The following is a 72,089-nucleotide window of genomic DNA, read 5'->3' as shown; positions in this document are numbered from 1 at the left end:
ATTCTGGAGAAATTCCTTGAAGAATCCGTGGAAAATTCCTTGGAAGAATTGCTCGAGGAATTCCACGAGGAGAATCCTTTAAAATTTTTTGGAGGAATCCATGGAGCAATTCCTACAGGAATCCCTGGAGGAAATATTGGAGAAATTCTGGCAAACATATCTAGAGGATTTTTCCAAGAAGAAATATCAGGAGCAATATCTGGAGAAATGCCTGAATAAATTCCTGTCAAAAAAATCTGGAGAAATTCTCCAGGAATTCTCCAGGAATCTGGAGATTTTCTGGAGGAATTCCTGGAGGAATTCTTGGAAGAGTTCCGGAAGACATTCCTTTAGGATTCTCTGGAGGAATTCAAGCAGGATTTTCTGGCAGAAATTCCTAGAGGATTTTCTGGCAGAAATTCCTAGAGGATTTTCTGGCAGAAATTCCTAGAGGATTTTCTGGAGGAAACCCTGGAGTTATTCCTGGAGGAATTGCTGGAGGAGTTACTGGAGTTCTCCCTTGACAAATTTCTGAATGAATTCATGGAGGAATTTCTGGGTGAGTTTTTGAGCAATTTCTTAAGAAATTCATAGATGAATCCCTGCAGCAATTTCTGAATAAATTCCTTGAGAATTTCTTGGAGGAATCCTTGGAGAAATTTCTCGAAAAATTCTAAGAGGAATTCCTGGAAGAGTTCAGTGAGAAATTCTCTTAAGATTATCTGGAGGAATCCGTGGACCAATTCCTGGAGGAAATTTTGGAGGAATTCTGGCAGACATTCCTAAAAGATTTTTCCTAGAAGAAATTTCAGGAGGAATCTCTGGAGGAATTCTTGAAATAGTTATTGGAGGAATTCCTGGAGGAATTATTTGAGGAGCTTCTGGAGAAATGTATGAGGCTTCCTGGAAGAAAGTCTGGAGGAATGTCTGAAGGAACTCCTTGAGAAGTTGCTGAAGAAATTCCTGGAGAAATTTCTAAAGAAATTCTTTGTGGATTTTCTACAGAAATTCACTATTAAATCCCTGGAGGAATTCCTGAAGAAATTTCTGATAAAAAAAACCTGGAGACATTCCTGGATGAATTCCTAGAAGAGTTTTGGGAAAAAAATCTTTAGGATTTTCTGTAGAAATCCGTGGAAAAATGCCTGGAAGAAATCTCTGGAGGCATCTTGGAAAAATTTCTGGAGAAATGTCTGAAGGAACTCCTCGTGAAATTTCTGAAGGAACACCTGGAGAATTTTTTGAGAAATTTCCGAAGGTGTTTATTAATGAATCCCTAGAGGAATTCCTGGAGAAATTCCTGAAAAAAATCCTGAAGAAATTCGTTGAGGAATCCGTGGAGGATTCCCTCTACGGTATTCTTCGAGAAATTCTTGGAAGAGTTCCGGGAAACATTCCCGGGGAATTCTGGCAGAAATTCTTAGAAAATTTTCTGGAGGAATCCCTGGATGAATTACTGGAGGTATTGCTGGAGGAATTCCGGGAGGAATTTCTAGAGTTCTTCCTCGACAAATTTCAGAAAGAATCCCTTTAGAAATTTATGAAGATATTTCTTGAGAATTTCCTGGGGGAATTCATGGAGGAATTTCTCGAGGAATTCCTAAAAGAGTTCCATGAGAAAAATGATTTTATGGACGATTCCGTAGAGGAATCCCTGGATCTCCGAAGAAATTCATGTAGGAATGTCAAGAGGAACTTCTCGAGGAATTTCTGATGGAATTCCTGGAGGAATTTACGAAGGAATTCCTGGAGGAATTTCTGAAGGAATTCCTGGAGGAATTTCTGGAGGAATTCCTGGAGGAATTTCTGAAGGATTTCCTGGAGGAATTTCTGGAGAAATTCATTAATGAATCCCTGCAGGAATTCCTGAAGAAATTCCTGGAAAATCTCCTGGAGAAATTCTTGGAGGAATCCGTGGAGGATTCCCTGGAGGAATTTCCAAAAGAACATCTGAAAGAATTCCCTGATGAACTCTTAGAGGAACGTTTGGGGAAACTCCTGGGAGAATTCCGGAAACAAATCTTAAAAGAACTTTTAGAGACATTTTTTTTATCTGTATTAACGAGATTTTTAGCCCTGGGCTAGTTCATCTCGGGACCCGGGCTTTACTTCCCTTCCGAAAGAAGAACTCACTTTTTGCGAGTTTGTCGGGAGTGGGATTCGATCCCAGGTCCTCGGCGTGATAGTCGAGTGTTCTAACCATCACACCAGGTCCGCTCCACATTTAGAGACATTGCCGGAGGAACTCTTAGTGGAATTCATGGAAGAACTCCTAGAGGAATTTCCGGAGAAATTTTTAAAGAATTTTCCGGAGGAACTCATAGAAGAATTCTCGGAGGAAACTCCGGACATTCCTTGTGCAACTTTCAGAAATACTTTTAGAGCAACTAGTAAAGTAATTGCCGGAGGAACTTTCGGAGGAATTTCTGCAGGAACTCTTAGAGAAATTGCCGAAGAAATTCGGGAAAGAACTCAAGGAAGAACTGGTAAAGAAATTACCGGAGGTATTCGTGGATGAGTTCCCGGATGAACTCTTAGGGGCGATTTCTTCACCCTGGCTTAAGCGTTAAACCAGGTTTAACTATATGGGTAAGCCTGGCTTACCAGTTAAGCCGAGGTGAAGAAATTGGCCATTAGGGCTGATTTCTTCACCTCGGCTTAACCGGTAAGCCAGGCTTACCCATATAGTTAAACATGGTTTAACGCTTAAGCCAGGGTGAAGAAATCAGCCCTTAAAGGATTTCCCCGAAGAATTTCTTGAGGAATTCTCAGCCGGATTTCTAGAGCACTTCCCGAAGAAATGCGTAAAGAAAATCCCTGGGGAACTCAGAGGGACTCGTGAGGAATTCCCTGAGGTACTCCAAAGGAAATTCCCAGATGAATTCCCACATAAATTCCTGAGAGAAGTTCTAGAGAAATTCTCAATGGAACTCCTAGAAGAATTCCCAAGAAATTCCCGGAAGAATTCGTAGAGGAATTTCCGGATGAATTCAGATATTTCTAGAAAAATTCTTGGGAGAACCCCTAAAGGAACGTTTGGGAAAACTCCTGGATGTATTCCCGGAACTTTAGAGGAATTTCCGGAAGAACTTCTAAAGGAACTTTCGGGAGAATCCGTAAAGGAATTCTCGGAGGAAACTCCTCCCAAGTAACCAAAAGTTCCGCTTCCCATGACAAAATGCACTTTCAAGTTCCGTGAAGTTCAGATAAAGTTCCAAACGGAACTTTCTGGCTGCTTAAGAGGCTAACGATGAGCCTTGCTGGAACTTCGGTCACAAGTTCCGGCAAGGCTAATTGTTAGCCTCTTAAGCAGCCAGAAAGTTCCATTCGGAACTTTATCTGAACTTCGCGGAACTTTAAAGCTGCTTAAGATGCTATGTCGGAACTTTGTCGGAACTTTGTCGGAAGAAGTTCAGTTCAGTAGCATTGTGTTTCAATGAAGATTAAATTGATTACTTTTACAGAAAACAACTGTTTAAGCGTACACGAATAAAAGACAAATATGAATTTATAAAATCAATGAATACTAGGCTTGAGCAAAAAAATTCCCGCCCATCGGATTCGAACCGACAGTTGCTGCGTGAGAGCCCTACGCTCTACCACAGTACTACAGCTGCGACTGAGTGGATAGCAGGTAAAGTCTGACTTGAATCGATTTTCTGTCGACAGCTAGTTTTGCACATTTGTACAGTAGTGAAGTTAGCTTGACTTTGTCAAGTGTCTTCAGCAGCGCAGCGGTAAGTCGGCAGGCTATCATGCAGGAGAATCCAGTTCAAATCTACATAGCAGCGACATACGTGAAATTATAATTATCAGTAGCAATTTCCAGACGTGAATCACACCCCCACCAACAGGGTGTGATTCTGAAAAACACATTTTTGTTTCTGCATGAATTTTGACAAAGTTCTGTCAGAAGCTGCTTAGAAGGCTATCCAGCGTGCTTATGTGAACTTTCAAGTTCCAAAATTACTTAAACATGAAGCTGCTTAGAAGGCTAATGAGCGACCTCGAACAAGCTGCTTAGCTTATAAAGTACCCTTTTATCTGAATTTTTGGCTACTTAGGCTGGCATACCCAGTGCCACTTCTAGAAAAAAAAATAATTATAGAGCAACTCGTAGTGGATTGCCTGGGGAACTAATTCCCGGTGAAACTCGTAAAGGTGTTCCCGGAAACATACGAATTTTCAGAAGTGTTAGTTGAATTCCCGGAAAAACTTCTAGAGGAATTCCCGGAAAAACTTTTGAAGAAAGTCACGGTGAAACTCTTAGTGTAATTCCCGGAAAAATTCGGTAAGGAATCCCCGCCCAAGTAACACAACTTGTTACAATACTGTATACAATACATGATTCATACAAAGGTCCATGTTTTGTTCTGAATATGGAAAACTTATTTTCGTACACTTATATCACCGAAAAAGCGCAAAAAATGGCGGCTTATAAAACATCTTTGATGTTACCAAAGATGTTTTTCAATACATTCTTATAATATAAAATAAAGTATCGAATATGTTCTCAGCAACATCGTAAGAACTTACTTTTTGCTAGCAGAAAAAATATTCTTTGTCAATCACACACTGCGGAAATAAATGTGACATGTGATATTTGGTAATGGCTCAAAATAATTGTCAAGCCTTACATTTCATTTGTAATTTGCCATTACGATGTTTGGTCACTATGACTTAAATACATGGGCCACTCAAAATTTATGGTGAAATAAACACATTCACTCTTCATGAATTAATTCGCCTCCCATCGGATTGAAAACAAAAAGGGAGGTTTTTGTCATATCTATGGTTTTGGTGAGCTTTTCGAGTAAATTTTCAGATATGCAACATGGTGGATTCTTGAAACAGTACCGTCAAAAAGTTTTGGAATGCTATTTTCAATTATAACGTATTAATAATGTGATTTTACACTGTAGAATTTGTATTCGTTATCATTAAGGCAACTATATTATAACATTGAAGGTTAAAATTTTCCCAGATAAATAATTATTCGGAGAAAAACTTGTAGATGAACAAATTGCTATACATTCATAAGCGCTGTTTGCAGTTCAGAAGGAATTTCTCTGCCTATCTTGATGCATGGGAAATTTCTTGCCTAAATCGCCCAAGAAACCGTTTTTCTTCGATCGCAGTACGTAGTTGCGAAGAAATGACAATTCAAATGGCAACCACAGTAGACAATTTCTGCCAGGAATCGGTCAAGAAGTTTCTTTCGATTTCTTTTGAACTCGAAACTAGGCTATAAAAGCGTTAGTTGTCAAATCTTTCAGCAGGCACTGTAATTTATCTGGCCTGATAAGAAAGTATTCAAAATATTTTGTAAAAACGTTCAAATTACAATTTTTGTACATCTCAATAACATGTTTGTCGAGTACTACTTGAATCGATTGAAATACATTGAAAAAACATCTTGGCAACGTACTTGCAACATCCATTTTCAAATAGCATACAACGAAGTGATTTTTGGTTTTTGATACCTATTTTGAACATCAGTGCAACAATAACAAAGTTAAAGTGTAGCTCGTGAGATCGATCTGAATAAATTCGTGTCTAATTTTGCGGTATCAAAAATTGTGTTCTAATTTAGTTTTAGTCGCCACGTAAGTACTCAAAGTGTCCGCACAAAATAAAATATGAGTTTCGGGTGCTATTATAATTATGTTTCGGTTTAGTGCATAAGATGTTTCATAAATTTAAGTGAGTGAGGGGAGACAGAGACCTGATAAACTAATACACAACCGTATTGAAAACGTAAAAATAACGTAATAGTAACATATTTGAGCCTAAAGTTTATAACTATGTGCTGATGATGTTTTACACATCATCTTGAATTGAACGAAGACAATGATACACAAATCAAGTTTAATCAACGTTATATTTACGTAGCTGTAACGTGTGGTGGGGCTGATAAGATTTTTCAGTGACTTGTTAATGCCAAACATAGTTTAAACCTGATTTCAACATAAGATGTGTACAGATACGATTAAAATGCTATATTAAAACATCTTTTTCAGATTTCATTTTCAAAGATGTTTTCTGTGTTACTTGGGCGAAGTAACTCGTAGAGCAATTCCCGGAGGAATTCCTGGAGGATATCCCAGAGAAATTCCAACAGGAACTTCGGAGAATGTTCCTTCGGAATGTTCGGAGAAACTTCTGGAAGAATTTCCGGAAGAACTCTTAAAGAAACTCCTGGAAGAACTCCCGGACGAACTCCTAGAGCATGGTTTCTCAACCTTCGTTTCGCGACCCCTCAATTGCCTGCAAGCACGCTGCGAATGTTCCAAGAAAAGCGGGGAGAGAACAGCCTGGGGGGTCGCGAGAGCTGTCCTAGAGGAATTACCGGAGAAACACCTAGAGGAATTATCCGAGGAAACTTTTGGTATTTCCAGTGTGATGTCTATGAACTCTTAAAGAAATTCCCGTAGAAATTCGTTGAGAAATTCCTGGATGAACTCGTGGAGGAATTCCCGGAGGTGCTCCTAGAGAAATTTACGGACGAACTCCTAAAGGAATTCTCAGGAAGAACTTCTAGAGGAATTCCCAAAGGATCTCCTAAAATTATACCCGGAGTATCTCTTACAGGAATTTCTCGAGGAAGTACTACAAAAAGTCCCAGTGAAACTTCTGTGGCAATGCCCGGAGAAACTCCTAGAGGATGTTTCGGAGGAAACTCTCGGAATTCCCGAAGGACCTTCTAGAGTTCCCGGAGGAACTCCTAGCGAAATTCTTGGCAAAACTGCTAGAAGAATCCTGAAAAGAGTTGCTGGAGAAATTTCATCTCTTCTGGAGATAAACACGACAAAACCATTTTTTTTTTTAATCTGGCTGCAGTTATCCTTTCGTTAATATGTAGTTCCCACTTCATGAGCGCAGCGTGGGCGTGAGTGTTGAGCAGGCAACCAAATTCACAAAGATAAGGAGTGTGTTCACCTTGTAGGCCAGAGTATAACAGAATTTCCCGATGCCAATCTGTGTTCCCAAAAACTTCGGCCAACGAACTTCGCTCAGTCTTAGGATCTCACCCAAGTCACCAAAAGTTCCGCTTTCCATGACAAAATGCACTTTCAAGTTCCGCGATGTTCAGATAAAGTTCCAAATGGAACTTTATGGCTGCTTAAGAGGCTAACGGTGAGCCTTGCTGGAACTTCGGTTACAAGTTCCGGCAAGGCTCATTGTTAGCCTCTTAAGCAGCCAAAAAGTTCCATTCCGAACTTTATCTGAACTTCGCGGAACTTTAAAGCTGCTTAAGATGCTACTCGGAACTTTGTCGGAACTTTCAAGTTCATAGAAGTTCAGTTCAGTAGCATTGTGTTTCAATGAAGATTAAATTTATTTATTTTACAGAAAACAACTGTTTAAGCATACACACTAAGTTTTTTTCGCCGAATCTCGGCAATCGGATTGCCGAGATTGGCACCGCCGAGTGCTCGGCAATCACCTCAGCAAAAATGAGATTTGCCGAGACCTCGGCAATCACAGAAATGACAGCTAACGATATTTTGCCGAGATTCTCAGCAAAAATATTTGCTGAACGCTCAGCAAAATAATTTTCCAGCGAAAATGAATTTGCTGAATCTCGGCAATTTGTTTTATTTTGGTTTTAGGATGAGAAAAAACATTTGAAATAAAATCAAGAACTTTGCGCACGCATGGTAACACAATAAAGAAGTCATAACTCGTAACTTGTATATTGTTTGTTTTTACAGTTAATTAATAAAAATATTTAGTTTGTTGCCGGCGGTGTTCTTTTCTTTTTTCACTTCAAGACCACCCAAAACAAAAGCTCCTGTAACGGGAACAGCATCAAATTAGCTCCTCGGGAAACAGCATCAAATTAGCGTGGTTGCTAGAAAATGGAATGGAATGCGTTATAAGCTGTTATAAGCAATCATTTACTTACAGAAGTATTATATTTTTGCATACAATAGTTATTTACCTTTGAGAAAACACTTCCAGCACCTTCAGCAAAATGTAAGATTGATTTGTTTTGCTTTTTCACTGAGGCATGGCGGCTGCAAAAGTGACAGTTGTATTGCCGAAATTCGGCAATGGATGACATAATTGCTGATATCTCGGTAATCTGATTAACTGATTTCGGTAAAATCTTTGAATACCGATGGGTTCAGCAAAAAATGCTGTCAGTTTTCGAAGCTTCCAATCAATTTGCTGATGTTTCGGCAAACTCTTTCGAACAATCTCGGCAAAAACGATTTGTTTGCTGATAAATCAGCAAAAAAAATCCCGCCCATCGGATTCGAACCGATAGTCGCTGCGTGAGAGCCCTACGCTCCTCCTCCTCTTCTTGGCATAACGTCCTCACTGGGACAAAGCCTGCTCTCAGCTTAGTGTTCTATGAGGACTTCCACAGTTTTTAACTGAGAGCTTCCTCTGCCAATGACCATTTTGCATGTGTATATCGTGTGGCAGGCACGAAGATACTCTATGCCCAAGGAAGTCAAGAAAATTTCCTTTACGAAAAGATCCTGGACCGACCGGGAATCGAACCCGTCACCCTCAGCATGGTCATGCTGAATACCCGTGCGTTTACCGCCTCGGCTATAGAGCCCTACGCTCTACCACAGTACTACAGTTGCGATTGAGTGAACAGCAGGTAAAGTCTGACTTGAATCAATTTTCTGCCGGCAGCTAGTTTTGCACATTTGTACAGTAGTGAAGTTAGCTTGACTTTGTCAAGTGTCTTCAGCAGCGCAGCGGTAAGTCGGCAGGCTATCACGCAGAAGGATCCAGTTCAAATCTACATTACAGCGACATGTGTGAAAATATAATTATCAGAAGCAATTTCCAGACATGAATCACAAACCCACCAACAGAGTTGTGATTTTGAAAAACACATTTTTGTTTCTGCATGAATTTTGTCAAATTTCTTTCAGAAGCTGCTTAGAAGGCTATCCAGCGTGCTTATGTGAACTTTCAAGTTCCAAAATTACTGAAGCTGCTTAGAAGGCTAACGAGCAACCTCGAACAAAAGTACCCTTTTATCTGAACTTTTGGTTACTTGGGCAAGCTTCAAACGGCATGTCTCATTGGTTAGTTGTGCCAGCTCACCCTGCTGGGCTAGGGTTATTACATTTTCTATGTTCCGATTCTTATCCGTTGTTTCACGCTAACAGTCGTTCTCGTTGAATAAGTTCGTAATCTTTCATTTTCGATTTCTGTAACGGAGATCAGTAGGTTGTTGGCCTAAGGTCCCCTATCCACCGTGGCGAGCTGCCACCTCAGATATAGCTTCCGGTGGAGGAGCATTTCATACTCAGCCGGTTGATGCCAGAATAGTCACTGTCTGAGCCGCACATCCTTGGTGAACAGGCGCTCGGGACGTACCCCCTCAATCTAGCTGAAGTCAGAAGGACAACAGTGTCCAGGCTGCACTACCAGCTATGTAAGCATACACCTCTTAGCTGGCTGTCTATTTCATCGATTGACCTTCGTAGTAGCATGAAATAGGAACTTGTTAGGACCATAGCTATATTGGACGCTCTTCTTGTCGACTAACCGTATTGCAGCCCGGGTGGTGTACCTAGCACATTTATTTAGTTAACACATTTATTTAGTTAACATCAAATTCATGATAATACTGAATCAACAATTTGCCGCCATAATAGGGTAATTCATGTATTTTGGACAGGCTGAGGACAACGTTAGAAAAATCGTCCACTAGCTTCCATAGAATGGAATTAATTATTATTCAAAGTTACTATTACGCTTATAATATGATTGTGCTTTGCGTTCCTGGTGATAAAAAGCTTAACGAACGCATTTTAAGCTGAGAAAATCACAATTTCCACTCGCCTGTTAGAATTGCATTTTGGACACCGAATATATGTTTTGGACACCCTCAGGTATATATAATTTGGACCAGGCAATTATCTCCATGTTTAGCCATGAAAACTGCTTAATCATGAAAGTAGCATAAATTAACAAATATTTTCTTGTAAATAATCAAATTTCTCCGCTTAACAGGCTTCTGTTTTTGATAACTATTACAGATTTTGTTAAAATCGAAGAAATATCGCCAGAACCACATAATACGCCTCCAAGTATGCAATCGCACAGCATCCTCTTGTAGTTCGTCAGATGACCAATATATATTTACAGTAGAAAACTTGTGATGTATTTTGGACACCACCTATTTTAGGCGTTCTAGATGAATGTTAAGAGGTTAGCTGCCCAATGCTTCTGTATTGAACAGTTTTCATTGCAATAAGGCTTTTAAATTTCTTACAATTATCAATTCAACGATTTTGAGGTGAATATTGTATGTGACTATGAAGTGTATGGCGTCTTGCATACCTGTGCATTTGAGGGGTTTTAGTGAAACAATTAACATTTTCGATAAGTTTGAAGTAAATTTTTAATTGTTAAGCGTATTTTCAACGTAACTCATCAGAATAGGGTCTGTTTGATCCAATAATCGATATTCAGAAGTATCTACTTTTATTAGCTCTCCAGAACAAGACATACATTGCAGTGCATGTTAAAATTATATACATGTCCAAATTATATTTTTTACCCTACTCGATTTGCAGCTGCAGCTCTCCATCCTCGGTCACGCCCAACACTCGCCAGATCACGCTCCACCTGGTCCGCCCATCGTGCTCTCTGCGCTCCACGCCTTCTTGTACCAACCGGATGGTTAGCAAACACCAATTTTGCAGGGTTGTTGTCCGGCATTCTTGCAACATGCCTTGCCCACCGTATCCTTCCGGCTTTGGCCACTTTCTAGATGCTGGGTTCACCGTAAAGTGCAGCGAGCTCGTGGTTCATCCTTCTCCGCTACACACCGTTCTCCTGCACGCCGCCGAAGATCGTCCTTAGCACCCATCGCTCGAAAACTCCTCGAGCATCGTCCATGTCCTGTGTAGAGAACCACCGGTCTTATTAACGCCTTGTACATGGTACATTTGGTGCGGGGGTGAATCTTTTTTGACCGCAGTTTCTTCCCCAAGTAACCACGGCGCTGAAGCCTTATTGCATGCAGATATACGGTGTATTTAGAGCAATCATTACTTTACATGAACACTTAAGGTTGATTTAAAGTGGAATTGGCAATTATGCGACTGTTCTAAGATTGTACCAGAATTTGATTCTATAATTGGCCATTTCCACTTTAAATCAACCTTAAGTGTTCATGTAAAGTAATGATTGCTCTAAATACACCGTATATCTGCATGCAATAAGGCTTCAGCGCCGTGGTTACTTGGATCTGCAGCCCATAGTAGGCACGACTTCCACTGATGATGCGCCTTCGTATTTCACGGCTCACGTTATTGTCAGCCGTTAGCAAGGAACCGAGGTAGACGAATTCTTCTACCACCTCGAAAGTATCCCCGTCTATCGTAACATTGCTGCCAAGGCTTGTCCTGTCTCGCTCAGTCCCACCTACCAGCATGTATTTTGACTTAGCCGCATTCACCACCAGTCCGACCTTTGCTGCTTCACGTTTAAGGCGGGTGTACAGTTTTGCCACCGTTCCAAATGTTCTAGCAATAATATCCATGTCATCCGCAAAACAGACAAATTGGCCGGATTTCGTGAAGATTGTACCCCGGCTGTTGAGCCCGGATCGTCGCATAACACCTTACAGGCAGAGATGGAAACACTCTCATCGTGAATCAACTCGCGAGTGTAAAACCAACAAACGGTTTACTCACGGTGCCGAGAGTAAGCCGTGTGTGAGTTTATTCGCACGCGCTTGCTTCACGAGTATGAAGCAAAACAAAACAAAAACACTCATGAATTTTTATTCGCGAAGAACAAGTGGAGATGCGGGAATTGCATTTTAGTGCGGTTTTAATAGCAAATCAGTAAATTCCTTTTTTCACAAAATTGAAAAATGTTCAGAGCTGCTTCGCGAATCAATCACGAGTGCGACCAACTTCGTTAGCTCGCGAGTGAAGGAAGTGTGAATATATTCTGGCCTCGGTTGTTCACGAGTAGGATAGCTTTGCGTTTGTGTCTGCTCAGCTGCATTCCTCACTGTTTTCCATGACTGCTTACAGGGCAATGTTGAATAGTAGCCAGGAAGTCCATCTTGTCGTAGTCCCCATCGAGATTCGAATGAACTGGATAGTTCACCCGAAATCCTTACGCTGTTCTGCACACCGTCCATCGTTGCTCTTATCAATCTGGTAAGCTTTCCGGGAAAGCTGTTCTCGTCCATAATTTTCCATAGCTCTGTGCGGTCGATACTGTCGTATGCCGCATTGAAGTCGATGAACAGGTGGTGCGTTGGGACCTGGTATTCACGGCATTTCTGGAGGATTTGCCGTACGGTAAAGATCTGGTCCGTTGTCGACCGACCGTTGATGAAACCAGCTTGGTAACTTCCCACGAACTCATTTACTTGAGGTGAAAGACGACGGAAGATGATCTGGGATAGCACTTTGTAGGCGGCATTCAAAATGGTGATCGCTCAAAAGCTTTCACACATTAACTTGTCGCCTTTCTTGTGGATGGGACAGATTATCCCTCCGTCCACTCCTCCGGTAGCTGTTCGGTTTCTTGACTAATAACTGGTGCAGAAAGGTGGCAAACTTTTCGGGCCCATCTTGATGAGGTCTGCTGCGATACCGTCCTTACCAGTCGCTTTGTTGTTTTTGAGCTGGTGGATGGCATCCTTAACTTCCCTCAGCGTGGGAGTTGGTTCGTTCCCGTCCTCTGCTGCACCAACATAGTCATTTCCTCCGCTGCCTTGGTCCTCCGTGCCTACATTCTCTTCGCCATTCAGGTGCTCGTCGAAGTGCTGCTTCCACCTTTCGATCACCTCACGTTTGTCCGTTAGGAGGCTCCCGTCCTTATCCCAGCAGATTTCGGCTTGCGGCACCTAGCCTTTGCGGGATGCGTTGAGCTTCTGGTAGAACTTACGTGTTTCTTGAGAACGGCACAGCAGTTCCATTTCCTCGCACTCCGCTTCTTCCAGGCGGCGCTTTTTCTCCTGGAAGAGACGGGTTTGCTGCTTCCGCTTCTGTCTGTATCGCTCCACATTCTGTCGGGTTCCATGCTGCAGCATTACTGCCCGCGCTGCATCCTTCTCCTCCAGAACCGCTCTGCACTCCTCGTCGAATCAATCGTTTCGTCGACTCCGTTCTACGTACCCGATAGTGCTCTCGGCTGCGTTGTTGAAGGCTGCATTGACTGCACAGTGTTTTTAGTGAATAGGCAAAGATTTGAGTCCCACACAGTGCTAAAAATACACTGGCATGAGTGCATGACACAGCACAACAGGTCAGACTTTTGAAGATTTTTAACTCCTAGAGATGCAGGATAAAGCCGGTATGGGCTTATTAAATACCATGTTTTCTAAACTTTTGATCGGGATATAATGAATATCCATTTTAGGTGCGTTTTGGAGCATTCTTCCCTACTCTATGCCCGAAGTAATCTAGATGTTGTTTTGTGACCGTTGGAAAATGTCGATCTCTACTCTTTTTCTTTCTCTCTCAACAACAAGTAGCCCGTAAAGCGTCCCCAAAGTAACAATTGCATGCCATCCGATGAGTTTCGAGAGAGTGCCAAGCACGTGTTTCCAGAATCTCTTACTAGACACTCTTAGTATCTGATAGCGCTCAGAAAGTTCCAACCGGCATTAATGTGTTCACTCCATCCACCACACCACCAACATCCAGAGTGACATCAATGAATGGTGCCTACTGCTGATGGTACGTATATTCGGCGTCGCCTGGTTTAGTTTTCCCACATCAGTGCTGACCGAGTCGCCGTCACAACGCTGCCAGACAACCAAGTTAGTCGGTCATCGGCGATTGATCAGACTAGACTTGAACTTCCAGTGTCCGCAAATTGGGGTACTTTTGTCGCGAATCGTACAAACAATCACGCGCATTGTATTGCGGTAACTACATGTCTACATACGTAGGCACACAAGATGCTATCGGTATTTATCCGCTTGTATGATTAATCGAGAGTGTGAGTCCGTTGCGGTGACTAATAGTAGCAGGTAGTGATGAGAAAAATCAAAAAGTTTGCTTGATTTCAATGGTTTTGGATAAATTGGTGTTTTATTTGTCATGGTTAAAGAAGAATTTTAAGAAAATTGATTAGTATACATCTTCTTGTGTGGTACATGCAGTGAAATCAAAGGATTTATTATAAAACGCCGAAGAAACTGACGGCAGAAAGTGACCTCATCATAAGCGCTGATTGAACATGTAAGTTATTTTACAATTATTCCTATGTTCGCTTGGTTCGAAGAAGTACATAATTTATTGACAGCATAAGTTATGTTGACGAATTCTTGTGAAGGATCATTCATGAAAAGTTTCTGAACCAAGCGGGAATTAAACCCATAACCATGGTTTTACTGAATACCCGTGCATTTTCAACATTGGCAATCTATCTCATCAATAACGGTTGTTTCCACTGTTATTCATTCTATCGTTTGTTACGCTTAGGCCATAATGAGTAAATTGAAATTAATCTATCCGGACTGATAAAAAAACAGTGTTTGTTTTAATAGGGGGATTAGGGGCATAATGGACACCCGGGGCGAAATGGACACCCCTGTTTTTGCCGAAACCGTTGACTTTTATGTAAAACTTTCAATGCATAAGTGTAAAGGAACAAGTCATCATTCTATTTATCAAAAGTACCATTTATATTCCTTTAAAATAACCAAAATATCATTGAAATTGAAGTATGTTTTTCATATGGTGGATTTCTTATAATTTCGAAGCAGCAGCAAATAAGGTATTTCGAGTGATTGAGTGTGTCCACCATACAAACTAGTGAATTTTTAGCTTATCTACATGTATTCGCTGATTTAGCAATGGATGCAGTGTTACATTTTTGATCAGAATTCACTCAAAATAGCAATTTCAATGTTGTTGCTATTCGGGGCAAAATGAACACTGGCAATTATGAATGGATGTACGCGCGTTGCATACTGTTAGGCGTTTTAGAGAGTTTGAAAAAAATCAATCCGATTGTTTTAGCCTAAAATTTATTTAATTAACTTTGAAGTTATGTAAACTCGTCTAAGATGGAATATTATATCTGTGGTATTGATCTCCGTTGGCAAATTATTGAACTGGTCGATATTATCAAAGATACAGCATAAAATATGCAGGGGTGTCCATTATGCCCCGATGGGTGTCCATTTCGCCCCGTACCTTTCCTGCCAGCCCCAAAAACCACACGGTTTTCAATTCATTATTTCTTCACAATAATGACATTCTACCAGCTGTGAATGATTTAAATACGTAGGAAACATTTTAAAGTTGTAAGCCAACTGATAATATGTTAAGTTTTTGTCGGTTATACAGGTCTAACATGCTCATATGCTTAGGGTGTCCATTATGCCCCTAATACCCCTATGCATTAATAACCGGAGCAACATTGTGAAACATTTGTGGATATGACGTGGAAAAAAATGCCGTTCACCATTCCGTACCGCAATGCCTCATCCTCAATTTGTATTTAGTACCGCCCCGATTGGTCAACATACTTTTTTTTCAGTCTTCTTATCAGCGTATTGACAGAGGGATAGTGCTTTCTGTACGTCTGATAACTGGGATCTCGACTGTATGTACCAAGTATAGGTAGATATCCAATTCAGCCGCCCGCACCTGTGTTTGAACAGCGATAATTTAGTGACGCTGTTGGTTTTGACTGGTCATAGCTAAATCAAAGCTGAGCTGTTCCCTGACGGTTATTGCTTTATTTAGTGTTGCATGTGTGATACTTTTGCTTATTTAGAAAAAATCACCTTTTTTTCGCTTAGGGTGGTGGTTTAGTGGCTACCACTTGAATCGAATCACAAGTACAGATGGTCCTAGGTACAATTCCTACCCTTTTACTTTGTATACTTTGTATACATATACTTTCTCCTTAGGGGGCATCGATTTGGTATGTAAAGAAAAATTTTGGAATCTTAGACCCCACTCCCCCCTTCGTCCGGTTTTTATTTGTATATCTAATACATACCTAATACTTCTGCTTAGGTCCTAGGTCTACCTTTGCTGCGATGCTCTACCGGATTCCAATCCAGCACTTTCTTGCAGATTTCGTCACCACTCTTTCGTAATGTGTGGCCGACCCACCTCCATTTACGTTCTGTTTCCTTATTTCCTGATTCCATTCAGTTTCTGATGACATCGTCGAGCGTGGGAATAGGTTCGTTCCTATCCCCTGCTGCATCTACGGGATAACCTCCGCTGGCAGCCTTGACACGGGGCATACCTACATTCGCTGCGCCATTTAGGAACTCTTCTAAAAGCTGCTTCCTAGCTTGCACTTTCCGATCTTCTTATCGTTGAGTTTCTGGTAAAATTTCCGTGTTTCTTCAGCACGGTAAAGCAGTTCCATTTTCTCGCACTCCGTTTCTTCTGAGCGGCTATTGTCCTCCCAAAAGAGGCGAGTCCGCTGTTCCGCTTGCATCGTTCCACGTTCTGCCGAGTTCCATTCTGCAGCAACATCCCCAGCGCTGCGTTTTTCTCCTCTATAAATGCTCTCTTTATTCTTCCATTTGTTCTGTCGACTCTGTTCCACGTAACCGATGGTATTCTCGGCTACCTACATACGTTTAATTTGATTTGCAATTTTGTTTTCTGACGTCCATCTGTAACGATGAGGGTGGCTGTAGCTTTCTGCTGAGTTGATGTTTCGAATCGGTAGCCTGAGTTACTTCTCCTGGCTTACTAGAGCGTTCATGCCCCCAGGTAGGGTAAACAGGTATAATATGCCCCCCCCCCCCCCTAAGCAGAAATGGCAATAGATCTAAAACTGGCGCTTTATTCCATTTATTGTCCACTGTTGTTCCTAAAGTCAGTGAAGTGTTGTTCGATGTTCCTAAAGTCAGTGAAGTGTTGCATGCAAACTATGCCTTTGGAGGGGCGGCTATGGAAGCTTTGAAACGTTTTTCGAAAACGTTCAGAAATTTGCCGTATCAAAACAAACGGGGCAATACGCCCCACCAAAAGAAAAACGTCCAGCCCCGTGATAAAACTGTCCCAGGGAATAATTCCACTACATGCTTATCCTAGGAGGATCTTTTAACGAGTGTTTAACTGCATAAAAGTTGCAAAATAACACAAGCGAACAGAGCTAGCTTCGTTTACAATGGAGTCAGTTTACAAGAGGTAAAATATTACGCCAAAAGCCTCGATTTCAGACTTTTAGATATTTTTGTTGCTTTTCTGTAACAATTAACTAATGGATCAGCTTGATGGCAATTATTCTTCAATATTCAAGATTTCTAATCGATCACGCATGCGAAAAGCGCTTGAATCGCTATAAAATGAAGGGGGGCGTTTTGCCCCGGTGGGGCGCATTATACCCTTTTACCCTAACAGTTTTAATTTTATCGAAGTTTTCTAGCGATTCAAAACCCTTAACATAAAACCATTGTTGCCGTCTTGAAAGTCATGTTGAGTTCTTCTCTCTCTCTCTCTTCTTGGCGTAACGTCCTCATTGGGACAAAGCCTGCTTCTCAGCTTAGTGTTCTATGAGCACTTCCACAGTTATTAACTGAGAGCTTCCTCTGCCAATGACCATTTTGCATGCGTATATCGTGTGGCAGGCACGAAGATACTCTATGCCCAAGGAAGTCAAGGAAATTTCCTTTACGAAAAGATCCTGGACCGACCGGGAATCGAACCCGTCACCCTCAGCATGGTCATGCTGAATACCCGTGCGTTTACCGCCTCGGCTATATGGGCCCTATGTTGAGTTCTTATATGCCTCCAAAAGCCCACGTCCTGGCTAGTTGACCCAGCCTTATTACGATCTACAGGACTACAGTATGCAAACCGGCTTAGGATTCCGGGTTGTATCATAGTTTTATCATATTCCCGATACAACTTTCTAAATAAAACCATATTCTGACTTGTCAAACATTTGTTTTGTTTATTTCTCACTAATGTTCGATCGCCAGAATAAATTATGCTTGGTTTTTTATACAGCCATCAATTGAAAAGATGTCGATCTGGAATTCCAGGGCTGTTACACGTGGCGCGGATTTTGCGTTTTTTGCGGTTTTTGCGTTTCGCGCGGATTTCGCGCTTTTTTGCTAATTTCGGCGCGGATTTTGCGGAAATCGTTTTCAAATGCACTTACATTAAGTATTTGGACATGATGCTCAACACAATCAGTAAAAAGTAATGAACATTTTCAAATGGTTATGGGTCTGGGTTTTCTTGGTGATACCGAAAGCTGTTTTTTATGGAAATTGTAAAAAGACGCCTACCGGAAATTTTGGAGAAACATTTGGTTAAATTTTGTAGTCACATTTGATAGAATCTCATAAAAAAATCATTGGTTTTGTAGACTGTATGTGTCGTGAGAAATCAATCTGATTGGTTTTCTGACACAGTATGTCATTAAAATTCAGATATTCCTGAAAAAAAAATACAGGTAAGACGTCCTGAAGACTTTTATGATTGCATTCTTAGAAAATTCCACGTATAAAAGCATGGAAAAACTCTAGTAATTTTTTTTTACATGCAGGACTTTTTTCATTCATTATGGATGAATTTAACGGAGTTCACGGAATTCTTGAATCAGTTATTTGTGGAATTTATGTAGAATCGATTTTTTTGCTAAAATTCTGGTAGAATTATCAAAAAATACGTAAATTTCTGTTGTAAAATTTCTCTTTGATTTCCAGTCGGAACATTCGTTTTGAGGAGAGTTTCGGGAACGATTATTAAAGGGTTCCCTAGTAACCATTAGCACTATATTTCGCCATTTTTGGCTCACAGGGCTGTTAAGCGGCCAATATAGCGCATGTCAGCTCCTTAATAGCATTATATTCGCCTCCAGAATTTCTTGGCAGAATTTTTTGAGGATTTTTTTTGCAGAATACTTGTAGAATCCTAACTTGTTAAAATCTTCACTGAATTTCCAGACAGTTTTTTTAAGTGCTTCCTTTTTATAAATATATTTCTTAGAAGTAAAGTTTGTTGGTGATATTATCAATGAATTCCACTAGTATTACTCTATTTGTTTCTTTATAACATATGTTTTGTAGAAAATAATCCATTAAATTCTTAAGAAGTTTCTGATAAATTTCTTTCGATTCTCTCGAACGATCTTTTGGTATTTACTAGATTTTATTCCAGGATTTCTACCATAACGTTGATTATAAATTGTTTCAAAACATTCGCCAAGAATGCTCCCTTTCGGAATCCTAGAGATCAGGAAAACATATTCTCGTTAAATTGCAGATACACTGATTGATAAAAAATCAAAGAACGATCGATTCAAAACTTTTAATTTTGATAAAAAGAACTAGCCTGTTTGCAACATTTATCAATTCTTGTTTGATGTATAAGTTGTCATCTAAGGTCATAGATTAATAATAGTTAAAAATTTATTTTTCATTAGAAATGCTCTTCATCTGGAGTACATCAAAAGTCTGGCTTTTTATGAGCTTCAGTCATCAAAACAATATGTTTTTGTACTGGCGCGGATTTGATGACCTCGTCGCGGATTTCAAATGGCTTGGCGCGGATTTTGCGGTTTCCAAATCGACCCTTCCGTAACAGCCCTGGAATTCAGATTTGTTTTCCTATTCAATACGTGTTTGGAGACATACCACGGGAAAATTGTGGTGAATGTGACTGTGATAATGACAAAAAATAAGTGCGCCACACAAACTGTGCGTTAATTGGAAGTTAAATGCATTTAATTTACTCGGTGGAATTGGGAGCATAATAGTTATTTATGCAACAAGTTGCAAAATGATAATTTTTTCAGCACGAGTCGTACATTTATCCAACGAGGCTTGCCGAGTTGGATAAATACGACAAGTGCTGAAAAAATAGAGTTTTGCAACGAGTTGCATACAACTTTTTTTGTAATTACGAAAAATACACATTCAGTATGAACTTTTCTCGGTACACAAACATGCATCAGAAGGAACCACGTGCGACCATCCATGCTCGGCAGTGCAGTTTTTTTCTTCGATCAGGTAGACTATGATATGGTGTAGCCTGTGAACGAGATCCCGTTGTCAAACAATAGTGTGTGAGGTTCGACAAAAGTCGGAAAAGTAGCTTCAGCAGCTGCCTTTTCACCCGATTTGCAGTTCGGTTAGGAATAAAAATCGTCCAAATTGGGATTCCAGTTGGTCAATTGATGTAATAGCAAGTAGCTGAATCTACGAAAGACACGGAAGTTTGTAAAAAGTGTGTGCTGGCAAAGGTGCCGAAAAGTGCTAGGGTAGGTAATCAAAATTTGAACCAAATTGCGGCTTTCTGAAGCAGTGCAAATTTTAAGTGATTTTTTCTCCCACATGGAAATAATTTACTACGGCAAAATCGTATGTACATGAAAGCCACGGGTATAAGCTTTCTGTTAAATGGTAAAAAGTTTGTATTTGCACCGAATTTCATTGAAATATTTGATTTTCCATCAACAATGATTTTAATCTTAATTTGAACCAATTTTAAGGTGAAACGGGACGCCGTGTTATTTTTCCTATCTTGCCTCTCTTTCTAATAATTTGCCTCGCGATTTTGATGATGGTAATCTCGAGTTCTATTGCACTGAAGATGATGAAAAACAATCAGCATGTGCAGTGCAAGTGAGCATACACAATGATAGGTTTTTGTTGCAAAATATGAAGTAGAATCTGAGATTACCATCTTAGTAGCAACAGAGCAATGGCGGATATTTACCCGACCGTCCCGTCCGCCCTTAATCTTAATTTGAACTACTGGCGGCAGCAGCTCGAGCAACTCACATAACAGCCAATTCCATGCTAAACAATGAAAAATCACATGAATCTGCTAATTCTCATACCTATTTTTCATTAGGCAGTGGAATCTCAACTTAGAATGTTCGAAATTCTTTAGGAATTTGGAAACAAAATTTGGATTTTTTCATCCCCCAAGAGTAAACAAAGCAACTACTAGCGCAATCTACAGGCCAACACTAGAAGCTCACCCCCGTTTACTAGTTCAAATTTAGATTACAAATGGTTCAACTTAAGATAACATTTTCCAAGTAAGAATCACTTAAATTTGATAATTTTATGACAAATACTGCGGAATATTATTCGGTTGGTCGATTCTACGATAAATAAGCTTTCATTTGACGTGTTCACATATTGCGTGTGATACAATGCATGAGCTGTACGAGTGCACCGAAAATGTGCTTTCTCTTGGGGGAAATGGGTGAAATCACAGTGATTTTTCAATTGCCTGTTTCGCATGACAAAAACGCCTTTTTCAATGCTTTTAAAGCCCATGTTATCAGGTTATATTACGGAAACCTGTTTAACATCTTTTTCGGGACAATATTTGCCTGAATAGTACGTCGTTTTAATGAATTTTGAAATGGTTCAAATTAAGATTACAATTTGACTAGTTCAAAGCTTGATTTCTTACCCTAATTTTCAGCACTCTTTAAGAGTGCCGAAAAGTAGTACTTTTCGGCACACTTGCATCAGTAGTGAAAAGTAGGCCATTTCTGCACACTTCAGGCAATTGAAAAGTGAAACTTTTTACAACGTAATTACAAAATAGTAGTTTACGCAACAAGGTGCAGAATGAAGATTTTTACAGCACGAGTTATACACTTATCCAACGAGGCTTGCCGAGTTGGATAAGTACGACGAGTGCTGTAAAAATCGAGTTCTGCACCGAGATGCGTACAACGTTTTTTGCAATTTCATAAATTACCACTTGAGGATAGTTTTTAACAAAACTTTTTCATCAAACTGTACACTGATGTTCATAGTCATGTTTAAGAAAGTCTGATCATAGCATGTTATACTGTGCAGTTGTCACAATTTTCCAAACCTGTGTCCAGAAAGCATCAAGAAGTTGATCAAAACTGAAAACAGTGCTGTAATGGTTCATTACGCAACGCAAATTAGTGCTGTAATGAACCATTACAGCACTGATAATTTGGTGTGGGAAATTTGGCCTTTTCCTGTCAGATTTGCGTGAGGTAAAACAGCCTATTACGATGAGAAATTGCAAAAAATATTTTTTCAGCATAACGGAGTTTCAAAGACATCATGTAATTTTTCTGAAAATAAGCATGACTGAAACGTGCTGAATCGTTAAGTTTGATCTCAAGCTCTACTAGAAATCATAATATTGAGTAACGATTTTTCTGTATTCACATAAATTATCCCGGCTAGACGACATATTTTTCTGATAAACCTCTGTGTTCCTAATGATACATCCAATAGGGCTAACCCTCCTGAGGTGGTCATAACTGAGATCATGATAGAACTAGCGGTTTTATCACAGCATTTTTTGGTCTATGTTGCGACCATGAAATCTTTTGTTGGTTTTATGCATTTCCTCGCAGTTTAGTGTATTTGTTTACAAAAAAAATCTCCGACAACAACCGCAAATAAAAGTTTTATTGAAATGGTATAAACCAATTCATGACTACTTGAAAGTTTTTAACTAGTTAACCACTGCGCTTAACTAGCCAAAGCATACTGAAGGGAAAAGCAAACGGAGAAGCTAGAGCTGTTCTCCGATGCGTTCCTCTCGAGGAATTCTTCTTGGGATTTCTTCTGAGATTCCTTCTGGAATTTCTTCAGGAACTTCACCATGGATTCCTTCAGGATTTGCTACAGGGAGTCCTTCTGCGAATACTTTTTAGAAATCCTTCTGAATTTCCTCAGGAATTTTAGTGACTTTTGAGTACCTCTTTGGGTTTCTTCAGATACTCCTCCTGAAAATCCTTCAGGAATTGCTCTTTGAATTTCTTCAGGGAGTCTTCTAGTAATTCCTCCAGGAATTCCTCAAAGGATTCCACCCAGACATTTCTGCAGGAATTCGTCCATGAATTCCCCCAGTTATTCCTCTAGAGAGCGTAGTAAAACATGAGCAAAGCTCTTCGAAGAAAGAAGCTACTAACTTTTCTCAATATTCCACACATTCAGTTGTTCAGTACATTATATTAGCAGATAATAACCATAAATAAATTGGTTTAAAATTATTGAACTTCATAGAAATGTGGCAAAGAGATCAATTTTTCAATTCCCAAAAACTAAAGATAAACACAAAATTTCTTTAAACATCAGTGTATCGTTTTTAATTGCAAAAAAGTGTTTGCCATGCTGCAGTAGTTTAAGTGATACATATTCTGGCAAAATATAAACCTAATCGGAATAATGGTTGTTGAGATATTAAAGTTACAAATTGGACTCGATTTTCAGAATAAAATTTATTTGTTAAACAGAAATGTTTAAACATATTAAATTTTGAATGTTTTCAATGGATCTAGTCGAAAGTACTAATAATGCAATTTCAAATGCAGAAAACCGCTTCTTGATTGCATTGTTGGCTTGGTTACTGTGCTTCATGGCAGTTACCGGAGATAAAACCGCTTCGTTCTATGAAGGTTCTTCTAAATAATGATGTACTCTATTGCAAATACAACGTAACAATGATGTCGAAAATAAAAATTAACATGTAGTTATTTTCAAATAAGGTATATAATAACATAGGGTCAGACCTCGCTGAAAATAAATAATAATGAGCTTCTCTAGAATCAAAAATTTGCATTTATGGAGCAAAAAGTATGCAATTTTTCATTATGGCCATCATTAAATATTAAATTTGTGATGAAGAATGTACTTTAAAGCATATTTTTCTTCGGTATCATTTAGAATGCGGTTGTCTTCTATACTGGACAAATTTTGAACTAATTCCGTAGTGTTATTGCATCACTGGACTTAAATAAGTATTTTTTATCAATTTCATTGATAACAAGGCAACTCACTATATCAAGCTGTATAATGCTTGGTGCATTATTACTGACTAACTATTACACCCTACCTTTAGAAGAATAGTATTAGATCCCAACACATTGAAAAGTTCATGAAAATTTTAAATTTATGTTTGTGGAAAGTTGTGTAGAATTTTGAGAAATGGGGTTTTATTGAGCTTTAACGAAAACCGCTTCAGTTCCATAACTAAGGACAATACAAATGTTATATTTTTCCTACACTGTAGAATAGCTATGGAAATTTATGCAAAAAACCGATAATGATTTTATTGAAAAATTAAAAAGATATCACACAAATAAGGTGTCCTCTTTATAAAATGAACAGTCCTTATTGATCCATTACGCACAAGAAGACGTGAAGCATAGAGAGCGGGTGGAAAATGGTCTGGCGAGCGTTTGGCGTGGCCGACGTTGCGGTGAAGAGCTGAACAGATCGTACAAACATTGCTGAACAAATTGTAGACTCTATGTTATTACGAAGTGCTACATAATGTAATTATCGGGTAAGTCGGTCGGGAGCAGTACTGAGACTCCCCGAATCAATTGCCTCAGGGTCGGCACGCTCACGTCATGGAATTCGCGGGCAGGGAACTCTCGCACTTAAAATTAGATAACCACAACAGCACTTCACGGACAACTACACCTTATTCGGGTTTTACCTTCTATATTTCCAGGATCCTCGCACTACTTTCTCTCCCTTTATCTCCCACTTTCTTACAACAATCTGACCTTTCACGTTGGGGGCCCCTTTGTCAGCAACACTCCACCACACCTGTCCTCCACAGCGTCCTGGATACTGTGTGCGATGGTGGCACGAAGGTCTTCGTACAGCTGGCGTACGCGCTGGCGGCTCACGGCACTTTACACCGCTATGAGCAACGGCAACGTCCTTCGGGTTTGGGTGGTTTGGGGTGGCACTACACGGGTTCCTGAACCTCCTACGCGTCTTGGTCCTGCCGATATGGTGACGGATCGGCCTTCGGCAAGTTCTGCGCCGCAATTCGCCCAACGTGGCACTTTCACGTCAAAAACGGCGGGGTTCTATTTTGTGGAGGGGCGTTAATAAATGGTTTTTGGCTAGAAGTGGGGGTAGAATTACCTGTAGTCCACTTCGCACACACTCTGTCCACTCTACCAACTTTATCAGTAATAACTTCAACTACTTTCACTTCAACTTCAAACTCTTAACTTTGTATCGTTTTAAAAACCAACTGTCGTAGTCGACGAGCCTTGGGCAAGTGTCTGATCATGGAGTAGTTGACGGCCTCGAGGTTCATGACCTCGTTCCTCGCTCATTGCCCTCTCCAACAGTGCTATTTCTTAATGGCCCCAGTTAGGCCACCCCTCATGGCCGCCCAGTTGGTGGTAACCAGTCTCTCTGGTGGTGGGGTTTTCAACTACAGTGTGTAGTATTTGATGGTTGCTGTTTAGGGTGGTGGAGCCTGACGTTGTTCTTCTTCTAGCCTATCGGGAGCTTTAAGCTGGTTGGAACCTACACTAAACACGAGTATTACCTGCCATTTAACATTTTAACAATTCACCCAACACAAATCACGAAATTCTCGGTAACACTCACGATACACTTACAATAAAGAATAAATAATTGAGAAGTTAACCAAACTCACGCATTGGATCTGGATGTGTGCCATTCATGTGCTAAAGAACAGTTAACGCAGTTGTAAACGACGCAACCAAGGGTACCGTCAAGTACGTGAAACAAATAGTGCGATGGAATTAGGAGTGCACAGATGTTTGGAGTTGTGTGTGTGTCGTGCGGTTAGGGGCGTCAGTAGTCTGTCTGTTTCGTAAGCTTCGGAGTTTGGGTTCTATTCCCACTCCAGTCGATTATACTTTTCGTCAAACGAAAAAAATCTCCACTATGGCACTAGTTGTTTCGCGTGTAGTCTACGTTGTCACACGTTGAAAAAGGCTCGCTTGATGTACACAGCACCAGCGCGATGCTGTTGGTGGTAGCCGGCCGCGCGAGTTATGGCAGGTTCAAATAACTAAAGTGACCGCTATTAAAGGAACAGATACAGGGGATGGCCAAAATGTTTGGGATAGGCGATTTTTTTCTCTCACAAAAAAGTTCAACATGCTATAACTTTTCATAGAGTGTATCAAACAATCTCAAATTTTGACTGTTTATCAACCTATTTTATGTGTGCATGATTGGTAAAAATTTGGGCTCGATTGATTAATCTTTCGCAAAGTTAGAACCGTTCGGGTAAAACACTATTTTTTAGATAACTCATTTTTGAGCTGCCATATCTCGGAAACCAGTGAACCGAATTGAATAAAATTTTGAACGTGCACTAACAATATATGAATGCTTCACAAACTATTAAAACTTAGATATTTTTTGAACGTTGAAAAAAGTTATCATAGATCGACACTTTTTGGATTTTTCTTGAAAAAAATGTATTTTTTTAAGTCAATGTCAATAAATTTTGGTGTTGATGTCCAAAGATTTTCCACTTCTGTTCTCAAGTTACCTTTATTCAGATATATTAGAGCCTATGAGGATTAACCCTTCAGCGCGCGCGCTGTTGTAAAAGTACAACTCTACAAAAAAAACCTCGCTTTTCGTATACAGCGCGAGCGCGATGCAGTTTCGGTTGCTTGATGGCGCGCATCCAGGAAGCACAGAGAACAGACATCCAAGTCCAGTTCCGAAACTGTGTAAGGAATTTAACGGCCATTTGAAATCGGCAACACAAGTGGCAATAGCGTGGCGCTGCAGTCGGTAAATTTCCCATACAAATTTAATTCACCACTTGAAATGTTTCAATTCACCACTGACTATGGCAATACGGTGGTGTTTGGTGGCGTTGTCATCGTGTATTGGTTTGCAACCTTACTCAAGTAAAGATTAAAGTCCTTACACAACTTTTCGAATGAAATTTGTTCTAGCCTGGATGTCTGTTCTCTGTGCTGGAAGGTTAAAGGAAGAACACATTTAGTAATTTTTGTGTGGTATTGTAAATTTGACTTATTTTCCTCTATATGGGTAAAAGTTTCAACCCGGTATAACTTAATCCGCCGTGAGAAAATATTACATTTTATAACGTTGTATTAAGTATAAATATATTGTTGATAAACGTTAAAAAAATCATTAAATTTGGTTCACTGGTTTCCGAGATATGACAGCTCAAAAATGAGTTGTCTAAAAAATAATGTTTTACCCGAACGGTTCTAACTTCGCGAAAAAATATTCAACCGAGCCCAAATTTGCACCAGTCATGCACATATGGCAGGTTGATGAACAGTCAAAATTTGAGATTTTTTGATGCACTCTATGAAAAGTTACAGCATGTTGAATTTTTTGTGGGAGAAAAAAGTTGCCTATCCCAAACCCCGTTGTACATAGTGCCACCGATATCTTGTGTGTTTGACTTGGGTAACTCGGCGCCATAGGTAAAAACCCATATAGGGTATGTGTTCCATCATTAATCTCACGCTCCCATATTCATCCCATTCGAAAACATGCGATTACGGCACCGATTGATTCCGTTCTTTTTGTTTTCATGGGTGCTCACTTCTAACAAAAAATAAAAAAATAAGAAACAAAACAAACAGCGCTTCAATCCTTTGTTTTTCGTAGGATGAAAATGGGAGCCACATGCTTAAGAAGGGAACCAATACCCTACTGTGACTCCTTTGTTTTGATGCGGCAACTGCCAGAAAAGTTGACTTCAATGACCCATTTGCAGCGTGTCTGGCCGATATTAACCATGCATGGGAACCGTAGTCGTTGAGGCATTACCAGCGAACATCGAATAAAAGATTAGGATTAATTACCCACATTTCCTTGTTTCAAGTTTCATCTCGACCAGAACCAAACCGAGACCTATCACGTTTAACAAGGTATGAAAGTTGGGAGGTCTATCGACTGTGGGAATCGACTGAAAAGGCCGAAAACCATACCATACAAGGTATGAAATGTAATAAGAACCAAAGTTTTTTTCCTTTTATTACTAAAATATGCTGTTCCATAACTAGAGTACGGTTTAGTAGATTTTTCACCGTAACGCAACCTAAAAAGGTGATCTACAAACGCTACGGGCTCCGTTAAAGACCGATCATCTTTTAAACCCCCCTACCATTCATCCCTCAGCACGGGTCGCCTGACACCTTGGACTGAGGTTAACTGAGAGCTTCCTTTGCCAATTGACCATTTTGCTTAAGTATATCGTGTGGCAGACACGAAGATATTCTATGCCAAGGAGATTTCCATTAGGAAAACCCAGCTTGGTCATGCTGAATACCCGCACGCATTTAGCGATGTGGCCATATGGTCTTAGCAGAGACAAATTAAGACATTAAATTACATATAAATCATTTAAAAACATGAAACATTTGATCGAGAGTTTAGTGTTTGTTCAACACTCATTGTTTCATTTTTCCTTAAAATTTGAAACAGAAGAAAATGACTGCGATGGTTTCGAAACCGAGCCTCGACTGACATTCGGATCAATAGTTATAAAAAATTCTATTAAACCTACATCATATCACGTGCCACATAACCAGATGGAAGTGATAAAAAATAACTGCGCTCGCTTGGTAAACTGTTGATAAGCATTCTTATCTTCCATTACCAACTATCTATCACAGTACGGCAGCCGGCAGTTGTGTACACCTGGATTCACCCAAACCTGTTAACCATCTATCTAACTATCTATGGTGGGTGGCTACACGCAATGACTCATACAAGATGTGACACCGGGAAGCACTATGTGAAACTTGTATTAGCATCCGTGTCCAAAACAACATTTTTTTTTCCTCAAAAATGTGCTAACTAATATCGTTATACCTATGCCACTGAAGGTCAAATATTTACAAATTTAATGTACAGGGAAAATTATGCAATGAAAATAACATCTTGTGAATGTACTACTTCTCGAAGTCAATAACATACACTACCTGTCAATACATAAGTGACCCGATTTTGTCAGCCCCTTTTCGGATAACATTTTTTGCTCTCCTCAAAAATCTTAACAAATATTCACACTTTTTATCCTTCTATTTTCTGTCTTTCAGCAGCAGTTTGATGATGATTTTAAATGAATTGGTTAAAGTTTAACCGTTAGATAATGAGAGCAAAAAGTTTGACGCAAAATGAGGCTGACAAAATCGGGTCCTTACTGTAATTTTGGATCACTAGAAAAGTACATGATCAAAATATATAAATTTTTGAATTTCAATTGATTGGCACAACTAGTCATTGCCGGGGCCCGTGGTGCCGAGGCTACACGTTCGCTTCATAAGCGGATGGTCATGGGTTCGATCCCAGCCCCCAGAGTGGCTGGCACTTGACCCTCCTCTGAGCTCTCATAGCTCTAACGGACCCGGATAATTGGATATCGGTGAACGGAAACCCATAATGGAAGACCCCGAATCGGACGGGAAAAGGAACAACAGCTACACATCATTTCATCATCGTGCTCATCATTATACAGGGGTAGAAAATGAAAGCAGCGCTAAAAGCAACCAGTTCGATATAGTAGAATAAGAATATAATAGCATACATTTAGGCGATGTACAAAGTGTAAATGCTGCAACCAAGTGCCCTAGTGGACAAAAGAGCTGTAAAATAGATTAAGTGGTTAAGAATAAAAAAAACTAGTCAATGAGGCATGCCGTATGAACCCAAGCAACACATATGGTTACAAAACAGTGACGGCAGCGTATGTAAGGGTTGCACAGAAGTCACTGTGACTTATCAGGTATCAGAAGGCCGGCTCCAGAGGCACATTATCCTCCATTTGGGACATTTGTGCCATCGCCAAAATAATAGCCTATTTCATAATCTACCTGAGGGAAAAGGAAAGAAATAAGGATAGGAATGGGGATAAGGACAGGTTGGGAAATAGGAAAAGTACCCTAGAAGAGAATACTAACACATAAGCGTACCACAATGGGTCGAAACAGCGCCCTGAAAAGGGCACTGTAATAACGCATAAAGCGAAAGAGAGCCTATAGCTCTTTACCACAGCGGGTTAAGAGCAACAGAATATCCTGAATATTCAGGTCTCTGAAGTCAGTTTCACTTAATAAGTGTTTACCGAATACTCGGAAACGAAGTTGCGCAAAAACTGGACAGTTACATATCAAATGATACGAAGTTCCATAATCAGATTCACAGTTATCACAGGCAAATGAATCAGCTTGCTGAATATTCGCCATGTGATAGCTGAGTCGGCAGTGGCCAGTCAATGCTTTGACCAGAATGCTGCAATTCTGCTTTGACAGATTTGTAAGATACTTCGCCACCCTTGGAGATGGCTCAGTACAATACAAATTGGTTTGACGACATAACTCCAAACTATTTCAGTATTGTCTGTGTTGAGTGGCAACCCAGGTATGAATCTGAAGCTTTACCCAACACTTCGATATCGGAATAGCTGGCTCATGAGCTGGCTCAGGGCCAATGAAGTCATGTGATGCTCCAGTGCGAGCTAACTCATCAGTCAATTCATTTCCAGCGATGAAAGAATGGCCAGGTACCCATACAAGGTGAACAGCGTTCGCTGAATTCAGCTCCTCGATTTGAGTTCGACAAGCGATTACTACCTTCGACCTAGAGTTGGCCGAAGCAAGTGCTTTAATAGCAGCCTGGCTATCTGAACAGAAGTATATTACATTGCCCATGACGTGCTGCTGAAGTGCTGATTGCACTCTGCACATAAGAGCAAATATTTCAGCCTGAAAAACGGTGCAGCCTTAGCTCACGAGAATATACACCAGCACCTGCTCGACCTTCGAGAAGGGAGCCATCAGTGTAACATACGATGCCGTCTGAAACACTTCTCTCCAGATAACCAGATGTACACTCTTTCCGGAAAGGGAATTTCGTGGAAAATGTCCTATATGGAAAATTACAAGCAATTGTAAGATCACTTGGAGCAAGGACAATTTTGTCTCAATTCACCAGAAGTGGAAACAACGAGGTGTGTGTTGATGTGCGGTTCTCAGGAGTTTTCTCTAGTAGACCGAGTACCCGTAGACGGTAAGTGCAAGAAAGTGCTTCTTGTTTGAGATGAATGTCAAAGATGAACGTCAAAGAGAGCTTCGAGCGCTGCCGTGGGAGTTGAAGAGAACGCTCCAGACATCGCCATTAGGTACATCCTTTGGAGATGGCCTAACTTTGATTGGACCGTTCTCATTTCACCCTTTTGCCACCACACAAGACATCCATAGGCCAATATTGGCCGAACCACAGTTGTGTAAATCCATTTGATGTACTTGGGTTTTAGACCCCAAGTTGTACCAAATGTTCGCCGGCATTTCCCGAAGGTCATACAAGCTTTTTTGATTCTGAACTCAATGTGAGGTGTCCAGGAAAGCTTGGAATCAAGAATAACTCCAACGTACTTTACCTGTTCTGTTCAGCCACATCGATTTCAGAATCAAAGAGACGCAAAGGTCGAATGCCATCACGGTTTCGCCTTTCCGTGAAAAGAACAATAGATGTTTTACTCGGATTAACCGAAAGGCCGTATTGGCGATACCAACCCTCAACTACCCGAAGAACGTTTTGCATCAGATCGAAAAGGGTGCTGATGCACATACCGACTAACAATGTTAGGTAGTCGTCGGCAAAACCATAAGTAGGAAAACCGCTATTATTGATTTGCTTCAAAAGCGTATCTGCTACGAGATTTCACAAAAGTGGTGATAAGACTCCCCCTTGAGGGCATCCATCCACAAACACTCAATTTCCTAATCGCCGCTTGACGCAATGTCGAAAAGAGATGTCGATTTTTGAGACTTTAATGAATCCAATTGGAAATCATTGGAGATATACCATGACCCCGTGCGGCTTCCAATATGGCATCGAAAGGCACGTTGTCAAAGGCACCCTCGATATCTAAGAAAACACCCAAGCCGGATTGCTTTTGAGCGAATGCTTTTCCGATATCGTTAACATCCTTGTGTAAAAGAGTCACAGTGGACTTACCAGATTGGTAGGCATGTGTAATCAGTTTCGTATCTTTTAATTCCGCCCTAATTGCTTATCCTTTGACAGATACGCGTATTTCGACTACCGCTTGTAATCTTCCTCAGTGTCAGTTATCCAGTGGAAACTGACACTGAGGTAGATTACAAGTGGTAGTCGAAATACGCGTATCTGCCAAAGGATAAGCAATTAGGGCTGAATTAATGACAAACGTCTTGAAATCCCGCTTCAAGGGTGCATCAGAACTTCAGACGCACAAAACTCAAGAAGCAAGCTTCAATCAACAGATTATTATTCTGTTCTTGCTCACTTGCAATTAGCTTGAAATAAGAAGATCAAATGCGCTGGTTTTGTTTACGAAGAGATTTGTGCGCTCAAAATCGTGAGTAGGTGCCAAAGTCGGCCATAGTGGCGACCATTTCGGAATTCTAACAAGTCTGTCCTTAAAAGGTACGAAACTGATTACACTCATTCAAACCCATGAGTTTCCATTATGAAGCAAATACGCAGTCGACTATACCACGAGCTCCGAACTGTAACATGACGTTTCATGTAAATTTACATGATTGGAAGTTTTCTTGTTGAATATACAGTCTGCATTCAAATAAAACCGATACTTTTAATTGGACAAAAACTCTTCAATTATGAGGCATACTGATTGACATGCTCTTTGAACTCGAAAGTTCAAATTTTAAAGGTGGAAACATATGAAACACGTTCTGGGAAGAAAAGCCATAGGGTAATTCGCCAATTGTTGAACGGTTAGTACCGGCATTTTGGCTTTCGTTTGTTTTTCCGTGCATAATTCCACTTTAGTTGAAACATATCCAATGAACGTCTAGATCTACTTATCCCTTATACTGCCCATTGAAATTGTATTCCCTTAAATTCCATTTTCTAAGAGAAAATAGAACATTTGTATGGGAAGTCTGTAACCCAAATGTCGAACGCTTCCTTAAGCTAGCTCATCCTAATGTTGGACGGTTCTCGCCAATTGTTGAACGGTTGAAGCTTTGTTCGTAATTGATGACGTATAACCCGACATCAACCTATCATTCACCTGTTTTTGTTTTGGCCACCAAACCCAACACAGACACGACAGTTACTCCATGTGGGTCCAACAGTGGTCCAACATTTGATAAAAATTGACCCGACTTTGACCCGACATCCGATATTTTTTCACTCTGGTGGATTTTTTTCCGGGTTTTTCGTGTTTTGTGCCCAGCTAGTCCGAGCTAGTGACAATTCATTTGAATGACAAGGAATCGCACATTTGAAGAGAGCTCTAGTGGAATGAAATCGTTTTAAACATGACTAGATGTAAAAATGGCTGAAAACATTTGATTAGAAGCGAAAACGACAGAAGAAAAGTACGCCTTAGAAGCCCCTGAAACTCTCCTGGAAACCCATGGGACCCACTCAACCCCCAAGGACACTCATGGAACGAACCTTAAATCCCTTGAAAACACGTGGGTTGCTCCTGAGCCTCCTGGAACGCCTTGAAATACTCCTGGGTCCCCTTAACACTCTGAATTCCTCTTGAACACCTCTGGAACGCCCTTGAAACCCATTGAAAACCACTGGAATCTTTCTGAAGCCCACTGGAACACCCCTAGAACATCCCTGAAACGCCCTTGGAACCCCATGAAATGCACGGTTAGGTAAAGTGAAAAAAAATCTAGCAGTCATGCTAACATTGTAGGTTATGCCAGTGTTCAACAATTGGACCATGCATGCATAATGATAGTGTGATAAGAAAAATATTTTTTCAAATTAAATTACAATGAAAATGTGATTTTAAACAATGTTAAACTGTTAATGACATCCTTCCAGTTCTTGTAACTATGGTGTGCCTTTGATATTTGTGGTCGATTTGCCCGCAAAGCTTATTTCGTAACAGCAATTTCTTAAAATTAATCTTAAGATTTGTGCAGTTTTCGTGTCATCAGCGGTACAAAACTTTCAATAATTTTTATTGACGTGAAATATGTATAATTTTGTAACTTAATTAGAGCAATATCGTGACACACATGTATATGCATCTACATCATACGTTTACGTTAGATGAAAATTACTTATGTAAGATTTATAATAAAATATTCAGAAACTGTTCAACATTTGGGTAGTGTTCAACAATTAGCAAATTACCCTACGTAGAATCGCTTTAGAATAGTCAAGCCAGACAGCCAAAAAGTAGCCAACATTAATAATGTTCTACCTGTATGGCTTGTCTTCGCGACTAAATATTTATTTAACCTGTTTGAAATATCAATCAAGAAAGCCCGATCTTCTATGCATTCGGTTGACGACAACACATCACCCCGATAGAGGAACGACACCGTCGAGCCACCCATTTCACTGGTATCGCTCGTCATCGGTGATGTAATCTTCACTTCCATCCCATCCCACCTACGTATACCATACCCACCATATTCAAGTTCATTGAAGGTAGTTCCCTGCGGTCGAACTGGTATGACGATCGCTCGCTCGCTCTCCAAAGTGAGAAATGATCGCAATTAGTGTTCCCGTGTGTTTACAAACGGAACGCATGAAAAGGCACGCTACAAACGTTGTTGGGCAATTGATGAGTAATCATGGACGCTTGAATAGGGAAATCGGTGACTGATATAAGTATGGCATACACTAGTGTACAAATGCTGATTGTTGCAATTGCTCTGTTCTGTCACTCAGGCATGTTACTTTGAGGGCAACATTGTTTCGAATTATTACTTTGTATATCACCAACACAGAATAAAAGAAATGGAAAATAAAGCATCATGATCATCACTATTCTAGATCTCCAAATTCTATTACTAGTAGTTTTACATGAAATATCATGCAACCTTGTGTAATAAGTCACGTCATCTTATCTCATTTTGAAATGTATGGGATGAGTGTGAGATTATTGCATGTAAAATAAAGATTCACATTGTATAACATGTACAATGTACATTTGTGTAATATTTCATGCAATCACTCTGAGTCTGCATGTCATGATAATTACATAGTGCCATGAAATGAACATGAATTTTGTCATGATTTTTTTGGAAACATCCAGTCAGTGCGTTACGCAGTTAAAAGTAATGAGATTTACACGTTATCTTCTTCTTCTTCTTTATGGCTCGACGTCCCCACTGAGACTTGGCCTGCCTCGCTTCAACTTAGTGTTCTTTGAGCACTTCCACAGTTATTAATTGAAGGGCTTTCTTTGCCTGCCATCGCATGAATTTGTATATTGTGAGGCAAGTACAATGATACACTATGCCCAGGGAGTCGAGAAAATTTCCCCGACCGGAACGGGAATCGAACCCGCCGTCTCCGGATTGGCGATCCATAGCCTTAACCACTAGACCAACTGGAGACCCTCATGTAAACTTCATGTAAACTTCAATTTAGTCATGTAAACTTAGTGTTATGTTGGTTTAAATGATATACCATGTAAATTTGTGTTATATGTCGTGTAAACACACAGAGTCATGTTTAATTACATGACATATAATAGAAGTTTACATGATATTTTATGACTTTTACATGATATGTCATGTTATCTTCTGTGATATCCCACGCTCCAATCATGTGCATCATATGCCACAGAATTTTACACTTTTTTTCGATCTGTATTTGTGGGATTTGGGAATTCGATAAAACATTCCTTACTGATCATGGAGTTTAGACTACGGGTATATCTTTTTTCATACCCATATTCGTACCCATGAAAGCAATATTTACATGCACAGTTAGAAATTAAGTTCCAGTTCCCTTATCTGCGAGCTAATTGACAAATCAACCGACTGTTATCAATTGACCACCGCAGCTCGTGCTCAGCGCAAATCACGTAGCATATCAGTTAACATCAATTAGCACCAATTGAACCTACAACGATCGATGTCGTCCATTATCAGCTACAGTAGTGCTGTGGTGGCATCATCGGTGTGCCTTGATCGAACCTTCAAATTTGCATTCTGTTCAGCAGTGGTTTGGCGCCAGCGAGCGTAGTTTTATTTATTTTGTTTTCACTGAACCAATCCTAAATCAACACATGCCACATAGTAGTCATTTTGCGAAAAAAAATCTGGTACTGTTCCAAAACCCGTGCAATCAATCTCTCCAGCGTCGTTGAACGTTAAAAATAGTTTTCTTCAAAAACGGCAACCCAAATATCATAAATTGCTGATTGCAATTAGGAATGGTCCCCGTCGTCGTCCGTCACTAGGGTGGAAGGAAAAGGGAACGCGGGCAAGCATTCGTAGAATCATAAATGTATGCATCGAATGACACTGTTCATTAAATATTAAATTCAGCGTGCGGTAGCTACAAAATTGCTGTTTCGATGTGGAACGAGCGGGCCAAACAAGAAGTGCGCGCGCGGGGATAGTAAATAAAATTGTGATTGGTGTCGAAAGATTTGGATCATGATTGAGGCAGAACCTTTGGTGATGCTAAGGTAGTTCGACATGTAGTTGTTCAGGATGTTAGTTGTCACGATTGAACAGTGGAACGTGACACGGGGCTAAGATCAAGGTCAAAGATATTGGTCGCCACGTGTAAACAGGAAGCAGGACAGTTTCGGCTGTACAATAATGTCATACATGTTAATAGATGCAAACTTTTACTCCTGTTTACTAAGCAAATGCTTATGAGTTCAATTACAGAACCTCTTAGTACCAAGGGCTGAAAGTCTCTTTAATAAAGACAAATCAACCTCTTAGTAAAATGCCTTAAATTTCCCGCAAATTCTGCGTTGACAACCTGAATGAAGTATATCAAACATAGCTCTGGTCCTCACAAGTAGTTACCTCATGGTTCCTCTCCAAAAGATGTGTATATCTGGAACAGCTCTGCGCGATCGATACTGTTGTATACCATCTTGAAGCCATCGAAGAAGTATCGACGATAACTTCTCACGAACTCATTCGTTCTAGTTGACAGACGACGGAAGATGATCTGGGATAGCCTTTTGTAGGTGACATTCAGATGATGATCGTAATCGTGGGTCTAACTTGTCGCCTTTCTTTTAGATAGAAAAAATTATCCCTTCCTTCCACTCCTCCAGTAGTTATCTTTTTTCCTACAGATCCTGACATTTAGCCAGTGCAGACAAATAGCCCATTCTCCCGGGTCCATCTTGATCAGCTCAGCTGCAATTTCATCCATACCGGCTGCCTTAGTGTTCTCGAGTTTATAATTAGTATCCTTTAATACAGTCAGCGAGGGATTTGGTTGGTACTGATGAAGTCACTCTCTGCACAAATTCAGGTGTTCGTTGAAGTGCTACTTTCACCTTTCGATCACCTCACGTTAGTCTATTAAGAAGCTCCCAACCTAATCCTGGCACATTTTAGCTCACATCACTAAGCTAGTGTGAGATGCGTTACGCTTCTGGTAAAACTTCCGTGAGAACGGCATAAAAGCTCCATTTCCTCGTACTCTGCACCCTCCAGGCGGCGTGTTTTCTCCCGGAAGAGACGGGTCTGCTGCATCCTCTTTCGTTTGTAACGTTCTAAGCTCTGGCAGGTCTTATGCAGCATGACTGGGCTGAGAACTATCAAATGATAATTTGAAGGGCATTGAGAGGAAGTCCTGAACCTACTACCGTAAACAGAAGTAATTATGTGAGAAAGCGTCTCTTCTACTCAATTTTACGGTGTAATGCATTTGATTTTATTTATCGCTGGGAAGGAAATAATTCAAGATTTATTTTTGTACTGGCTGGCCTAGCCAAAGTCGTTCTGAAGCTTTTAAAGGCGTCCCAATGGGTTTCAGGAGCGTTCCATCGTAATCAGGAACATTTCAAAGGGTTTCAGGGAGTTTCATGACCATTTCTTGGTTCCGATAACCTTCAGGGGCGTTTGATAGCATTTCAGAGGTATTTAATGGGTTTTCAGGGACGTTTAGACTTTTAAAGGCGTTTGAAGGGTTTTCAAAGGGTTTAAAATTAATTACGGAAATTTCAGGGACGTTTCAAAGCATTTCAGGGGCGATTCAAGAGGGTTTAAAGGCGAAATTTAGGAATCCTTTAAAAGGTTCCCCGTGGACAGTGCAGTGATGCGATGATAACTGAGCTACACAGTGCACTGAGTTCACCTTGAACACCGCTGAGATTTCCTGATAAACCCCCTAAAATCCCTTTAAACGCCCCTGAAGCCCTATGGGACCCCCATGAAACGACTATCACGTTGAGGACCTGGGATCGAATCCCACTCCCGACAAACTCACAAAATAGTGAGTTCTTCCTTCGGAAGGGAAGTAAAGCGTGGGTCCCGAGATGAACTAGCCTAGGGCTAAACATCTCGTTAATACAGATAAAAAAAAAAGAAACCGCAGCGATCCTCTAAAACGCCCTGACATCTGCTGGAATGCCTCTCTTCTTCTAACCCATAGGGCTCATCAACAGACACCGTTTCCTCTAAACACAAACCGGACATTCGGGAGAACCGTCGGTTCAACCCAACTTTCTACCATTGGAATCAAGCGGTAGTTCCACCTTTCTTTGGTAAAACTGCTCCACGCGCGCTGCTAATTGCCCATGGAAGCCAACCTGACAGTCCTGTCTATGCCTCTTGTGCTGCGATCGACTGGGTGGGCAATAGTCAATTCCGCTTCCTCGATCAATTCACTGTAGACCTCCAGCGTAATGTCGTCGGCAAGTCCGGTTAATGCCACTTCCATCGTTAACTTAAAACCTCAACACCACGTCGTACATGACATTCTTTTCGAGCACCTTCCCCGCCGTGTCGATCAAGCATATTGGTCTATATGCCGATGGATATCCGGGTGGCTTCCCCGTCTTTGGCAATAGAAGCAGCCACTGCCGCTTCCAGACTTTTGGGAAAACTCGCTCATCCAGGCATTTCTGCATACCGTCTACCCCCGTTGGTTTGAACGACACCTCATGCAAACCAACGGGATTCATTTTTTAATTTGAACTTCTAGTAACCCTGTGGGCGTCGAAAAACACACATATAAGCAGGGGTCAAATTAAAAAGTGTTCAGATTAGATGAGGTCAAACCAACGGGGGTAGACGGATGCAGACCTGAATATCTCAGGAGCTTCTGAAATAGCTACTTTTAAGGGCAGGTTCGAAACTCTGTCCAGACCTGAGGCATTATCTACGCTAGAGCTTTGCTATTTCCACAAGTTCCTCATCGGTGACCCTTTCCTCATCGCTAACCCCAATCCCCGCCTGTCCTACAAAAAGAGGCCAAGGACTAGGATCATGGCGCGAAAAAATGCCCCTGGATTATCCCCTCCAACATCTTTGGATATTGCTCTGTAGGAGCCATTACATCTCTCGTTTTGGCTATCATGATCCTATAGGCATCACCCCACGGATTCGCATTGGCATTCTGACAGAGACCCTCGAAGCAGGCCTTTTTGTTTGCCCTTATCTCGGTCTTGAACGCGGCTTCAACAACGGCGAACACCACCCGCCGTTCGTTTCACTCTTCCTCAGATCGTGCTCGCTGCATCCTAACCCGTAGGCAGGCGCGGCGCAGGTCGCGTCGGTCTACCTGTAAGCCGGTGGCCTCCCATTTCTAGGGTAGACTCGCCTAGGCATGGCCGCATCGCACGCACGCGAGAGCACCGCTACCAGCTCGCCGCCGTCTAAACCAAGTAGGTTTCGCTCACGGCGGAGTGCCTCTCTAAATACCCCTTCGTCGAAGTATGATGTTCTCCACCTGCGAGGGGCTTGGATTTGGCCTAGCCGCCTCTCCCTCTACCCGCTGCCTGCTGTTGTTGTGGTCGATACTGTAGCGAACCGCCAGGTGATCACTGGGAGTGTAGCCATCGTCTACTTTCCAGTTCGAAGTACTTGTTAGGCTATAGGACTACACAAAATAACAACAATAATCGATTCCGCACCGTTCCGACTAAAGGATCTCTTAGTACCGACATTAGCCAGGTCAACATCTAGTATAACCAGTGCCTCTAGCAGGATCTGACTTCGCTGGTTCGTGAAACAGCTCCCCTATTTTGCCTTTATCACCGGCCTTCGCCCAGTCAACAAGGTCGTCATACAGTTCAATATCTGCGTGAACTGTTCGATCGACCACCGCAGAGGCGCATAGCAGCTACAACCCCGTTTACTTTGGTGACCACGAAGCCCTCATTGGTTGTACACATCAATGGGTCCGCTGTGATGGCGATATCCGTCCGCCACTCAGAAACCGCCTGACAAAGCAGTTGCTAAGTTGTGTCACGGTGGTTCAGGTTCAGCTGCGTTACTTGCACTGTGGTTTGTTAACTACGGCTTTCTTGAAGACCTTGATCCACCCGTTGGCTGCCTGTTGTTCACGGATTTGCTGGAACAAATCAAACACGTGGGTGGACTCGTGCAGCCTTGTGTCTTATGGCCTTCGGCGTCGCATTGCCTGCACAGCTTGACAGTCCCATGACTTGTGTTCTGGATTCAGACACCTGAAGCAAACCTCCGGTGGCTTATGCAAGGTCAGCTGGCATACTGATCATCCCACCGTCAGCCTCCTTATGGAACCTGCCGGTCCCTTCTGTAGCCGAACGGGTGCGCTGGCTTCCTGCACCTCGCACTCTTGCCGCAGTGCCGTGACGAGCTCTTCCACGTTGTTTGAGCTCTAGGATCATTTTACCCGTACGAGTACGTCTAATACTACGCAAGTCGAATCTCATATCCCCGAGCTTGGCGCCGCTTCGCATCGCCTTCAAGATGTCCGTGTACTTGAACTGTTTGGTCTTGATGATGAGCGCTTCGGGGTTAGTATACGCCTAGCCTTGCGGGCACCGCCAGATAGCTCCTCACCTGACGGCTGCCTCACCCGCTTCTACGAGTGCTTATCAAAAGCAGTCACATCCGCAACACCTTTTGAGCTTCCTGCGAAAGCGAAGGCTTCCGTCTGGGTAGACTTCGTAACCTTTGCTCCATAGACTTCCGAAGCCATAATAGGGCCGTTTTAATGTCCTTGCTTATGTTGGACTTCGTGGACGCAAAGTCGATGATTTTGCCAAGCTGCTGCACAACCACCTCCATTGCAGACATCCCATCTCGATTTTAGTTAGATGCCTCCATCAACCACGCTCCGTCCACTATCTCTCCCGGCAGGCTAACCGGAGAATAAATCGGAGCTCCGACCCTGGCGTTGCTGCACAATTTCCTACTCCTACTTACTCAATTCTCCTTAACGGAGACCTAGCCGACCCACTTTTCACGAAGGCGTTAGCCTCGCCGGTAGCGGCACCGCTAGATTTTTATTTTTATTTTTGGATTTTTGATACTCATTGTGGATCACTCGTAGGACGGGAAAAGAGGTACATCATGCCAGAGCCCTGCATTAACGCGGTAAGGGATGAAGTACTGGGGTACCCAGGTACCCTAGGCTCCGTTGATGATCGAGCATCTTTTTCACCCCCTCGATCAATGATTACTCGGCACGGGTCCTTGACACCTTAAATTGAGGTTAGCAGTCCCATTCTTAGCCAGTGACTACGCGATTAACTCACAAGCGGGGGGATTCTCCAGGCCCCGGATCTATAATCCCTGCTGCCCCCAGCTGCGACGGAATTGGCTGCTTTCACTGAACTGCAGTATTCCTCTAGCATGACAACATCGAACACATCCTCGAAATTCTGCGCGTATTCTGAAGCGACATCCAGTTGTTTCAATCACTCTAGGTTTTTCCATGGCGGTCGCCTAAAACTTACATTGACGGAATGTTTTGGGCGCAGTTTGACCCTCAACCTATAGTGGTCAGAGTCGATGTTGGCGCCACAATAGATGGTAACGTCGATAATGTCGGAGAAGTGGCGTCCGTCAATCAGAACGTGGTCGGTTTGCGATTCAGTCTGCTGTGCTAATCTCCTGGTGTAATGATAAGGGAGGTTGTGTTGAAAAAAGGTGCTACTCATGGCCATGTTTTTGGAGGCAATTTGGAGGTAATCATCGGTCTGAATTCCTCCGTCTGGCCTACCTGAGCGTTTAGGTGATCGCACTCGCGTACGAGCTGCGCGTAAAACGCATCCTTATATGTGCACGTTGATTATGCTGAAGTTGAAGAATCGACCTGTGATCCTCAACGTGCACATTATTTCGTCGATCGGCCACTAATTGATCACGTGCCTCTGCATATCGCCCATCACGATGAAAACTACTCCCAGCTGCCGTGTGTTTCCGCAGCTCTGGTAGATCTATTCTAGCACGATGCTGAACCCGCGGTTCTTTGGTAGATCGCCGAGTATGCGGGTGCTCCCAATGAAGTTGTTAGATCGGCAGTTCTACGTATCGAGTTTCTAATCGAAGTCGTTTTTGTTCACTGGGATAGTTGCGTTTGCCTTGGTTTGTATTATTCTATTGCTGATTTGTCGTTGCAATGTTACGGCTGACTCGTAGGGCCGGAAATCAACACTCTACTTTCCGGAGGGGTGCACAGTTGATCAGTTGTGCAGAGTCGTTTCCTGGCACTTGGACGACAATCAGTCACCGCTAACATGGGAATCAGACGCTGTTATGAACTGCATCTCTTAAAAAGAACACCCAGCCAACGAAAAATCGATCACATATGCTGTTGAATAGGATGCTAAAGTGGAGGCGATATGCGTACACTTCACACGCGGGTAAATAGAAGCAAGTAGACATCGCGTAGTGTTTGCTCGGTAGACGCTCAGGTTTGCAAAAACAAATCTTGGAGCATTTTGAAGACCGTGGAATGTCAACAAGACAAGGCAAAGTTTACCGGGACAACTCGTAACCTACAACGATTTCGTTGCCCGCCATTCGTCAGCTTACCATAATGTGCAGTGCCCTAAAATCGAACTGCCATTTGTTCACGTGTTCCGGCCAGCTGCGATCGGCGGGGGCAGAGTCGCACGGTACCCATCGCAGAACGTGCTTCAAATTAATGTTTCGGATGGCCCCACAAGCTAGCCAAAACAAGTGACCACCACCGCCGCCGAACGGCCCCAAGTGAAAACAAAGTTTTTTGATGGGGGTTATGAAATGTATTAACACGAACCGCTACCTACTGATGGACTACTATAGGCCTATAGTAGGGGGTGATTTTGTTTTGGTGGGTTACACTAACGGTTGGGATAGTGGATGTCACAAGGCATGGCTGGTGTGCAAGGAATACTAATCAATTAGTCATGGGTTTCCGCTGGTGCCATAATGGGTTATTGATGCTATCACTCTTACTTTCGGTGCAAGGTTATGACTTGTTTAGGGTGATTTACATTCCTTCGGCATTCAGCGGTTAATGGAGTGCTACATAATTTACTACATTCATATGCTAATGATGGGTACAAATTCCTTTTTATGTATCGTGAGATTCAACAGATGAAAAATTCGCTAATGGACATAGTGAGAATGTCTCTAAAATGCTCTTACATACATTGTTTTTTGCTAAGCTGCTACCTTTTAATGGAATGGCGCAAACTGGGGCACATGCTCTTCTATGACACTAAAAGAAATTAACGCGCCTTCATTCCTTCCGAGCTGATATTACATCATCGCCTCACGCCCCAACTTTGCTGAGTCAGCCTGTGGCTCGTATTTATGTCTGCTGCATATCTGCACATTTTGTTTATACTCGACACCGACTGAAGTGTTATCTCACTTTCAATTAAAAGCCGGGAACCGATGTTTGTCTGGGAAGCGATAGTGTACAGAGAAACAAAATCTTCCACGCCACGCCGCGCCATGCTGATAAGAATTCGGAAGGGGGTGGGGACTCCCCTTCCTGTCCGAACAAACAGTTTGTCACAGGATGCGGATACCTGACTATGTTGTCTGAGCAATTAGGCAGCTGCAAGGGTTGGCGGCACAGGTGTCAGACACTATTGTTTAATGTCGATTACTCACGGGTGACCTTATCATGAGTGACACCGGCTGCTTTACAGTACCTATTCTGTTCAGTGACGAATGGAGGTGATACCGGTTGGGGGATGTTCTACTACAGCAGCACGTCTTCGATTGTAGACCTTACTTGCCATCAGGAACAACCCGATATGAGAGATAGCATGACTGGCGCGTGCTTGTGTAATGATCAAAATAGTTTCACACATTTTGCCAAATATGAACATGTACATATTTATCAATTTGGATTTGAAAAGCCTGTTAAGCTGAGATAGCAAACGCGCAGCCAATCATAAATACTATGCTGAGGGTGTATGGGGTCGCGACGTTGACCATAATTTATTTCCAATGATTTGGTCTTGGTCCCTGGAAAGCTATTAGAAAAATCGCACGAAATCGACGCAATGAAAATTAAACAGGAATACAAACTACATTTTCCAATTTGTCGGGTGGTCTTTGGCGTGAAAAGCATACGCTCTAACCATAACAAGACATTCGCTTCACTTGAAAACCATGCGTTAGAAATCCAGAATGTAAGTTAGATAGGTATTTCTATCGGCAACTTCGATTGCCAAAATGACCACTTTTGATGGCCAAGATACGAGTCTTGATTTTTATTGCGCAAAGTATCAATTGAGTCTATTAGTGAGGAAGAGAAAATATGAATGATAAGAATTGATATGAATCAAAAAGACAAGGCGAACGAAGTTGTTTTCGACAAACCAGTTCGATCTGGTAGGATGTGACGCTGATAAGCGAAATGCAGCTGTCCCGAATTTGATTATTCCTCGGAATGAACAGCGGCACGTTTGGATAACAACAATATTGTGAAATCTTATCATAGCGTATGTTCCATTACCGATACGACCCTACAGGAACATAGCCTAAGAAACTCACAAATTTTGGACACAACGTTACGTCAATATATTTCGAACACTTTTATTTATTTTTGCCGTAAGTGTCCTAAAAATAATGGCGTATCTTGTGTACTAAGTATGTACAAGTCCCCTACTTCTCAACTTTGTATGTCTACTATGCATGCCCGTGCGCAAGGGAGGGGTTTTGGGCCCAGACAACCAGGAATCGCAAAAGGATGCATGCTGTACGTCGTATAAAGTACTATTTTAAATCACTATCGCATATATGTACGACTGAGGGACAATTTTCATCGTATATGATGTTATTTTTTAAACTTAAAAAAAAGACACGGACACGTTTAATGCTTCCAGTGAGCTATTTTGCTCTTTGAAGGAAGCACGATACTAGACAACGAACTAGCATGCAACGCCCAGTGCACAGTGGGAAAAATCGACCCAAAAAACGGATCTTTTAACGCCGCTGGTTTCAGTACATGAAGTTGACCGTTTCTGACGTAAAAAATACGAGAAATCGATTGGTGCTAAATTCATTCACCGCACGGCACGGGAAGTGGTCCATTTTGCCCCATTTTGCCCTTTTTTCATACAAGAAGAGATTTAAAATGTACTTTCAAACAACAAGCACGACTGTAGATCGTTGAAAATAGCTGCAGGTATAATAAGAGATTCATAACAACCATAAAAATACAATAAAGATCCTTTCAAATGCTTATTTTGCCACATATGCCCCCACAACTGCTGGAAATTCACACTTTTACCTAATTATGAATGGATTTTTAATGTTACTGATTTGTAGTTGATTTTTTTGGTATAAACAAAAAGCGCTGAATTTATTATCACCAGAATCATCTTCGGGAGTTGTCCAATTTGCCCCATTTTGCCCTATTTTCATAGAAAAAGGAGATTTAAAACGTATTTATAAGAAACAGATACTGCTAAGGAACGTTAAAATTAGTGTTTGGTGCAATTGGCAGCTAACAGTAATCATACTCGTATATGAAAGATCTTTTACCTATTTTACCCTACAAGCCCCAAAAACTGCTGGATGGTAACATTTGTTGTATTGTTTTGTAACATCACTATACATCATGGTTGCAACATTAAGTCATTTTTAATACATACAAATACGGTTTATCGATTAGCTTTAGAACCACGGGAGGGTACAAACAGCTGTCCATTATACTCCAATTCGCCCTGATTTTTTGTCGTCTCATGAATAAATTGATTTCTCGTGTTTGCTTATGTTTCGAATTCATCGACTTCTGGTACTGAAACCAATGTAATCAAAAGGACAGTTATAATATATGACTTTTTTCCAATTCTTGCTTTTGGTGGGGAACTGAGGGCAAAATAAGCATTAATCTTAATCTTTTATGTGGCAAATATGCTCAGAATTGATTAAATGTAGCATCTTTAATATATACATATTGGTACTTTAAGACGGCCTATTTAATCAGTTTTGTTTATATTTGTCACATTTTATAAAATACTTATTATACCCTAATTCCCCATGAGAAGCTAAACTAATTTATTAATTTAATGAATTCATATATTAGCTTATAATTCATTACATAAAAAAGCAAGGCAAATTGGGGTAAAATGGACAGCTGTTTGTACCATTCCGAGAATGATTTTAGTATTAATCGATAAACCGCATTCGTATATATCAAAAATGATCTCATTTATGTTTTGCAATCAGTGACATTGCAAAACCATTCAAAATATGGTATTATCTAGCAGGTTTTGGGGCATGTAGGATAAAATAGGGAAAAGATCTTTCATATACGCACGGTATAATTACTGTTAGCTACCAATTGCACCTAAAATTAATGTTAACGTTCCTTAGTAGTATCTGATTCTTATAAATACATTTTAATTCTCCGTCTATGAAAATAGGGCAAAATGGGGCAAATTGGACAACTCCCGAAGATGATTCTGGTGATAATAGATTTATCGCTTTTGGTTTATGCCAAAAAAAATCAACTTCAAATCAGTAACATTAAAAATCTATTCATAATTAGGTAAAAGTTTGAATTTCCGGCCATTGTTGGGGCATATGGGGCAAAATAAGCACTTGAAAGGATCTTTATTGTATTTTTATGATTGCTATGAACCACTAATTATATATGCACCTATTTTCAACGATCTACAGTTGTGCTTGTTGTTTGAAAGTACATTTTGATTCTATTATTGTATGAAAAAAGTGCAAAATGGGGCAAAATAGACCACTTCCCGTGCCGTGCGGTGAATGAATTTAGCATCAATCGTTTTCTCGTATTTTTTCACGTCAGAAATGGTCAACTTCACGTACCGAAACCAGCGGCGTTAAAAGATCCGTTTTTTGGGTCGATTTTGCCCACTGTGGCAGTGGCACAGCCGAAAACTTTTCCTGACAGCTGCGGCGGGAATCGAACCCGCGCTGCTTAGCACGATGCGACTACAGGCTTGGTGACCTTAGGCGCACGACCACGAAGCCACAAACTTACTGCAAATTAACTTTTATAATGTATGACTACATCGTAAAAGACGATATTCCGATGTTTTGTTGCGACGCACTTTGCTTATTCGCAAAAGCGTTCGTGTGAACTCGCAAAGTGTCAATTGAAGTCGCATAATTACGTACTGCGATGATTATACGACTTCGTTTGGTGCTTTTCTAATTATGACAGTATACTCGCATTGGTGTACAATCTAAATCGCATAAAAGTCTAGTCTAGTCTAGTCTAGTCTACCCATACACAGCCATTCATTGAAAGAATCCTGGAAAATGATAGGATCGACTACTCCTATCATTTTTCTTGTCATTATTAATGGTTGCAGTGCATCAGAGATGCATTACAAGCATTAAAGCGGCCAGGCCTACTGTGCAGCGTTTTTATTGTTTTTTTTTTTGGAATCAGCAAACGGGGACATCTCGTACCAACCGTTCTGTAAAAAGGTAGAATAATATATCACTTCGTTGGGAGTGACTTTGCTAAGAATGTTAATGTCACTCCATGTCTTCTGGAATCCTGGGATGGGGCAACGGTATTTCCCCCGTATGCCCTGGCTCTCACGCCTAGGCTTAAACGCCTCTACTCGCTCTCTGAAACGAGATCAAAAGTTATGGTATGCATCCCTCCCCAAATAAATATTTACCCGTTATATTTAGATGTTATTGATACAGGTTCAAATAAAAGTAAAACAAATCAGAAAGATCTTAGCATGTTGATTCTAATTTGCTACAAATATGCCATTCTATTAGATAAAATTAAAGATACTTCATGACGAAGGGAATACCATAGACTTAATAGTGTTGGGAATACCCTCAAAATTCGATCCAGTAATCAGGAACTGAAGTCATTTGAAAATATCATCATCATTAGAAAATTTATTATATTGAAATGGAGTATAAAAACCCCGTATTATAAGAAACATAAAAGTAAAATAAGCAACCTCTAAGAAAAAGTTTTAAAATCGCAGAAATCAACCCAAAGGCTGTTGCATGGTCGTTTAGCAGCATCATGCCACATCTGTGTACAGCCAGCGAGGCGTTTCCATCACGTGTTGACCAAAAAATGCATTATCAATTACACTTACAAGTGTGTAACTTAAAACAAATCAGAAAGGTCCCAACTAACAATCGCAAGCCGCAAACCAGCATGCATGCTGAATTGTTGCTTTATAATAGTAATGATAGCTGAACTACAATTATGCTGTACACATTACTGTACAAATGTTTTTTTCAATTGAAAAAGTAGCCAATGTTCAACCTTTCGTATCGGTATCAACAATTATAAATTTAAACACTTTTCAAGCGTTTAAATTTATTTTTATTCGACTTGCAGTTTTTTCTTTACAAAATAGTTTAACAAGACCTTTTTCTGCTTCTTGTCAAGTACATGCAAAAATTAGAACATGTATCTGTACAATGTGTTTTTAACAAGTCAAATAAGCGCTTTCGTTTCATCATACTTCGACTCAGTGTACAGGATGAAAAACATGTGTTTTTTACTGAACAGCAGATGAACTAATGTGGTCTTCAGTTGTTAACCATAAACAGAACATTATTCACCACTGCTGAATAGGAGTCAAAGTGTAATCATTATACAACCACGGGAAGTTTATGTTTTGATTTGAGCGCGTCAACTCATCATCTCTAGGATGGCGCAGATAGGAAGGCAAGCGGCTGGCAATCGATGGGTCTCGAGTTCGAATCTTGATTTAGGTAAATGTATTTGTAGTTATTATTTCACAATAGTTGTTCACAGCATAAAGTGTCAATCATAAACTCTCGTAGAAATTGAAAAAAATTGCATTTTATTTTTTTAAATCATTCTTGCAGTAGCTGAATAACAGCTTTACTATCAGTTTGTAAAATGTTTTAAACAACAAACAGTTCAGTTGGTACACAACACTATGCTTTATTGTTTCTCCAAATTTGTGTGAACTAAACCCGAACAAAGGTTGTGCCTGAAAATTATCCAAATGTTATTCAGCACCATGCTGAATTAATTCGTCGTAAAGGTGCTTGTAAAAAGAGTAATTGTTAGTTGGGGTCTCACCGGTTTTTTCTGATGATCTTCTAAAAGATGCTGGTACGGCGTCAATCCTGATCCCCAACATTCTATCGGCAACATGATGAGCCAGAGTTTTCCGGATCCACTTGATCTTCCATCAGGATGCTCCACAATAAATCCTCATTCAATCCTACAGTCAATCTACTCTTTCTCCTTGAGCCGTATCTTCTTCAGATGTAACTCCCGCAAACCTGACATTCGGATGTTCCTTCTCCTGCTTTTTTGGCTTATTGTGGACTATCGGTGGATATTGAAATGGTCCTAGTCGACGGAACCAGACTCTTTGCTAGCCTTGAATAGATGAATTGCACCTTCCAAAACTATGTTCAAGCTTCCTCTTTCAACTGGCAGCTGCGCAGACGTAAAAACTCCAATGATTACTTCAACAGCGGGAACTTCCGGTGATTTGGTTGTCCGATTTTCCTATTATGTTTTGATTTTAAACTGGGAAAAATTGACGCACCGAGAAAACTTTGCGTCTGCTTTCTCGTACAATCTAAATCGCATAAAAGTGAAAATAAACTCGTTCAAATGTACATACAAACACGCAAAAGCTAGAATCGTTAACGTTGGCATATTGCGATGTGATATGTGATAACAATGAAAAAGGTTCTGTTGGAGTATCAAAAAGCTAAAAAAAGTGAAAAGTCATCATTATGGTTACAAAACAAGGTACAAAGTCATCATTTTTGTTTTGTTGACCTTATAATTAACAATGGGTGGTGCTGGCAAGAGAGGAGTAGTGGTAACTGTGTGGAAAATCATGCTACATCATTTTGATTTCCAAAGAGCCTGCCGAACAAGTACAGCGCACGGAAACCAAGTGCATTCCAACAAGCATTGAGGTGAGTTAGAATGACATGACATTTAATCAGTGTGTTTCATTAGTAGTGTTTGGTGCTAAGTGTGAAGGGCGGCTCAATAATCCAAAGGTTATTAGTTCGATACTTAGGTGACAAGATTTTTTAAATTTCGAATATTTTTAAGTCGTATAAGGTGCTATAATACGTCGCAATAGTGCATACCGTACATCGCATAAGATATCGCTTCAAGTCATCTATATATATAAAAATGCAGTGGCATACGTGGGACCGCGCATAACTTGCGAACGAATGGTCCGATTTGGGTCGTCTAAGTTTTGTTCTGTTAGTTTTCACCCAAGGAAGGTTTATGAGGCCTAAAACATGGGAAAATTGAGAGTTTTTGAAAATCGGGTTTCCATACATTTTGAACGGGGATTTGGGCGCTTGGCTAGGCACTTGAAACGTCAAAAAACGCAGTAGGCAAGACAAAGTTTGCCGGGGACAGCTAGTATAGCGTAATTTTTTTACCGTCAATGCACGTATAGCGCCTCCACTTTTGTACGCATAAGGGACTTTTACTGCATCTTATGTGACGTAACTCTATCGCATAAAAGTACGTATAACATGAACATGAACTTCATTATACGTGCAAATTGGTTGTCTGGGGGGGGGGGGGGGTTAAGGACAGACTTGTTAGAATCCCAAGATGGCCGCCACAATGGCCGACTTTGGCACCTACTCACGATTTCGAGGGCACAAATCTCTTCGTAAACAAAAGCAGCACATTTGATATTCTTATTTTAAGCTTATTAAAAGTGAGCAAGAATAGAATAATGAAATGCACTGTTGTTTGAAGCTTGCTTCTTGAGATTTGTGCGTTTTAAGTTCTCATGCACCATTGAAGCGGGATTTCAAGACGTTTGTCCTTAAACCCCTTCCTTTGCCGATGATCCATACACCCTTTACTAAAATCAAGAAAAAACCCTCCCTTGTCGCCTTCTCTGTGCACTGGCCTGCTACTATGAGTACTTCCATAGTATTGGTCCACTTCGGCTGTAAGGCTTTGTCGCTAATTAGGTCATTAATATAGACCCTGTATACATCTAATGAGGGCTGCAATACGGTGAGTCGATAAGGAGAGCGTCGAACATAGCTCTGGTACTTACAAGTTGCTGCCTCATGCTTCCACGGGTCAAGCGATGACAAAGACCGTCAGCTAAGAGTTGTGTGTTTAGATTGTAGTGTAATTCAGCTAGATTTAGGAGGTACGTCCCGAGCGTCTGTTCACCAAGGAGGTGCGGCTCAAACAGCGTCTGTTCTGGCATCCAGCAGCTGAGTTTTAAATGCTCCTCCATCGGAAGCTATAGTGCTCCACTGTTCTCGAAACCCCAAACCGTTACAGAAACCGAAAATAAAAGATTCGGAACTGATTCAACGGCAAAGACTTTTACCGCGAAATAACAGATAAGAATTGGAACTATAAATGTATTAACCCAATCCCAGCGGGGTAAACTGGCACAACTAGCCAATAAGGCTTTCGAGAACACATATTGGCGTCGGGTCATATTCTGCTATACTCTGGCTTACGAGGCGAACACGCTCCTCGTCACCGTGGAGTTGGTTTTCTGCTCAGCGGTCACGCCCACGCTGCACTCATAAAGTGGGAACCTATTAATGAAAGGATATTTGTGGCCAGATTCAGAACACGGGTACGAAACCTTACCATAATCAAATGTTACGCGCCAACCGATGCTGTCGAAATGCAAGACAAAGAGAACTTTTACAGCCTACTCAATGCTGTTGTGGATAAGATTCCAAAAAGTAATATCATGGGCGACTTCAACGCGAAGGTTGGTTCCGACAACTCGGACTATGAGCACATCTTGGAACACCATGGTCTCGGAGAAATGAGCTAGAACAATGAGCTGTTTGCAGAGTTTTATGGCAACAACGCCATGGTGGTTGGGGGATCGCTCTTTCCCCATCGACGAACGTAGCGCTGACATTGCGTGCGACCATCATTTTCTAATCGACGAGGTCTGGATGCGCACTGCTAGGGTCCATCGACAGGAGGAGAAAATCGGGCGCCGGTTCAACACACGCCAACTGCGGAAGACGCTGCAGTGGGAAGGTCCTTCGTCGAGGAGTTGGAGAACCGTGCTGCGGGTAATCCGCAAGGTGGAAGCTTAGAAGATCAATGGAGCGCCATCAAGAACTACTTCATTGTCACCGGCAAGAATAGTTTGAGTGAGCTACACAACCAAAGAAAGCAGTGGATCACAGATGTCACCTGGAGGAAGATATAGGAGCGAAGAAATGTCAAAGCCGCGATTGAGCGAGCGAAAACACGAAGAGCCAAAGCCGTAGCCCGACAGCGTTATTCGGCTCTCGAGAAGAAAGTGAAGCGCACATGTAGACGGGACAAAAGTGCGTGGGCGGACTTTCCTCCGTCCGCAATGTATTCAGCAGTTTCTTTGGGTTTTTAACCCAAACAGTTTTTAACCCATAACAGCTTCTTGAGCTAAAGTTTGCTTAAGAGTGATTTGTTCTACTCTTATACAGCAAAAATGTTTGTTGGGAATGACCTTGATAACTTCTTCGAAATGTCCTTCAGGACTTTCTCAGGAGAATGGTTTAAAAATTCGTTCGCTACGTCCTGTAGGACCCCACAGCCATAGCTGTAAAGGCGTGAGTATTCAGCATGATCATGCTGAGGAGACGGTTTCGATTCCCGGTCGGTCCAGGAACTTTTCGTAAAGGAAAGTTCCGTGACTTCCTTGGGCATAGAGTATCTCCGTGCCTGCCAATTTCATTTTAATTCCACTGAAAAGAATTCACCACAAAAAAAAAAAACAGTGTAAGGGCAACATTATTATTGAGACACAAAACAGCCTAAAACAGAGTAATATGTATGCGGATATTTCATGATTCTGTCATGTTTAGGTTGAAATTAAGTTGTACAGCCTGGTGTATGCGCAAAAAACTTGCTCAAAGATTAAAAAATACGTATTGGTTGGGCATAGTTGTTTTTCAAGTAGAGTACGTTGAGTAGCAGTAAAGAATACAGAAGACAATTCGATTAAATCAACGTTGACCATGAAGCAATACAAAACTGCGTTAGCTAAGCGTACCTCGTCACAATGAGTTTTAAATCACGTGATCCGTATCACATGTCCCTGACACATTCTACGGGCCCCGTATCATCAATACCAATTTTTCAAAGTTGAGTTGTGGCATATTTGACATTTTTATCACATTCTACAATACTTTTGTCATCCAAAAATGTATTCGACATGATATTAGTGTGAAAATAAATATAAATTGAACGACGATCAAGATTAACATTAAAATCGTGATTTTAAGTCTTTTAGGCACACTTTTCATCCAAACTTTCGTATTTTAAACACCAGTACACTGATTTTTCAAAAGTCTTCCATCATTTGTACATAAATGTATGAAGATTTTTTAGCATAAAAAGATTTTTAATCGGAAGACTTTACAATTCTGAAATATAGCTGATCATAGCATGGGTTTTTATTGCGTTGTAACGTCACGAAAAATCAACATTTTTAAATTTTATTCAAATACGGAAAACGTTACAAATATGAAATTTTGTATGCTCTTTGTACTCGAAAAGATCTTTCAAATGAGACTAAAAGAAAGTAAATCGGTTCACGGAAGCCTGAGTTTCACCTGGTTGAAGTTTGCGTTGTAACGTCACGGAAAAAGTTCTGTGAAAAAAAAAAACAAATCTTTCTGGCTTGGACGGCTTCTGAATTGGACAAACGTAGTTCTATATTCAAAACAGTTTCGTTTTCGTTGTGTAAGAGCTCTTTTTCAAGACATCGTTTATAAATTACGTACCATTGCCCGTTCATAAACTACGTAGACTTTTGAAGGACGGGGGAGATGGTGTTTGGCCAAAATCTACGATGTAATTGTACTACGATATTGTAAAATTTTTCAATCGTAATCAAATACCACTCAAACCGAAAATGTCTGTGATATCAGTGGTCAACAGACGAAACACTGACGAAATTACAAAGTTATTAGGTTGGTCAAAGACTTACAGTTGATGGATAGTTTGAGTTCCACCAACAGGCGGCGCTGAAGAACTTACCAATTTTAAATTTCATACATCTCAGGACCCCTATTACATAGAAATACGATTTCTTCAGCAAAGTTGTTTGGTAAGTAAAGGACTTGCAGTTTTTGCCACTAGAAGTCCATTTTGCAAAAGCAAGCAAGGGATTAGAATTTCTTGAAAAGTATTCTACAAGCTGGAACTTTTTTCACTTTGGACATCTTGTATTCAAATCAAATTGTAATCAAAGATCAATATATAATTCATTATATAACTTTCAAAATTTAATTTGATTTGATTCACTTATTCCTTAGAGTTAATAGAACAACAGTCAAGAATATGATTCTGCTTAAAGCACTCCATCTTTGTGTAGAGCTAACCAATCAAGTCCAATATTGTAGAAATTTCAGATAACAAGATCAGGAACTATCAGTCAAAATTCGAGAATTTTTGATATATTTTACAAAAAGTTACGGCTTGTTGAATGTGTTTTGGGTAATTAATAAAATTGCCATGCTTTTGAAAATTTGCAACTACCACCACTGTGTGGCAGAAATTAATACTATGCGGCTATTAAACTGAAACTCCTTGATCTACCAAACAACTTTAATGAAGCAACCATCTTTCCAATAAATCACGATCCTGAGATAAGTTAAACTAAAAACGTGTATGCCCTCTAACGCCTCCTAGTGGAACGATTTGAAATCATACGGCCCATAAATTGAAAGTTCTTGACCAGCCAAACAATTTTGTCGAGGGCACCAACTGTCTAAATAGTTAGGATCTTGAAATATATGGGATGGATGTTACGTCAGTGCTACATCTATTTTTGATATAACAAGCATCGCTGACAAACAGACGTAACACCTACGAAATTGAAATTCATATACCGTCAAGTCGCCATTCACCGTGGGGGCTCCATTCACCGTGTGCCTTCGAATATTTTTTCATTATTTCCATATTATGATTGAATGATATGACAATTTCCCTTCAATTTCACCAATACAACACTAATGTATTGTTACCATGTCAAAACGCTCATTAGAAACATTTAAAAGTATCATTTTGACACTAAAGTGTGTTTACATGAAGCGGGTTTCTGCTCGTTCACTGCATTCATAGTGAAAAAACGAAAACTGCGCTAAGGTGATTTAAGCGATAAACTAAATGTAGTAACGTTTTTATTCCACCAAGAAGCAATTAAATTCACATATCAGGTATGTATTTTGCATTACCGAAGTAAGTTTAACAAGAGAGTACGATTACTCGTACTTTTTAATTGAAACAAAAAGGCACGGTGAATGGGTACCCTAAAAATCAATGGTCTCCATTCACCGTGCCCCATATTGTCCCATATATCTAGAAAAAAATGAAAATTTGAACATTCGTTTTTCTAATAAAATCTTGCAAGTTATTACTTGAAATGAATTTAAACGAAGAAAATTCCCTTGGCTGGGTTGTTTTGATCATTTTTAAACAAAGTAGAATAAAATTTCTCATACACGGTGAATGGGTCCCTACTACCACGGTGAATGGTGACCTACCACGGAATTAGGCGACCCTACTACCCTTTACTAATTGTACTATATCACCAAATTTTGTGAAATTTTTTCTACTTCTGTGGATATTGCTTTAATTTTAACCTATAATGAAGGCAATTAAAAGCGGCACCAACAATGTTTATAAGACTGGTGTCAAATGACAGCCCTTATTTGCCCCGAATGCTCTTAGATCCACGGTGAATGGTGCCTTGACGGTATCTCAGGACTCTAATTACTTAGATTTTAGACTTTTAGAATTTTGATGTCTTTGGAAAAGTTGTTTATCTTGTTAAGAATTTTCAGTTTAAAAGCCGTTTGGATCAAGTTTCTAACTGACTAGTGGTAGTTGAAATTTTGAAAAATTATGCACTTTATATTTATTCAAAAAAATATTCAACATGTTGTAACTTCTTATAAAGTACCCAAAGATTTTGCCAAAACAAAGTTTCTCAACTAGTCAAAATTTGTTGAAAACTTTTTGAAAAGTTCTAAACTATTGTAAACTTTTAATTAGCGTCGCCCAGTGTGTCTGAATCTCACATCCAATAGTAAATCAGCTGTAAGTTTTTCACTTATCAAAGAGTTTTGCCAAAGACACTAACTCTATAAGTAATTATGACTGTGACATATATAGGATGGATTTTTTGTCAGAATTAGGTCTATTTGTCTCTGGAATCACAGAAATTGATGCCCCTAGGTGGTATGCAGATCCTCAGGTATGTCTATGTTTTAATAACTACTCGCACATCTTAAAGCGTCTTTAATTGAATCAATGACATTGCATAAATTTTTGAAAAAATGTTTAATTCGACGGCGTGATGAGTTATATGCTGGAAAATTTTAATATCTGGCGATGCAAAATAATGGATCTCAGCGCGCTAGTCTTTGGAACAAAACTAGAAGAATATGGGTGATACTAAACCGAAGATGGGTGCCGGTGTCATTAACCTTCATGAAGGAGTATTCATACTACATATTGATAGCAATAACTTGGCCCCCCGTGCCATTTATCACAAAACGGATTTTCAATAGAATAAAGTTCCTCTTGAAGCAGTGAAGATAATGCAATGATATATTCACAAATTCGGGTAAATTTGGCTGATTATTCTGATTCTAACATGATGTGCATTTTCGTGACGTTACAACGCGAGCAGAACCCTGTTTGAAACTGAACGGGCGTTGTAACGTCACGAAATGTAAAAGTCGATTATCCAAAAACAAATCCGAAATTTAAATTTTTTATTCCATTGAGTTGAAGAACAAACCAATAAATTTCAATGGTGGAAAAAAAATTCAAAATATCATAAAAATCCGAGCAGATATTTGAAGATGTTGGTAGCGCGTTAGTGAGGGTCGGATTCTAGCGCGTTGTAACGTCACGCTACAAATACGCATTTTGAACACGTTTTTCTAATGAAAACTAAATGTTCAATAGGTTAAATATATCAGAAATTTTACAAGGAATCCGGATATGAAAAAATGTTTTGAGGTTTACGCTCGTTTTCATGAGTTATAGTGGAAAATCTGACTACGAATGCGTCAAAACGTTGTAACGTCACGGTAGAATGTGTCCCCTATTGTAAGATCCGCTATTTGTTCTGCCCAGGATAATCATCAGATCCAATTTGCCACCGACCTAATGCGGTTGTAAGCAACCACACCGGTAGGCCAATAACCGCAGTTACCTACCGCACTCGTTCCTAATGGTGCAGTTAGCTTTGTCCACCCTATTGTAGATAAGATCAACCACTCCTGTGTGGAAACGCGATTGTAATTACAACAAATGTGTTTACACTTTGTCCCCGTTCTGTCGGGCTCTGTGTACGTTGATGTGATAATCTAGCCTGCACCAATTGATTATATCGATTATTCTATCATTCGCAGACCGTAAATTATCGTCACCAACCGATTGGAGTGCCTTCTCATCGTACGCTTAGAATAATGGCCCCAGACATTGCAGATCCTACCGTGGCTCCCACTAGTCATCAGTGCAGCAGCAGTAACACTTCCACCACCTCAAGCACAGCATCGCCGTCAGTGGTGCAACAGCGGATAGTGAGTTCCAGTACCAAAGCAAATCTAGTCAGTAGCAAAGATGACAATAACAACCAAATCGAACCGAAACCAAACGCCTCCAGTGAGGAATTCCGGTCGCAAATCCGGTGGCCAGATTTTTTCGCACAACTTTTCCTGCACCTGGGCGGTCTCATTGGTCTGTGGTACCTAGTTACGCTTCAGACCAAATTGTATACCGCTTTGTGGAGTAAGTTGCAATATGCTCAAATGTTTGCAGAGTTTTTTATTCATGCATTTATTTTTTCAGCACTAGCTTTAGTTTGGGCCTCCGGCCTTGGTATTACGGCAGGAGCTCATCGTCTGTGGTCACACAAGTCATATAAAGCGAAATGGCCTCTGCGTTTGCTACTAATGTTCCTGTTCACCATATGTGGTCAGGTGAGTGAAGAATTTATTGCCAAGTCTTATGATGTTCAATTTCAACAATTCAATTTGTTTTAGCGCGACGCCTACACGTGGGCTCACGACCATCGAGTGCACCATAAGTATTCGGAAACTGATGCCGATCCGCACAACGCGAAACGAGGTTTCTTCTTTGCCCATGTTGGTTGGGTATTCTTGACTCCACATCCGGAGGTTGTGGCCAAGCGGAAGATAATCGACATGAGTGACCTGGAGGCGGATCCCATCGTTATGTGGCAAAAGCGGTAAGCAAGTAAAGGCTATCGTGTTGAACATGGGCAAACCAACACAGACTACTCCCGAACCTCTTCCGGTTTAAAGAATACAACGCAGTGGGACAATATGCACCGTCTAAGCAAAAGTGGTCAAATAACCATGATTAGGATGATGTCATGGGTGTCTTGCGATTTGGAAGAAAAATTATCACATTAACTAAAGAGACGTTAGCTTTTGGTGTCGCTTTAAATTCTAATGAAATACTAGAAGAATTCATCTATCCAGCTTTTTACGCTGGCTATAAAACTACGAGGGGTGATTCGATTTTGACAAGTCTTGCCAACAGATTTTATAGTTTGATCCACGTATGCTACGTATTTAGGTTTGTTGATTCAAATGTCAAATATTTTCCCTATTAGGAAGCCACAATATTTGAATCTCTTTTTAATTCACACTACTTTTTTATTAGAATTAATTTATTGTTTTACGATTTTAGGCAACCAATCTATGAGTCTAAAGTTATAACTACTAACGGCAGCAATGGAGGGTGTAGGGCGACAAACTTTCCAAATGTGGAAAATCATCGTTTTGCACGCTTTTCCTTAGAATATTCTAACCATTCTTGGACTTAACCGGCTCAGTTTTACGTTTAGTTAGCTTTCATCTGAAGAAAACTTCTAATGTAGTGAAATAGCGTGAGGACGTTTTGCCTCGGGGGTGCTTATTACCCCAGGCTACCCTACACAAGTTAAGCTTACATATGTAATAGTTTAACCACAATATTTCAATATACCTACTAACTTAACCTTCATTGGGTATTTTTTGGCAAATCGACATATTAATTATGCTGCCATTTCGTAAAGGAGATAGAACTCTGAATTTTCCTTGATTTTAATACTTTCGAAAAGCAAAATGTCTGAGCTGCAAAAAGTGACATATTGTGCATCGATTTTCATTGTTTGGCCTTAAACAAAAGATATGGGTTTCTACAACGTTAGTCGAGGTTTTCCCATTCTCGGCAAAAGGCGGAGGGGCGCCTAGTGTATGAAGTGGTGGTAATGGGGGGGGGGGGGGGGGTGTTTACACCCAAACCACACCCCCCCCCCCTCTTGTACACGGGCTTGCAGTGGGATATATAGGTTTTGCTGCACAGAGCTGTGGTTATGAGATTAGCCACAGCTCAGGGGATCTGATGTATTAGTCTGTGGTAAGAAATGTCAAGTTGTCAATATTGGTATCCCTGAATGTATTGCAACCACTGCACATTACGCCCAACTGGATCCACGCTTGCCCCTTGCGAACCGACGACGTCCGCCTGGGTAAGTTGTGTGTGGTGCCTGTGATGGGTGATTCATTCCCGGGTAAATATGTATTAACACTTATGTGGCCGGCAGGGTACCCGGGTACCTTTTTCAATTTCAAATCTCGATATTTTAATGGTTATTGAGACTAGGATGTTGAAACTTTGTTAGATCTTAGAACTCGTAAATATACATCTATTAATTGGGTTGACCGAATTTTAAAGTGAGGAGGGGCAGGGGAAGGGGCTCCTGCATTTTTTTTTATTACGTGGAAGGCCGGCAGGGTACCCGGGTACCCACGAAATTGAAATGATCATATCTCCGTCAATTTTTCATCGATTTTGGAAATTTTTAGCTCATTCAACTCAGGAACTCATCATCTATCGGAAAAATATTTGGTTAGACCGATCTAATCACCGTGGTTTTTGGAAAATCCATATTTTTGGGAGCATGTCCTTATACCATATTGAAACCCACATTGCTAAGGCTAGGATACCTCAAAGTGTTAATGGTCAACCATGGCCCCACGGGAAGCGTGTTCCGAAATCACAGTTTCAAAGTCAACACGTTTTATGATTCCAGGCCGGTCAGATACATTGGTGAATGAGCTAGTGAAGGATTTATTGAAGAAAGTTGTGAAAGAATTCCCAGATGAATAGTTAATGGATTTCCTGGCTGCTGAATGCAACCCTGTAAAATTATATAAAACTAGCTGTCCCGGCAAACTTTGTCTTGCCGTCTTGCGGTGGTTTGACAACTATTGAGCTCAAAATAGCACCGCACTCTAGATTGGTTTCATTTCGATCGTGTTGATTTCCTTCCCAGCTCATGAAAAATCAGTACTTCATCATTTTTTTTACTTTTCTAGTGGATTTTCGTAACTTTTTGTACATATAAACACAGCCGCCATGAATACGAATCGAACCATGCATGAGTCATGCTGATCGGTCCACCCGTTCTTGAGTTTTGTTGCCTCAAAGGGTCTTCAAACTCATTTTTATATATATAGACAATCAAAACAAATCGCTGAAGAGAGGAAATCTTGAGAAAAAAAAATTGCGGATATTTCCGATGGCATCCCTTAACAACTTCTTGGGCGCATTCCTGGAAAAGATGATGGGAGGGTTTTTAAAAATTCTGAAGATACTCCTGACCAAACTTCTGAAGTAATCACAGCAGAAATTTCAGGAGGAATCCATGAAGAAAATCCTAGCGGAATTTCTAGAAGAATATTTGGATGAATTCCTACCATAAAACCTAATGGAATTCCTAGAGGAATGCCTGGAAAAATCTCTGAGAGTTTTCCTGGATGCATTCCTGGAGCAATTCCTGGAGAAATTCCTGGAGGAATTCCCGAAAAATTTCTGAAGAATTTCTAAAGTAAACCCTGGAGGAAATCATGGAGACATTTTTTGAGGGATTTCTGTAGGAATTCAAGCCTAAAGAAATTTCTGTAGGTATTCCCTAAAGGATTTCACTAGAGGAATTCCTGGAAGAATTCTTGAAAAAAATCCTGGAGGAATTCCCTGAAGGAACTCGTGGACGAATTCCTAGAGAAATTCCTGGAGGAATTTCTGGAGGAATTCCCTGGAGGAATCCCTGAAGGTATTTCTGGAGGAATTCTTGGAAGAGTTCCTTGGAGGAACTCTTTGAGGAATTCCCAAAAGGAATTCCTGGAGGAATACCCAGGAGGAATTCCTGGAGAATTCTCAAGAGGAATATTTGGATGAATTACTACTAAAATTCCTGGTGGAATTCCTATAGGAAAACGTGGAGGAATGCCTAGAAAACTTCCTGGGAGATTTCCTTACGAATTCCTAGAGGAATAATTTATATAATAACACTTGGAGGAATTCCCAGGATGAATTCTTGAAAGAATGCCTGAATGAATCCCTGGAAGAATTCCTAAAAAATCATAGAAGGAATCCTGAAAACAATGCCATGAAAAATATATTAGGAAATTGCAGGATAGATTTGTGATTGAATTCCTTGAAGAATTTCTGAAAAAATCTCTTGTAAAACATTCCGAGGGAATCCATGTCTGCAGTAATTTCTTGACGAATTATTGAAGGGATCCTTGAAGGAATCCCTTGATTCCGGATTGTTTTGCCACTGCTGCTGCAACCGTGCTGGCCTCGTTTGTTATGCTCGGTTTTATCGCCGGGGTCATATTTGTTTTTGGCATGGTCTTTAGTCTTTTGAAGTCTGCTTCAAAGGGCTAAAGAAAATTTTGAAGCAATTTCTGGAAAAATGTTAGAATAATCTAGAATAATCAAAATAGAATACCGGAAGGATTCTTTGCGCGATTCTCCCATTGTTCTTTCCTCGATTTTCAGGATCCAGGGTTTTCTCCCTCCTAGATTCTGTTGAGAATTTTGGGTTTACTCCGGGACTTCTTACGGCATTTTTCCAGGCATAGCTGCCGAAAAAAAAAATCATTTAGAAATTCATCCTGATATTTTCCAGGAATTTCTGCATGTATTCCTCCAGAGATTACTCCCGGGATTCCTTTATTGATTTTTCCGAGATTCTTTTATGGAACTTTCTGGGATTCATTTGGCGATTGTCCTCCGGATTTATTTCACAATTCGGATTTTCTCCTGGGATCCCACTAGAGTTGTTTTAAGCATTCTTTCAGGAGGTTCTTCCTTCAGAGATTCCTTCAAAACTAAAGCCAAATTAATCTAGTATGTAACAGTAACAGTATTGCCTTCCTATTCTAATTCTCATATTATACCATTACAGATACTACATTCCACTGTTTGCCCTGCTGGCCATTGGCATTCCGGTGTTCATTCCCTACTATTATTGGTCCGAAAACTTTTGGATAGCTTTCTGGGTGTGTTTTACCCTTCGCTTCATTACCACCCTCAACATTGCATTCTTCGTCAACAGTGTGGCGCACATGTTCGGAAACCGTCCGTATGATAAGTATGATTGTGAAATTCAAATAAAGTATGGCCTGTATAATAATCCAACATTTCAAACGACATTTCAGGAACATCAGCCCGGTGGAGAACCTCTCGGTTGCCATCGCTGCCATGGGAGAAGGCTGGCATAACTATCATCACGTGTTTCCATGGGATTACAAAACGGGTGAATTGGGCAGCTACATGTTCAATGTAACGACCGGATTCATCGATGCTTTCGCTCGGCTGGGATTAGCTTACGACCGTCAGTATTGCTGATTTATAGACTTTATGTACACCAAAAATCAATAACTGTATTATTTTCTTCAGGCAAATCCGTATCTCCACAAATCATCGAACGAAGGGCAGCCAAGTATGGTGATGGGACTCGGTTCTTGACGGACGAGTATGCACACAAGGATCCTGTGTGGGGTTTTGGCGATGAAGATATCTCCAAAGACGATTTGGAGGACATTGAACTGCTTAAGAATTAGGCTTTAAGTAATTGCCATGCCTAAGTATTTTGCATGTGATTGTTTCGTAAGCTGCTGGCCATTGTACGAAATACAATACTAAGTGAGAAGTATTTTGAGCTCAAATAAGGACAAAAATGTTACAATAAATCGTAATGAATCAAATGAGTCACTAAAATTTTGTCATGATGAAGAATTTCTTACTAGTCATTGCGGCTTAACCTAACCTACAGCTTTATTGTCCACTCGGGCACTTCGTGGGGGATTACAATGAACAACAGCACTAACACTTGCTCAGCGGTTGAAAGTATTCTGTTCTACTATGTATAACGAACTGAAAATGGTCCGTTGGACCTAACAGGGGCGGGCTAATCCAAATTGTTCTTAAGTTAAGATCTATAAGGTCTACAATTCTCGCGTTTAGTATCATACGGACGTATCTGCAATGGTGGATTTTTGTTAATTGTATTTTTCTTTCGATAATAACTTGACCGGGAAATTGTTTTCGATTGTTTCTGTTGTTCTAGATGCTTACCTTACCGATCAGGCTAAGGCCGGGGTGGCCTCTGTATTGGAAATAAAAACACAGGCGAGGCTTTGCTCTCCAAACCCAGGCACTGACTGATATCGCTACCAGCTCAGTGCCTCTCCTTTATTCAATCTAGGTATAACATATTTACAATTTATTTCCATTTACCTACCAGTTGATACCTAGCTCTCCACTGAGCTGTGTGATGCACCTCCAAGGATGTACCTACCATTCAACACTCTGCTATACATAGTAGCCGTCTCTATTCCACTCGGTCCATGATTGTTTGTCTCCAGTTCCGCACTCTGCGTAGGGTCCGCAGATCGTCCTCCACTTGGTCGACCCACCTAGCTCGCTGCGCTCCACGTCGTATTGTACCGGTCGGAAGACTCTCGAGAACCATTTTAGTCGAGTTGCTATCCGACATCCTGATGACATGACCCGCCCACCGTAGCCTCCAGATTTTCGCGGTATGGACGATGGTTGGTTCTCTCAGCAGCTGATGCAGCTCGTGATTCATTCGCCTTCTCCAAGTCCCGTCTTCCATCTGCACTCCGCCGTAGATGGTACACAACACCTTCCGTTCGAAAACTCCAAGGGCGCGTTGGTCCTCTGCACGTAGGGTCCATGTTTCGTGCCCAAAGAGGACGACCGGTCTAATCAGCGTTCTAGATGCTAGTTCTGCTGGTTTTCCTCCGGACTACTCAAACAAATAATCGGAACTTTCATCGTCTCTTCCGGGAAAAAGACCAATAAGAAAATCGTTGAAGAGAAATTGATCATTGCAGATACGCCCATATGATATTAAGCATGAGAGTTTTAATAGGTACCTGCTCAATCCAATAAAATGTTGATTTGTAATCTACCGAATAACAATCATTGAGACATGAACCAAGCGAAATAATGCCGCTTTGAAGACGATGAACAGGTGATGCGTTGGGACATGGTATTCACGGCATTTCTGGAGCATTTTCCGTACAGTGAAGATCTGGTCCGTTGTAGACCGGCCGTAAGTGAAGCCGGCTTCCATTGACAGACAATGGAAAATGATCTGGGGTTGTGCTTTGTAGGGATCATTCAAAATGTGATCGCTCTGAAGTTCTCACATTCCAAATGGTCACCTTTCTTGTGAATGGGACAGATTACTTCCTACTACTACTCCTTCCATTCCTCCTGTTCGGTTTTCCAGATCCTGACTATCAACCGGTACAGATAGGTGGCCAACTTTTCTGGAACTTTCTTGATGAGTTCAACTGCGATACCAGCCGTACCAGCTGCTTTGTTGGTTTTGAGCTAATGATTGGTATCCTTAACTTCCTTCAGCGTGGGAGTTGACTCATTTCCGTCTTCGGCTGCATTGGCGTAGTCGTTCCCTCCGTTGTCGTGGTCTTCCACGCCATTCAGGTGCTCATCGAAGTGCTGCATCCACCTTTCTATCACCTCACGTCCGTCCGTCAAGAGGCCTCCGTCCTTATCCCTGCATATTTCGGCTCGCGGCACGAAGCCGTTGCGGGATGCGTAGAGCTTCTCGTAGAACTTCCGTGTTTCATGGGAACGGCACAGCAGTTCCATTGCCTCGCAATCCGCTTCTTCCAGGCGGTGCTTTTTCTCCCGAAAGAGGCGGGTCTGCTGTTTCCGCATCAGTCTGTAACGTTCTACGTTCTGCCGGGTTCCTTGCTGCAGCATTACCGCCCGCGCTGCGTTCTTCTCTTCCAAAATCGCGCTGCGTTCCTCATTGAACCATTCGTTTCGTCGACTCGGCTGCGTTGATGGCTGCTTTCACTGTAAGTCCAGCATTCCTCTAGAGGGGCCACATCGAGCTCACCCTCGTCTGGCAACGATGCCTCGAGATTCTGTGCGTATGCTGAGCCGACATCCGGTTGCTTCAGTTGCTCATGGTTGTACCGTGACGGTCGCCGCCCAAGTAACAATCAGCATGACTTGAAGGTTTATTCATGTTTTATCCTGGTTTTATACGAGCATGTCAAAAAGCAAGTTGTTCTAAATTAGTTTTATGTGGTAGTTTTTTACTTTGAACCTTTGTCGTTCCATAAAACTATCATATAACTTCTGCTATAAACAGTTTCAATTAAAGACTTGCAAGTAGACATGAATTGATTTTATCACTTATTATATACCATTTCAATAAAACTTGCATTTGCTGTTGTTGTCGGATAGATTTTTTTTGAAAACAAATACACAAAACTGTGAGGCAATGCATACAACCAACAAAAGATTTCGTGGCCGTAACATAAACCAAAAAAAAATGCTGTGATAAAACCGCTAGTTGTATCATGAGCTCAGTTATGACTACCTCAGGAGGGTTAGCCCTATTGGAGGAATCACTAGGAACGCAGAGTTTTATTAGAAAAATATGGCGCCTAGCCGGGATAATTCATGTAAATACAGAAAAATTATTACTTAATTTTATGATTTCACGTACAGCTTAAGATCAAATTAAACCATACAACATGTTTCCGTCATTTTATTTTGTCAGAAAAATTACATAATGTCTTTTAAACTCCGCTGAGTTTAAATAGTTATTTATGCAACAAGTTGCAAAATGATGATTTTTTCAGCACGAGTCGTACATTTATCCAACGAGGCTTGCCGAGTTGGATAAATACGACGAGTGCTGAAAAAATCGAGTTTTGCAACGAGTTGCATACAAAGTTTTTTGTAATTACGAAAAACACCAATTCAGTGAGATCTTTTCTAGCTTACACAAACATGTATCAGTAGGAACCACGTGCGCGTGCTCATGCTTATTGGCGTAGTTTTTTGTTTGATCAGGTAGGCTCTGGTGTAGTACACTCAGGAAAATAAACCTAAGATTAACATAAGGTCTATCTTATGAAATGGCCTTTTAACAATTTATAACAGCTAGAACGATTTTCATAAGGTCGGTCTATGACGCAGAATCGACTCACAGTTTGGCTTTTATACACATTTAGCAACACGATTTTCTCAAGCGTCGATAGCCGCGTGGGTTGGGCACGAGCTCAGTGATCTCGACGTTCATGGATCGATTGCAGTCTGCATCATTTTGTGATTTTTCTGCTCTTTTGGTAAGTTCATCTTATGTAATTAGGTCATAATAAGCATATTCAGTTTTCATAAGGTATTCTTATGGCATCCATACTTTACTGTTATGGCTAAATTTCATAAGGTATTTTAATGAATTTCGGTAGTTTACTTCGCTGAGTGTAGGCGTCACCAATGATCGAGCTCCCGTTGTCAAACAATTGTGCGCGGGCAAGAGCAAAAGCAGATTAAGCAGCTGCCTCTGCACTTGATTTGTAGTTCGAATCCGAATTGAAATCGTCCTGATTCGGATTCGAGCTGCTCAGAAGATGTAGAGGCAGTGGCTGAATCTATGGAAGGCATGGTGGTGAGTAAAAAGTGCATACGAGCAAAAGTGCCGAAAAGTGCTACTTTTCAGCACTCTTTTTTTTTCCTTCTAAACCATAGGGGGATAATCTGCACAACAGACACCCTAACAGAAGGTTAGGGTAGTGTAGGTCTGACAGGCCGTCTTCTACAACAAAAGTAAAATCCAGGACTACTCTCTCCTCGTACCCACTAAACCATTCCTATGGTCGCCAAACCCTACGTCTCTCCGGAACCACCAAGAAGGTATTGCTTCAGAGAGGGGCTGGTGCACATCGCACCCACAATTTTAGCTGCGTAGCCTGGAGCAACGAACATCGATGACTCGCTTTGGAGAGTCCATCACGGTAGCATGCTGGCGCTTAGCCAGTTTCCCGAGTGGTCCTCGCCACTCCCTTTGTCCTCGGAAGGCGGGCAGGGTCAACCCCGCCCGCGCCCTACTGCTGAGCGGACATCAAGAACTGATGCCAACGTGCAACCCGATCTGACCTGCCCGTAAGGAAGGGTATGACTACCCTTCAGGCCCTATCAGATGCACCCGTAGGTTGCAGACAGCAGGATCTCACCTACCCCGACCCTTGCCGGGGACCCCTTTCCAACCGCGGGCTCGGATCCAACCCAGTAGACCGACGCCACGACAGCACCGCTACCGGGACTTCCTCTCCGCGGCCACTTAATCGTTGTAAGGGTCGATCTCGACCGCAGGGCACCGGTATGACCTACGAAGCCGACTCCGAACCCCTGGACCACCTCTTGTACTGCATCTGGACTAGCCATTCTCCGAGTCCACGCGCCACCTCCTTTGTAGCTCCCAGACGATGTGGGTAATAGCCGTTGAAACGGCGTTCCAGCCAAACTCATTCCTACACATCCTCTGGACCAAGTTGTCCGGAGTTGTGTCCTCCCCGCATGTGGCAAGCATGCGGTCACGCATTGTGCGAAAACGCGGGCACACGAACAAAACGTGTTCCGCCGTTTCCTCTAAACCATTGCACACTGGGCATTCGGGAGAATCCGCATGCCCGAAACGGTGTAGATACTGTCGGAAGCAACCATGACCTGTAAGGACCTGTGTCAGGTGGAATGTGACTTCCCCATGGCGCCTATTAATCCAACTATCTACTCTCGGTATCAACCTATAGGTCCACCTTCCTTTGGTGGAACTGTCCCACGCGCGCTGCCATTTGACCATAGAGGCCATCCTGACAGTCCTGCGTATGCCTCTTGTGCCGCGCATTTCGAAGCACTCCATGTCCTCACTGATAAGAATGCTGATAGGCACCATACCAGTAATGACGCAGAGAGCGTCGTGTGACACGGTACGGTACGCGCTCGCAACCCTCAGGCACATAAGCCTGTAAGTACTTTCCAGCTTCCGTCGGTAGCATTTAGTACTTAGCGCGGTGCCCCACGCCGGGCCGCCATACCTAAGTATGGATGTAGCAACACTAGCCAGAAGCTTGCGCTTACTGGCGTACACCGCAGAGCTATTGGACATCATCCGGGACAGTGCCGCAATAGCTGTGGAGGCTCTTTTACAGGCATAATCGACGTGGCTACCGAAGGTAAGCTTATCGTCGATCATCACGCCCAAGTGTTTGACGGAGCGCTTTGACAGGATAGTACAGTCTCCTACACTGATCTCCGTCTGCTGCTCCGACTTCCGGTTGTTAACAACCGTCACCTCTGTCTTGTGGTGAGCCAGCTCCAGTTTCCTGGACCGCATCCACGCCTCCACAACCTTGATCGAGTGGTTGGTAGTCAACTTTACCTCCTCGATCGTTTCACCGTAGACTTCGAGCGTAATATCGTCGGCAAATCCGACAATCACCACTCCCACTGGATACTCTAACCTCAACACCTCGTCGTACATGACATTCCATAACACCGGACCCAGGATGGAACCTTGCGGGACTCCTGAGGTTATGTGAAAGCACTTCCGACCCACCTCCGTGTCGTAGACTAGTACACGATTCTGAAAGTAACTTCCGAGAATCTTGTACAGGTACTCCGGTATCCCCCGACGCAAGAGCGCATCGGCAATAGCAGACCAGCTGGCGCTATTAAACGCATTCCTTACATCCAGAGTCACTACCGCGCAAAAGCGAATTCCCCTCCTCTTAGGCTCGAGTGCTTTCTCGGCGGTTTTTGTAACCGACAAGATAGCGTCTACGGTGGACCTCCCCTTCCGGAAGCCGTACTGGTTACTCGAAAGACCATTTTCGCCCTCGGTGAACCGCAACATTCTATTGAGGATGATCTTTTCGAGCACCTTCCCCGCCGTGTCAATCAAGCATATTGGTCTATATGCCGACGGGTCTCCGGGTGGTTTCCCCGCCTTTGGCAATAGTACCAGGCTCTGCCTCTTCCAAGCTTCTGGGAAAACTCCCTCGTCCAGGCATTTCTGCATAGCAGACCTGAACATCTCGGGAGCCTCTGCAATAGCTACTTTTAAAGCCAGGTTCGGAACTCCGTCCGGACCTGGGGCCTTACCTACGCTAAGGGACTTAGCTATCCCCGCAAGTTCCACACCGGTGATCTTCTCCTCATCGCCAGCCCCAGTCCCCGGCTGTCCTACGAAAGGAGGCCAAGGACTAGGATCATGACGCGGAAAAAGTCCTCCAATGATCCCCTCCAACATCTCTGGAGATTGCTCTGTAGGAGCCATCACACCTCTCGTCTTGGCCATAACAATCCTGTAGGCATCACCCCACGGGTTCGTATTGGCACTCTGACAGAGACCCTCAAAGCAGGCCTTTTTGCTTGCTCTTATCTCGGTCTTAAGCGCGGCTTTTGCAGCGGCGAACACCACCCGCCGTTCGTTTCGCTCTTCCTCTGATCGTGCTCGCTGCATCCGCCGCCTAGCCCGTAGGCAGGCGCGGCGTAGGTCCGCAATCGCGTCGGTCCACCAGTAAGCCGGTGGCCTCCCATTTCTAGGGTGGACTCGCCTAGGCATGGTCGCATCACACGCACGTTTTTCAGCACTCTTAAGAGTGCCGAAAAGTAGTACTTTTCGGCACACTTGCATTAGGAGTGAAAAGTAGGCCATTTCAGCATACTTCAGCCAACTGAAATGTTCAACTTTTCACAACGTAATTACAAAAAAAACCTTTTTTGCACCCAATTCCACCGAGTAAATTAAATGCATTTAACTTCCAAATTATGCATAGTTTGTGTGGCGCATTTAGTTTTTGTCATTATCACAGTCACATTCACCACAAATTCTCCGTGGCATGTCTCCTGACACGTATTAAATAGGAAAACAAATCTGAATTCCATATCTGCATCTTTCCTATTGATGGCTGGATAAACAACCAAGCATAATTTATTCTGACGATCGAACATTGAGAGTGAAAAATAATCAAAACCAATTATTTGACAAGTCAGAAGATGGTTTTATTTAGAAGATTGATAAAACTACCCAAGTAACATAATTAGCTGTATAACAGTTTCTTAAGCTAAAGTTTGCTTAAGAGTGGTTTGTTCAACTCTTGTACAGCAAAAATGTTTCTTGGGTATGATACAACCCGGAATCCTAAGCCGGTTTGCATACGAAGCCCTGTAGACCCTAATATAACTGGGCCAACTAGCCAAAACGTGGGCTTATTGAGGCATACAAGAACTCGAGAGCATTTTCAAGTCGGCATCAATGGTTTTATGTTTAGAATTTTTGAATCGCTAAAAAACCTTGATAAAATTAAAATTGTTACTTGGGCGGTACCGTACATTATTTATGACGGAAAGTTTTGGGCACAGTTTGACCATAACCAGATAGTGGTTGGATTAGCGTCAGGATACGTCCTGACGTCCATAATGTCGGAGAAGTGCCGTCCGTCAATCAGAACGTGGTCGATTTGCGATTCCGTTTGCTGTGATGATCTCCAGATGTAACGATAAGGGAGAGGCTGTGTTGGAAAAAGGTGCTACATATGGCCATGTTTTTGGAGGCGGCGAAATCAATGAGTCGTAAGCCGTTTTCGTTCGTCAACTGGTGGGCGCGGAACTTTCCAAGTCGGTCTGAATTCCTTGTTTAGTTTTTTATTCACGATTTGACACTAACACAAATTTTATATTTTGTCTATGAAAGTTCTTGAGCTCGAAGGAAATTAACAATACAGGTAATATTTAGTTCTGTGTCAAAGCACAATCGGTTTATAGACCCAAAAGATATAGACCACTAAAAATGGTTATTTTGTATGCGAATCAGAAAATGTTTACTTTTTATTTATTTCTTATACATTAGGCGTAGCAATGAAATAAAAAATTCTCAGAATACTGTAGTTCAGCACCTCGGTAATTCATTTCGGGGATTTGCGCACTCGGATACAGAAATGAAAAACACGACAAAGAAAATTTATCTCAGTAGGGCTTATACCATTTGGGCAGGTGTACCTATTTTGGGCACTTGCCGCTATTGATTTGAATTTATGTTCAGGATTAGGATTAGATACTGCACGTACCGTCGTTCGGGGTGACATTGGGCCTAGAGGGTAACATTGGTCCATCGATCCCACGGATTCAATATAAGTCAGAGAATCCGACGGTGGATGCAAAGTATCTTAGAATTATGTATTCTAGTAGCCTAGCACACATAGTGCATTCCCGTCGTATTCTAAACGTGCGGAAAAGTGGCCCAATATCACCCCACTTTGGCCCAATGACACCCCGCACGACGGTATCTAAAAATTAAGTTATTAGGTATAAAATTGACTTTATAATAGCAGTAAGTGTCCAATACAGATAAAACTGCCCAAATAAAACAAGACCCTATGTCTATATATACCCTGCTTGCAAGCTCATCAAAGTGTTACCAAGCGTTATAAAATAGAGAGCTTTGAATAACGCTTGAAAAAAGCTTATCAATTGAGCCCATGCACGTGTGATCACTGACTGTTACATACTACCATTCCCTTTGCTATTTCATTGAGCGGAATCAGTCGAGAGAAATGACGAGCAACCCTCATCAAAAGCTAGAATGCTCTCTTGTGAGCACACTACGAAATAATCTTCCATTTGAAGACGCGCACTATTTGCATGATTCTAGATCTCAGTCGTACAGGCATTAGATAATGGTTCGTTCACATGGTTTGAACGAGAACGGCTTAATCAAGATGTTCAATTTTCTAGGCGGAGATCTTTACTATCCATCAGTGCTGGTGTTAATCAGAAATCAACACAGTAAAACCGCTCAGCACTAAAATGTGTAAGCCCTACTCATAAGTGCATAATTTCCAGACCACACAAAAATGTGTTGCAGTTACACATTTTCAAAAAAAGCTCGTACACTCGTCTAGATGCGAAATGTCGATATTTTTTTGTTTTCCAAGGTCACTAGTAAACCTAGCTAGATTGTTGTACAAAAATTTTTGCGAATTTAACGATTTTGCGGACACAGGAGCTAATTTTGTGAATGTGCAAGGGTTAC

The 72,089-nt window shown here is 41.3% G+C and overlaps 1 protein-coding gene across 1 annotated transcript; it reads left to right on the top strand.

The window, feature by feature from the left end:
• Positions 1-13,576: 13,576 nt before the first annotated feature.
• LOC109430324 (acyl-CoA Delta-9 desaturase) lies at positions 13,577-62,913 on the top strand. Its single transcript, XM_062846198.1, has 8 exons — positions 13,577-13,963; positions 14,096-14,174; positions 57,253-57,631; positions 57,692-57,822; positions 57,886-58,091; positions 62,109-62,294; positions 62,362-62,537; positions 62,603-62,913. The coding sequence occupies exons 3-8, from the start codon at positions 57,310-57,312 to the stop codon at positions 62,764-62,766; spliced, it is 1,185 nt and encodes a 394-aa protein (XP_062702182.1). The 5' UTR covers positions 13,577-13,963; positions 14,096-14,174; positions 57,253-57,309; the 3' UTR covers positions 62,767-62,913.
• Positions 62,914-72,089: the final 9,176 nt, after the last annotated feature.

The sequence above is a fragment of the Aedes albopictus genome, chromosome 1, assembly GCF_035046485.1.
Source record: "Aedes albopictus strain Foshan chromosome 1, AalbF5, whole genome shotgun sequence".
NCBI classification, from domain to species: domain Eukaryota; kingdom Metazoa; phylum Arthropoda; class Insecta; order Diptera; family Culicidae; genus Aedes; species Aedes albopictus.
The sequence above is the reverse complement of the archived record's forward strand: the minus strand, read 5'-3'. Positions and strand labels throughout refer to the sequence as shown.

What these genes read in the sequence shown, in the direction of transcription:
- LOC109430324 (XM_062846198.1), top strand. Translation starts at nt 57,310, where the DNA reads ATGGCCCCAGACATTGCAGATCCTACCGTGGCTCCCACTAGTCATCAG. An exon ending in ATTGTATACCGCTTTGTGGA is followed by an intron (nt 57,632 to 57,691) that starts GTAAGTTGCAAT and finishes TTATTTTTTCAG; the next exon opens with CACTAGCTTTAGTTTGGGCC. An exon ending in GGAAACCGTCCGTATGATAA is followed by an intron (nt 62,295 to 62,361) that starts GTATGATTGTGA and finishes ACGACATTTCAG; the next exon opens with GAACATCAGCCCGGTGGAGA.